The sequence below is a fragment of the Electrophorus electricus genome, chromosome 1 (genome assembly GCF_013358815.1).
Source record: "Electrophorus electricus isolate fEleEle1 chromosome 1, fEleEle1.pri, whole genome shotgun sequence".
In the NCBI taxonomy this organism is placed as follows: Eukaryota; Metazoa; Chordata; class Actinopteri; order Gymnotiformes; family Gymnotidae; genus Electrophorus; species Electrophorus electricus.
In genome coordinates this window covers 6,314,428-6,385,772 of record NC_049535.1, presented here as the reverse complement: position 1 = coordinate 6,385,772, position 71,345 = coordinate 6,314,428, and the positions used below count along the sequence as shown (strand labels likewise).

Below are 71,345 nucleotides of genomic sequence, written 5' to 3'. Positions count from 1 at the left end.
CTTGCGCTTCGGCAGAAACCCAGGCAGTGCCGACGCTGCCGAGTGGAAATCGCTCTTCGCGTCACCTTCTCCTTTGACGTCTGGCCGCGGCGACCCAGGCGAGAGCCCAGAGAGATTCATCCCGTTCCCCTTTCAATTCCACACGCTTTGTACAGGGGCACAAGGGGAAGATCCAGCGGCTGTGCATGAGGGGGAAAAAATGCAAGCCGCGTGTGTTTAAAAAGCAGTGTGCTAAGTGTAAGGAATGGTGCGAGTGACCCGCACGGACCCTGGGCAGTCACGAAAGCCTGGATGTCCTGGATAAAACTCCCGCCTGGAGCATGACGGATGTCAAGTAGGTTATCGGATTTAGTTCAGAACATAAAGCTTCTTCGGGTGGCTTATCTCCTCAATTCTCTCACAGTAAAGCCACGCCAAAGTCTGTGTGAAAGACACCACCTTCTGTTCCGCTATGATTGCATTGTGATTGGTAGGGTACACAATTACTGTAAGCATCTTTACCATATACCATATGCTTAAATATACATGTTGGCTAAATTGATTAAATATTAGTTCAACTATTATGTCTTTTACTGTAGTTCAGACTAGGAAACAACACGTGGCGACAGAACGCTTCATAGTTCTCTTATGGACTCTGCTGTTGTGGGCTGAGTGGAAAGAGAAGCCTTCTTATTAACCGGGCCCATTTCTTATTAACTGGGCCCATTCAATATAAAATGTTATTTACAATCTATTAAAGTGTGTTAACAAAGCCAGTATCTTAGTGAACATCTCAATATTTAAAGGCAAAGTTCACACAAAAACCTCCACAAATCCGACGATGACTTAAAGCCAGCAATAGTTATATCCTGCTCCCCACCACTGCCTTTTTGGTAGCCATTTTAGAAGTTCTTGGGTTAAGTGTTCTTCTCTTAAAGGAGACATCCCTAAAATCTATGGTTGCCAGTTCAACGGCAAGTTCAGTTCGCTACCATACGTGTTAAGAGTGATCCACCACCCAAATGCTATCCAGTTGCTGGACTGATGATGAGAGCGGTGGAGGGTGGCATTTATGGTATATAATCTCAGATTATGTCATCTCAGATGGGCTACAGTCTGGAGATGTATGATGTGCTGATTAGTTAGGTGTATCTAGTGGGTTTGGCTAGTTAGTGTATCTCTCACACTATCTGCACCAGTGCCGCTACCCTTCCTGGACGGTGAGGCCATCCTTTCCAGGGCACCAAACTGGGTCAAGAAAACACACTGCTTGGTCTTCTGAACTGACGGTAAACACTCGTTAGATGCGCATCTGGGAGACTAACGAGCTGCAATTAACAGGCACAGCTAATTTTCCCAGACAGGGTTGTTAGGTACCAGATTTTACCTGCCTCAGGAAACCGTTTGCACACGGCTCCAAGTGGCTCACGTGTTCTCTTCACTCAGTGATCTTTCAGTGTAATTTAAGCATTCTCAACATGGGTAATCTAAACTTGTTTAAGATTGAAGAGACGGCAAATCAACTTCTGATGTGCTGTTGAGGGATTTTTTTTTTTAATGCTTTAGAAAAGTGCCCTGTTTTGGAGGGCCATTACTGCGTTCGTGTTGCGTAATGCCTGTCTGTCATTCATATTTCACAACCTTTAAAAGAATCCCATTTGTGTAAAGTCTTCGTGACAGACCAGCTCTGCAAATACCTGTATGTGTATCCACAGAGAAGTGCTAACACAACATGCTGTATTTGAGTTTGAATGGAACGGCATGGCTGGACGGTAAATATCTGGACCACTGATGACTGATGTGTGTGACACGCGTGTTTGTGCGTGAATGGACGGCCTGAGTGGGTGTTGTAAGGACGGCGGGGATGAGAGGCTGAGGCAATGCGTCACTGCCAAGAATGGAGGTGAGTCTGAGGCAGTGCTGATTTACACTGACCCCTTGTGGAAGAACAGTGCATTTTTTTTCTATCGAGATCAATCAATCAAATCAAGTCAAATAAATAAATAAATATGCGCTTCTTAAAAGATTGTGTAGCTGTTTGATCCTGTAGCTATTTGTGGCTAATCAGTTTGTAAAAAAAGAAAAAGAAAAAGAAAAGCATTCTATTTGTAAAATTTTCTATTTAAATAAATCAATAAGTAAAATGATGTGCATTGTATTTTACACAGTAGTTTGCAAATTGACCAAATAATCTATTTTTTAGATAAACTCTCCACTCATTTTATTAAAATAATTTGTTTACTAGAAACACAAAGAATGAGATAGAGAGAGATTTAAAACAAAAGTTCCAGCTCATTTGCTATCGTGCTGTGTCAGCTTTCCTCCGTCTTCATCAGTGGTCAGTTTCTGGCCAAATGACCGCTGCCATCTGGATGGCACCCTCAGCCTAGCACCGACACACACACAGATTCCAGAAACACTGCAGTGCCTGTTCTAGTCTGCCAAGTCAATACCCACTTCCACACCAGTGGCACTGCTGTGTTGAGAATGGCCACAACCAAATAACATCCAGTCAGCTGACAGACGCGTGAGCTACAGTCTGAAATTACCTAAGGACGTGACCTTGCAGGTGCAAGGTGTTTATATTAAAGTGGTGGCGCTAGGCTTTATTTTTATAAATAATAAATAAAAATCGAAGTAATTACTTTTACTGTGCATGTGCAAAAGCCTCTTAGGAACGTTTGAACTGTTCTTCAAAAGGTTCTGTGGTTGTTTCATCGTTTATTTTTTTAAAGATGACATTCCATTTGAGCTCCAGGTTATTCATCTTTCCACAGAAATGTGTCGCTGGAATAGATTAGAAGACTGTTCTCAGATTGCTCAGGTGCTCGGACATATTTATGCATAGAGGCAGACACGCGTGTGCGCATACACATCCCTCACCCCTCCAATATAAGAGCACTGCAGCAATATTTCTACTTAATAAAGTCAATAAACCATACTGGTGCCCTTGCATTCTCAAGAGATTAGGTTTGGCATGCCAACTACGCTATGGGAACTGTAACACAAGTTCTGAAACGGGCATGATACCACGAAGGGGTCTAATCTGGATGGGCCTGTTACCGGGAAAGAACAACACCGTTTTTGATGTTTTATTATCCAGATGACGGGGGCGCACAGGGGTGGCATTGTGCAGCCGGAGCTCGGGTGGCCCAAGGGGACGGCTCAGAGCCGTGCGAAAACCTAAACACCGCGATAAAGGAGCCGCTTGTTTTACAGGGTCTGGGCGTCTGACAGGCCTGGGCCCCCGGTCACAACCACCGCAGGTTTCAGGACTTCGGGGGGAGGCTTAGGGAGGTGATGTGGGGCGAGGAGAGAGGGGATGGCAGAGTTCTGGAGGTCGTCCAGGTCAAGACAAGTAGTATATATGCTTTGTGTCTCATGGGAGGCAAGGCAATAGTGACACAGTCCAGAAAACACGGCGATGGTATATCCAAGTAGTCGCTCACGTTGGAAAAACACTTGCATGTTATGGCTGTGCTGGATACTTGGTTTTGAAATATTTATTGAGTTAGAAGCATCAAATACCCCCCCACCCCCACCCCTACACACACACACACACACACACACACACACACACACACACACACCTCCTAGCCACAGCGTCTGGGGACTCTGCCCGTGTACTCCAGGGTTCTGAGAGATGAGGTTCTGTGATTGACACATCCAGGTCTCGTTGATATAACAAGCAGGTAGCAACACCCTTATGAATGATTGGAAAGGGAGGTACAGTATATTTCCCATTTAGCCCAGGCATTAAACTATGTCAAGACTGCACAGTGTCACTTGTATTAATGTTGAAAACATTTCCGTTTCCATAGCCAGAAGGTTTCCTACTCAAGCAGATGACTTCTAAAAACACTAGTTGCCGATCCCGTGTTTCGATTGGTCCTAATCGTCATTTGCATCAAATGTCTCTTTGCCATTAAGTTCAATTAAACTTTTATTGTCATTATACCAGTACAGCATGTCGAAAAGCTTCCTCACTACCATCTAGACATTAGTGTAGATATGTTGAAACAATATTAAAGTGCAGTGTCAGACAGACAAAGTGCAAACAGCGTGAGACATTGCACACCGGCAGCCAGATGTTGCCCAGAAGGCATACTTCCTACTAATCACTGGTGGAGAGGAACCAGGCATAATCTCTACAAAACGCATTTCTGAGTCAACGGATGGTAATGAAATTTAATTCCATAAATGTCTATTACCCACTTTGTCAAAGCGTGGAAAAAGAGCAAATGAAGTGAAATGCCTTCAGGGCCCTTCGGAGGGGCAATGCTAACAGTGATTTAACACAGAGAGTGAGTTAACAGAGGGTGAGTTAACATCAAGTGAACAAACCCAGAAAGTGAGTTAACACAGAGAGTGAGTTAACAGAGATTGAGCTAACATAGAGGGTGAGCTAACACAGAGTGAGCCAACAAAGTGAATTAATACAAAGGGTGAGCTAACACAGAGAGTGACTTAACACAGAGATTAAAACAGAGGGTGACATAACACAGAGGGTGAGCTAACACACAAGGTGAACTAACAGAGCATGAGCTAACAGAGAGTGAGCTAACACAGAGAATGAGCTAACACAGAGAGTGAGCTAACACAGAGAGTGAGCTAACACAGAGAGTGAGCTCCCCTCTTCTGCCTCAGCAAAGCTTACTTCCTAGTGGTGGCTAGAAATCCAACATAATCTTTACAAGATGCATTTCCCACTACACACTTCTCACACTCCATATATTTTAACATGAGCTCTGACTTCTTATGGCGTTCTCCAGCCAAACGACTGCTGACGGCACGCCAGCGTTCACAGTGAGCTCCAGACAGCACATGTATTACAGTCAGAATACAACAAAACCGTCATATCACCGACTCTCAGCATGTCTCTGTGGACGCTGGAGCTTCTGACAGAGTGACATCGGGACAAAAAACGTCATTATTTTACCTCTTCTTTTTTTTTGTACATCATTACATAAAAAGCTAAAGGGGATTGTCTGTGTGACAGGCTATGTCCCAGTTGGCGAGAAAGCACAGACTTAAAACATACACGCAAACGAACATGCCTGAGGCAAGATCGTCTTAGCCTGATCAAAAATTGCATTCTCGACCAAAAACCTGCAGGAAATTGATAGGATTCACAGACTGGGTGAAGAGCTAATGTGATTAGTAACCGTTAATCAGCCGTGTGCCACTCTACTTTCCATCTGAGGGTCTAAAATAGCCAGTCTAAAGGACGGACCTTCCGCATGCACTGATGTATTCATGCTTTCTGGACTGATTACGGGCTTGTAGTGTAGTGCTTTAAATGATGGAACACACGCACCCATACACACACATTTGACAAGCTTAATCTCTGTAAGAGGCCCCTTTGATCGTACTTCTCAAATGAAAAGAACCCTGGTCTGCGTGTTGACATGCTTGCATACCATGTGACGAGGAGCCTCAATCTCATTCCAGCCCTGTAAGCCTAAATCTGGAACACTGACGCTGACCTTTGCCCCAGTGCCCTGTCCATTTTCAGATTTTCCTCACCCTACCACACCTGAACCAGATCAGGTGGGTAACTAATGAGCTGGACAAGGCGTGTTGGCGGGAGGGAGAACCTGACGCTGTGCAGGACGTGGAAACAGAGCCGACCAGCCCGGCCCATCTCCGGCCTTCAAAGAGCAGACAGCGAAGGCATCCACACGTGCGGTTTTGTGTGTGTTCTGTGTTTCAAACATTAACTTAGACAGCCTGTGGCTGGCAGCTAATTTGCCAAGATAAGGAATCGCAGGTCGTTGGTCAGTTCAAATGGCAGGACAGCGAAAGTAAGTCCCCAGAATCTGTGAGAAATTTAGTAACCCCCAAGACTGTTTACACAAAACCGGTAGCATACGATCACAGGAATATGCATCCAGGTGTGTTGTGAAGTTCCTTAGCAGCAGATCTTAGCAAATTCCAGTGTAACTCACACACGCACGCACACACGCACGCACACACACACACACACACACGCACACGCACGCATGCACGCACGCACACACGCACACATGACAAAAGTTCAGCGGAAGTTCACTTCTACTCACCTGTCATACAATGAGTCTTTCATGTCTGCCAGGCAGCAGCCTGTGATCTGCACAGGGTGGGGTGCAAGGCAAGAGTAATCATCACTTCACACTGGATCCGCAGATCATGAGCTCCATCTTCAGCTCTGAGAGCATCTTTTCCAGCCTGGCTTAACGCATAACCTCAGACTCGTCAGCTGTGTGGAATTCTAGCCAAGTGCTTAGTTCCTCTGTGCAGTGCGAGATGCCATGAAAATGTATTAAGGCACAAACAGGGTTTATGGCATGTATGTTCTATGTTGAGACAACGTGGAAGTTAACACCAAACAGGAATTGAATTCTTTAGTCACATCTGCATATTAAAAGCAAGTAATAAAAAGTAGCATTGTTGATTTTGCTAGTGTTATTTACCCAATAAGAAGCTTTTATAATTTTTAGCAACTCCATGCTACAAATCAAAGGGAAATAGAGACCAGACAGGCTTCAGTCCTGCTGCCTGTCTCTGCTGCTTCCAAGTCTGTATGTTTAGCTCCACTAGATGGCAGTGTGTCATAAGACTAACCCTAGTGCTGGCTCAAGAAAATTTTCAACAAGTAGCCATTACCTAGACCAGAACTAAACTAAATATAGGTCACACAACGTCCCACATGAATGAAGCTTCTAATAGGGCTGTGTTTGTTTACGCAGGCCGAGTATAGTTCAAAGTTATGTGTTCAGTTTTGAGATTAAATTAAAAAACCACAATCACGTACACCAACACATCATGTGTAGATCTATTATTTCCTGCTTTTCACCAGGTTTGTTAAATACTGTTAAATACAGTGAAAAAAAAAGTGTTTCATATTTTCCTGATATCTTTTCTTTTTTTTGCATGTTTGTCACACTTAAATGTTTCAGATCATCAAACAAATTTAAATATTAGACAAAGATAATACAAGTAAACACAAAATGCGGTTTTTATTATTAAGGGGATAAAAAATCGAAACCTACCTAGCCCTGTGTGAAAAAGTGATTATCAAACCCACCCCCAGTGTTAAAACATAAATTGACTGTGGTTTATCACATCTTTGGAACGCTGAGTTCAATTTCTTTATCCACACCCAGGCCTGATTAATGCCACACCTGTTCTCAATCAAGAAATCACTTAAATAGGATCTGTGTGACAACATGAAGTAGACTAAAAAAGATTTACAATAGCTGGACAGCGTGCTGTGATCCAAAGAAATTCAGGAACAAATGAGATACAAAATAATTGAGATCTATCAGTCTGGAAAAGGTTAGCCACTTCTAAAGCTTTGGGACCCCAGCAAACCACAGTGAGAGCCATTATCCACAAATAGCGAAAACATGGAACAGTGGTGAACCTTCCCAGGAGTGGCCGGCCAACCAAAATGACCCCAAGAGTGCAGCGACGACTCGTCCAAGAGGTCACAAATAACCCCACAACAACAGCCAAAGAACTGCAGGCCTCACTTGCCTCAGTTAAGGTCAGTGTTCATGACGCCACCATGAGAAAGAGGCTGGGCAAAAATGGCCTGCATGGCAGAGTTCCAAGACGAAAACCACTGCTGAGCAAAAAGAACATAAAGGCTTGTCTCAGTTTTGCCAGGAATCATCCCCAGGCCTTGATCCCCAAGACCTTTGGGAAAATACTCTGTAGACTAATGAGACAAAAGTTGAAATTTTTAGAAGGTGTATGTCCCATAACATCTGGCATAAAAGTAACACAGCATTTCAGAAAAGGAACATCATACCAATAGTAAAATATGGTGGTGGTAGTGTGATGGTCTGGTTCAGGACCTGGAAGAATTGCTGTGGTAAATGGAACCATGAATTCTGCTGTCTACCAAAAAATCTTGAAGGAGAATATCCAGCCATCTGTTCATGACCTCAAGCTGATGTGCACTTGGGTTCTGCAGCAGGACAATGATCCAAAACACACCACCAAGTCCACCTCTGAATGGCTTAAGAAACAAAATGAAGACTTTGAAATGGCCTAGTCAAAGTCCTGACCTGAATTTGATTGAGCTGCTGTGGCATGACCTTAAAAAGGCGGTTCATGCTCGAAAAACCCTCCAATGTGGTCGAATTGCAACAATTCTGCAAAGATAAGCGGGTCAAAATTCTTCCACAGCGCTGTATTACCAGTTATCACAAATGCTTGATTGCAGTTGTTGCTGGGTGGCCCAACCAGTTATTAGGTTTAGGGGGCAAACACTTTTTCACACAGGGCCATGTAATAAAAACCTTCATTTAAAAACTGCATTTTGTGTTTACTTATGTTCTTTGTCCAATATTTAAATTAGTTTGATCTGAAACATTTAAGTGTGACAAACATGCAAAAAAGTAAGCTAGCAGGCAGGGGGCAAATACTTTTTCACACTACTGTATGACAGAGGTATTTACAGTCCTAACTCAGTCCTGGATCGCCAGTACTGTTTGGTCATTTCCCTGCGTAAATCTGAATCAGGTATGATTGCGCAGAAAAATCCCCAAACTGCTGGATTCTGTCCACCCAGGACCATAGATTGGCAGCCCTGCCTTATGCCAGCATGACTAACTTTTATATTTTGCTAAAAGTAAATCTCTTATTTGTACAGATGTGATGTTCTTTGGCCAGCATCTCATTTCCGTCAGCAGCACTGAAACTCACTACAGATCATCTTGACGGACATGAGCAGAATTTCATAACTGTCCTTTGATTAGATGCTTTGCAACTGTTGGCTAGAGAAAAGGCACCAATATTCCATAACTATGTGCGACTGTGTTAATAGCCTGTGCTATTACATGGCTAAATAAGATGCATAGAAGAGACAGGTACATAAACCCTTGGCCTGGGCTGAAATCTGCATTAGTGGTGATTTATTTCTGGCATTCGGTGTCTTTTAGACACATGATTGATGAATTTGGTTTTTTGATGTAAATGTTGGAGAAAACAAAAATCTATTTCCAAAATATTGCTAGGGCTTATTTTGACAAACAAAACAATGTAGTAAATGTAAACAAATGTACACAGTGATTACCTTTGAACCATTTTCAGTGTTTTGTTTACACGAATATTACTAGTCAGAATGTCCCACATGTCTACTGATATTTTAGAAAGTTTAAACAAGTTGCTGTGATGTTGGTTTTAAATAATGCAGGAAACCACAACTTCCTGGTCAGATATGACTGAATCTGCAGGTGTCTGCAGCCAGCTCTGGCTAATTATAGAAAATGCCTTCCGATTACATGCTAAGGTGATTGATGAGTAACTCCGTGGTGGTTTTCCCCCAGTAAGTATGTAACCTCGGCTCTGTCAAGGTGCTTCACGCTGGAAATAGCCAACATTGAAAACATTGTCAAAGCACAGTGCAGAGAATGAGTGTTTTCTTCAGTGTGAGCCCAGACCTCACCCCATTAATGCCATTCAACTCCTAATGGAGGTCCTTCACATTTTCTACACCTTATAGCATAAGAGCTTCAAAGGCTATACAAATCACTACCAGTAAGTTCTAAAATCACTCAAACGTATCCCTCCTTTAAGCCTCGAACACATATGAAGTAATGATACAAGTTAAAGAAGTTCTACCAGTGGGTAGCAGAAGTAAGGTCTTTTTGTGGGTCTAAATGTTAAAGGATCTGTTTTTCAATCTTGTTCTGTTTGCTCTTCTCTGGCAAAGAGTGTTGTCTCAGTTTGAGGCAGCATTTGGGGCTTTGTGGGTCTCGGTTCAAGGTTTCAGGACTATTTTCTTGACTAAGCCCGATTTCCAAGATCTCCTGCAAGAGAGGGACAAGCCTACGGATGAAACATACCGATGAACTAAAGTGTTGTGTTCAGTGGTCAGTTAAAACTACAGCCATCATTCACATCTGATAGTTTAGATTTCGTTCAGAAAGCTGTCAGTGCAGCACCTATACAAGACACCGCAGTGTACAAATGCAGAATGATCAAAAATGTAAACATTTGTCTATTAAGTACATTGCATATTAGTAAAGAAGAGCTTTTTTTAAGAGCTTTTTCAGGCGATGCTGGACCCTCTGAGTCAGTTGAATGAATGATGACTTGCACGCTCCCCTTGCGAACTGTCTTCAGCACCGAACCGAGGACCCACACGCTTCGAGACACGAGGCACAGTGTGCATAATCTTTGTCATAAGGGAAAGGATGAGAGGCAATGCAATGCATCTGCTTAGATTAATTCAGACTATGAATGAACACAAATACAAAAATCCATATTTCCAACATGTGCAGATATTTAAATGTGTGTGTGTGGGGGGGGGGATGGGAGATTGAGGATTATGAGCACTTGGAGGGGGGCAGGATCGAGGATTATAAGCAGTTCGAAAATGCAATCTATTGTGGATTACAAGTGAATTCGTGCCACCATCAGGCATATTTTGATAGTTACTCCTACAGTCAGAGTTGTTGAGCTACAAGGCCCACAGCTGGAGTCACAACCACTCATTTCCCGAGACAGGTTTGAATTTCTGCTCTTGTGGTTCTGTTTTGGGCTGCAGACCACTGCTAAAAGGCAGTAGCTCCCCTTCCCCTGGCCTTGGTGAAGGGTATCCGACTAGAAGCAGCCCCAGCGCAGGTGCTGCTACATGGCAATAAGTTCCCAGCAAGACAAAATTCACCGATTTTGTCTTGACAGCGGGGAGTTGTCTGGCGGTACAGTTGTCTGGCGACATCTTCCCTGGGGGAGTAAATTTTAAAATGCAAGGTGTGTCGGCAGTCTTGACAGTTGCTCCAAGTAGCAGCATTGTAGCAGGCCAAGAAATCTCCCTGCCCGAAACAAATTGCCCCTTGTGTGATATGTCACAAGTCTTGGCTGTTCAGAACAGGGGTGACACTACCTGTCGAGAACTTCCCTCTGATATAAACTCTGCCGGTCATGATGTCCCGCCGGCTGGTGCCGCTGTTCAGGTTCAGGCAGCAGTACGGTTGTCTGGTTGTCAGCAACACCCGTTTTGACGTGTTTTGATGGGCATGACGTCTCGCGTTTCTCTTCAGGTGTGTTGGACAGTGGCTTAATTAATTAATAAATTAATTAATAAATAAATTAATTAATTATTTTATTATTAAAGTTGTAGCTAACATGCCAGGGGAGATGTTTTTAGCCCCGTAAACACTGGGGGGATGTGCTACATTTTCGCTTTATTGGCTGAGAGTAAATCAACATTGCCTCTCTGATATGATTTCTGCTCCTTCTTGCCATCCTTGCAACTTATGGCTGCTTCAGTAACATTTATTAAATAGACTTGCGCACGCCTGACATAATGTTAGGGGTAAACCCTCACTTTCCTTGGTGGGTCCGGTGATTTCTTCCAACGCATCCGTGCACACACAGTGCACACATATCTCACACTGATCTTACTGTGCAATACATGCTGCATTTGTTTGCCAAACTTTCCCCACTCCACACCAGCATCAGATGGGACAGGAGTCTTCATCATGCAGGAGTCAGCTGTCTGCAATGCTGACTACGTTCCGGAGGGTTTGGTTCAGGCTCCCTTCAGTTCTGCAGTGTATTCAGGAAGCAGTGGCCCAAACTGACAGAGCTCTGGGATTGTTTCTGCCCGTATACATTTGATCAGCCTAATTCAAACCATCATCAGCGGTGATGCCAATACTTGTTGGCATACATTGATGTTGTTTATCCACATCAAATTTGTTTCGAGAATAGAGATTCAGGAATACAGATCAGTTCCAAAGCTTGTCAAGTAACCAACCCTACGCTGTGCCTAATTAAATATATGTTGTGCAAGTGTTTTTTTTTCCAAATAGCAGTATTAGAAAATGCTTTATAAAATGTATGTCTGCTAAATATTATATATAATTTATTTACTTTTTTTTCTGATTTGGAAAAGAAGAACATGGATGAGCAGACTGTAAAATGAACCTGTTAATTGTCTTGATTATGATTTACGGCATTTATCTGATGCTTTTATCCAAAGCAACTTACAATTCTGACTGAGTACAACTTAAGCAATTGAGGGTTAAGGGTCTTGCTCCGGGGCCCAACAGTGGCAACTTGGCAGTGGTGGGGCTTGATTAGCTCATTCTAAACAAATTTTTTTACTCCATTCTTCTGGTGTATTCTTACACCATGTGTTTTGTCTTGTCTTCTTTTCTAAATCTACACTTCAGCTTCATCGGTAACCTTTTGCAAAGCACGGTCCACATAGCCCTTACTCTTCCGGCCTGTAACGTGTTAATCTTTGTCCTTTAGTTGCGAATCTGCTTTTATTGCAGGGCAGATAACGCTCTGTGTTGGATTTACCGCAGGGATGCACGGTCACCCTGTGCGCAGCCGCCAGGTCCTTCACAGCTTCATGAATCAATTTGGCCCGCCGTGATTGTCCCTCCGAGTTATAGAGTAGCCTGACATGCCCAATCACGAGCCATGACTCCCCGAGTAACTATAAAGACCCGCACGGAATTCGACTCTGCGCTCCAGTAGCGGGATTTCAAGTATGGAAGCATTAGAAGTGACCTTGGACAGAGGGGAGAAGCTTGTTGGCCAATAATAATAATAAAAACAAACCTCTGTTGATTTTAGGATCATTAAGTCATGAAGTGGGTTATTTATGCTTCTAAGTGTTAATTAGTTTGCTCATATGCTGATACTCTGCGTAGTGAAAAAGAGAGGGTGAGTGTTCTGTAACCGGACTCTGTAACCGGACTCTGTAACCGGACTCAGGACCCACAATGGGATTGTATGTCTCATTTGGAAATGCCGCTTTTTTCACTAAGGTAAATGCAATTTTGAGTTCTCTTCTAACTTTGATGCATGTAGATCGATCGCCCCACACAGATATTTGATATGTCTGTATTAAATTATCAAGCATGCTGTGACCTGATATCTGAGATCAGGGGTTTTTTCCTGATGTTTTTATTGTTTCTATGTTTTTTTTATCCTGATTTTAGGACACCAAGGGACACTTAGGTGAACAAGCCGAGCAGCCCCGTAGACGTGAATCTGATATCATAAAAGGGCCACTTCCCAGAGTATTTTTAGATTAACTGTAAATGCCACTCACTTTTAGTACATTGTAATTTAATGTGCAGTTAGATTTGTATGTGCATGGACATTTGTGCATGTGTGTGTGTGTGTGTGTGTGTGTGTGTGTGTGCGCGTGTGTGTGTATTCTGAATAAGAAAAGGTTTACAATGGGTTTTATCAGAAACATTGTATGCTTGTTTATATGTTTATAGGTTTGACTTTAAACTGAAATTTAAGGGTAACATGGGCCAAAGTATTTTACTTTGCATGTTATTTTGATTCGGTACTTTAAAGCAAATAAATCTTTTTACAGTTTGAGTTTTTAATGGATGCTTGATGGTTATTTCTCCCATTTTCCTCAAACCCTCTCAGATTTTAAAAATTAAATGAACAGCTATGAAAACCTCACACACAGGTGTTGCTTTTCATCAGAAAAATTAATCACTCATAGAATATTATGGTTCTCATTAACAATGAGGCAATACACAACTGTCTGCTGGTGCTATTAACAAGGGTGAGGCGGTTTTGGTGACGATGTGAACGTTTTTGTGAGCCATGTCTAATGATCAATGATGATGATCATTCCAAGGCTCTCACTGGAAGAACAGATTTCAATGGGAAGCGGATTAACACATGCTCACCAACCTTCCTCCTGTAGCCTTTCTTAAAGGATCAGCTCACAGGATGCATACTTTCAGATTATATGGTTTCAGGCACCTGATATGCATTGTTTTTATAAAGCACGGTCAGCTCCTTTACATGCAGGAACCACAATTTATGAATTATCATAGATAATGTGCTTGTGTGTGTGTGTGTGTGTGTGTGTGTGTGTGTGTGTGTGTGTTTACTGACATTTAATGACATTTAAATTATCTTATATCAGTCCTAATTCAATTCTTTGAATCAAACAGTGATCCAAAGCATTGTTCAGTTTTGTTCAGTGATACACCTGCATCACAGATGCACCCATCTCCAGCAGATCTGAGCCATGACCACTGCTCAGCTGTTCCATACTTTCGCATTCCAATTTGCTCTGTGGACGGTCTGCTTTATTTCACAGGACAGCAGAAGGACACAGAGGGCCAGAACCGCATATGGCCCATTATGTTATTATTGTCCGAGAGCTTGCCTTTCTTTTCCAAGAGGGGGGCATCAACCCCCCTTCCCTGCACCTGGCTGTTTCCTATATGGTCATTACACCCAGAGGAACCCTTATGAAGAACACGGGACGTAGCCAACCATGTGAGCCTGCTTCAAATTCTTATCACATATATTTGATAGGAAATGGTTTCCCTCTATTTAGGCACTTGGGCATAGGTATACAGACAGTTACTCCAATAACAAGACATAGAATACTAAGAAAGCCCTATAGAGAAAGAAATTATTGTATGGTAATGTCAAATTAGTGAATTTCAGAGAAAATTAAAGAAATTTGAGACACAGTTGCTAAACATATTTTTATATTGTTTGAAATTTTGACACAACAAAAGAATCAAAAGAAGTCTGAATTTAATTATTTTTATTTTCTGAATATTTCTGCTTACATTCTTTTTGTAATAGTGGTGAGAGTATCGAGTAGCCTTCGTTTGCATAGTGTTAAAGCATCTGAGATCCACCAACACAGCCACAACAACAACAGCAACAAAACAAAAGATACGGTGGTTTGACTTTTTTTTTAACATAACTTTATATAAACCTTATATATAATAAAATATCTCTGTTGCAATATAACAGCTCAGTGTGTGTTCACTGAGGGGCATTGCTGGCCCTTTAAGAGGTTGAAACGGCTACGATTGGACCAACCACGTTAGCTTGAACTCATCCCAGGGAGCTCAGTACAGCTCAGTACAGATCCAATCACACAGGTAGCAGTGGCACTGCTGACCCACTCTCCCAGATGTTGCACACACACACGATGAGGGACTCTCACTGAGGACACACACGTTAACACTCGCATACAGAAGCTTTGCTCTAGAGCCATGAGTATAATGGCAGAGCAAGCAACGATAACCAGACCTCTGACATCCTCTAAACGGCACAAGAGTGTGAGGAAGAACTCCAGGAGAATCTACTCAGCGTATCAGGATAATGCAGGGTAAGTCCCGTACACCCACACATCTCACAGGCTTCGCCAAACTAAACTCACAGTAGTGTGTATAATACGTAGCAGTTCTTTTATTTTTTAGCTTCCAAATGGTTCCTTCGTTTTTCCTGAGATTAAAAACTATCCATAAAATTAATTTTGGAAAATTGCTTATATTTCATTTACATGTTTCATTTTCATTGTAATTCACACATTTACATGCATTTAGTCTATATGCATTGTATATAATGATCATTTGGTTTCTTGTGCGAATTGTTGCTTTATGTGAAATTACTCTGTCAAGCCATTCTAAATTTACACTTTTAAGCATGTAAATAAATATCATTTACATGCTGTACAGATGTAGTTTTACAGATGTATCTATTTTTTCATGAGACACAATGTCACCTTTATTAGGGAGCAATAAACTGTACTCAGTGTTGCAGGCTCTTACTTGATATTCATACACAGAACTAGAGCGATAACGAGTTTCACAGATCGGCCTTTTTATCTGACAGTTTGATGCTAACATAACGTCTGTAATTATAAGTAGATGCTACTTTCAGAAATGCTCCGTTGCAAAACATAAATACTTTAGCAACAAATGCATGCAAGGTTTTAGGTGTGCAGGAGACATTAAAGAACACAGCAATGTTTTAACATCGTTTAGAATGAATTACAATATTTCAGAAAAAGACGGTAAAACCAAACAGACAAACAAAAAGAACAGATATTGCTTTATTTTGGACCTTTTTATTAAATCCCTACTGCGAATCCTTGCCGCCCAGGCCGTCTGATGATGAGGAGAAGGACGAGGTGCGAGTGGACAGCAATGACCCCGAGGAGATGTTTCAGAACATTCAGTACCAAAAGGAGATCATCGCCAACATCCGAACACGACCCTGGCCGATGCGGCGCAAACTCCGAGTCTTAAAGTACGTCCCTGCAAAAACGGCTGTGAAGTTATTACACGTCCACGCCGAATTCATTACCCTATTATGGAGGAAATATTTGGCTTAACAATGAATGTTGATGTGACGCGACTAAATTCAATTATCGTGATGAAAGGTAAATAGCAATTACCATGCAGAGCTAAAGAGCACCGGCCTTATTTATGACACAGCACCCGAAGAACAAAGGTATTTGATTTCATAAACGTTGGTCTCATTCATTACTGCCCTGTTTTGCGTTTGACTAAGGTCACATTCTTACTGTCACACACTGTCGTACTGACTGACTGAGGTTAATCACAGAGCAGAGACGCAGGCTCGCAACCGCGGGCCTACAGAGCTATAACGCCAAATAACGGTACACGCGAACCCGAAACCGTTAACTGAGCACGCGTTGACCGCGAGCTGCCCGTTACTTGGCTGAGCTGTTTCCAGCGTCGTTCAGAGCCGCTGCGTAAATCACGTGTGCGCAGTTTTATTTCACCCCAAGGTCCAAGATATTCAGACCAGGCAGTAACGGCCAAACCTGCTGACTGGCGGGCTAAGCCTGCAACTTTTACCCACGAGCTGACGCATTTATTGCCATTCATAACAAAACGGGAGACGCTGTGGGTTTTGTTTTGTTTTTTGTTTGTTTGTTTTTTGCGGGGGTTTTTTTTTCTTCGTTTGTTTGTTTTGTTTTCTTTTTTTTTGTTTTGTTTTGGGGTTTTTTTTTGCGGTTTTTTGTGGCCACTCACACCGGCCCTCATTTCCAAACCCCCGACACACTTTAAGTAACGTAATCAAGCAGGTCCTGGCACGGCCCTTTAATGTTCACTAGCTTTTCCCCTCGTCAGGTTCTCGGAGTGCGGATAATGTCACGCTGTAATGGCGTAACGTGTTTATTATCCATTCATGAAGATGGCTGGGATGTGATTTTTACAGGTTTTAGTTCGTAAACCTTTTACTGAGGGAGGACCCTGCTAAAAGCATGGCTGGTGTCCCAGAGGGATGCCTCCAGCAGGGATGTGTCCTGTGGGCCAATAAAGATCTGTATTAATAGCTTCATCAGAGCCTACCACAGCATCACAGCAGTAAATCCTGACCAGGATCACAGGGAGAAATAATGTGTTATGGCCCAGACTGCTGATTCTGGCTATCTGCATTGTGTGTGTGTGTGTGTGTGTGTGTGTGTGTTTGCCTGTGCGCGCATGTGTGTGTGCTTGTGCATGTGTGTTGATGTGTTTTTGCATTTGACTGCTGATTCTGGCTATCTGTGTGTGTGTGTGTGTGTGTGTGTGTGTGTGTGTGTGTGTGTGTGCGTGCCTGTGTGTGCATGTGCATATGTGTGTGTATGTGTGTGTTTCAGACAGGCCAGAGAGATCGTTTTGAAGTACGAAGGCAGACTCACCAGGACTCGGGGCTACCAGACTGCAGGGGCAGATGTATGACAAGTAACTTTTAACTTCTCTCAAGTTCACATGGTTGTTCTCCACATCCCAACATCCTCTTACCTAAGCTCTTGTATTGACCATGTCAGGAGTCATTCTGCACTACTAGCTGGCATCAGACAGATGCCATCAGTGGCCCTGCCCTCATATCGACCCTATTGGCATTTAGCCCCGCCCTGCCCCAGTAGCCTAAAATAGTAACGCCAATAACGTAAACCCTCGGAATGCCCGTGGAAATATCACAGCCATTCCATGGTGTTCCAAATCCAAAATAACAAGGAGAAACACTTCAGGTGAAGTTTCCGATCTTCGGTCCTGGATTCATTTTCTCCTTCTCTTTTAAACCACCTCTCCTCCGAGACTCGAAGGTGTGTCATTCCTTCTCTCTCTTCGCTCTCACCTTCGCTTTCTGTGTCAGGCTGTTTCTTTTTCTCCTTCCTCTTCCGCTTGCTACGAGGTGCCGCACCTGTTCATAATTCCCCCCTTCTCCCTGCGCTGCACTGTGAGCTCCTCTTCCTGACATCATCCTCAGATTGATGGCTTCCTGTTATGATTCAGGTTTAATTAAAATGTTCCAGTGGCATTTGGGAAGGCTACGCAAGTAGCATTAAACTTAATTGACTTTTAAGCAAGATGTTGAATTTATTATTATAGATATGGCTTCCTGGTTTATAGAAATCTGGAAGATTGCTCTTCTGTGCCTGTTTTAGTGTCGTACCTCTAAGACATTAAGACACATCTGCTAATTTCATCCTGAAATCCATTACAGAATAGGCATTGGTTAAAAAGGTTAAAAATGTGTGTGTGTGTGTGTGTGTGTGTGTGTGTGTGTGTGTGTGTGTGTGTGTGTGTGTGTGTGTGTGTGTGTGTGCGAGAGAGAGAAAGAGAGAAATGCAGTGAGGCATATTTACCTGTAGCTGTTATAATAAATTTTGCATGGTGGAGAAAACTGGACATTTGTCAGAGATTGTCTTAGTCACACTTGCTTGCTGCCTCCACAGCTGCTGAAGAAGGTTTCTCGAGTGCTGTACAATGTGCTTGTTTTATTCATCCCATGGGAAATGAGGATTAAAAAGATTGAAAGTAAGAAACTAAGTTTTGTAATTGATTAGTTGATTGCTAATTGATTAATTGATTGCTAATTTATGGTGTTAAACATTGTTAAAGTGTTGAACAATGTTAGTGTTAAACAGCATTATAGTGTTGAACAGTGTTAGTGTTAAACATTGCTGTAGTGTTAAACAGTGTAATCCCAAATCCATAATGTGTGGTTTTCATTTTGGACCTGTATGGTTGTATTTGCAGGTCACTTTGGATCTGGTGTGGCGTCCTACTTTATTTTCCTTCGGTGGCTTTTTGGCATTAACATCGTCCTCACCATCATGACTGGAGCCTTCATCGTTTTGCCTGAGGTTTGTTATTCCCCATACTCGGATAAACACTCCCTGAAAACCTGTTTAGGAAACCTGCTTTTTCCGCTCTTTGTATTCTAATGTAATAGTCTCTTGTAATGTGTAGTTCTGTCAACCTTTTTAGAATTATTACCGAGATCCGTAAAAACGAGCCCATGTGAGGGTTTTATTTTTATCTTAAGAGGCTTTGTTTTCTCAGAAAAATAATATCGGTGCCCAGAAAAATGCTACACACAGCTAGAAAATCCACAGTTTTGGTTACAGAGCCTTTGATATCACCTCGCCTCTCACCTTGCCCTGTTTTGTCAGAGGAAGAGAGGCTGGATTTATTTTGGTCCCTGTCACAGGGACACAAAGCAATTTCCCCTGCGCAGGTATCGGCTGCTGTGCTCTATCACTCATCGCCGCATCTCTGTGGCCTCCCCCGCCAGCTCCTGGCCGGCGCGCCGTTCGGCACCACACGCAGCAAAACCATCCCCAAGGAGCAGGTCTCCTCCGCTCAGGACCTGGACACCATCTGGTCACTAGGGGCAAGGATTTGATTTTTTTCGCTCTTTAATGAACGTGAACTCATATGACTTTTTGAGATGGCAGCGTTGAGCTTGCGGTGATGGCGTGCATGTCCTGTGTGTGTCCCGTGCGTGTGTGTGTGGGGTCTGTCTGTGCCCTGTGCGGGTTTGTTCCGTCTGCAGGGTTACCTGCAATACTCCGTACTCTTTTACGGCTACTATGGCAACGTGCGTAAGATTGGCAGTGCCGGCTACCGCCTGCCCCTGGCCTATTTTCTGGTTGGGATGGCTGTTTTTGCCTACAGTTTCATCACTCTGTTAAGAAAGTAATCATTAGAGATTTGATCACTGATTGATTACACAAGAAGTGCGTGTATAACATAAAAGAAAATAAGTCTTGCAAAACATAAGCCCGGCTTGTGCCTAACTAATAAAGTAATAAACATTTAAAGTAATAAGCATTTAATCACGTAACACAAAGTACATATTTATATTTCATTTAAGGAATCTTGTCGAAATTCCCAATTTTTAAAACTCAACTACATGTTGTTTTATATTTGTTACTCAGACACAGCGATCTCTTTTCGCTCCCCAGAATGGCGAAGAACTCGCGGCTGAGTTTGGCCAGTGCTTCTGATGAGAACTACACGTTCTGCTGGAGGATCTTCTGTGCGTGGGACTACCTGATTGGCAACCCCGAGGCGGCTGAGAGCAAAGGAGCAGCCATCGTTAATAACATCAGAGTGGGTGTCTCCAACAAACCAAGCCCCACGTCATAGTCTCTATCGCTCACAGTGCCCGACGATCCAGTGACGTCAAAGCATTAGGACATTATATACGCAGAGCTCTACATGCGCTGCCATGCCATCATGTCAGAAGGGTGGCTCAGCTACCTATAGAATTGTGCATGTGTGCACACGCCAGCTTGTGTGTGCGCTTGTGTGTGTGTGTGTGTGTGTGTGTTGGCTTGGTTATATGTACATTTTCTCTGTCTCCATCCTGCTGAAATTAAGCCTTATAGTTCTCTGTTGGATTCTGTTCAGAAACTGACATATTTTTTTGTGTCTGATTATGAAGGAAGCCATTGTGGAAGAACAAGAGAAGAAGAAAGACACAAGCCTGTAGGTGCCTTTCCTTCCTCCTGAGAGATGTTGAGCAACCCCGCAGTTGTGCATAGCCTTGAGCCTAATTCCCTAACCTGACCTATGTGTTGCTCAAGATACACTGACAGTAGCAAATCTGTCCCTGTCTGCTCAGAGCTGCAGCAGCTGATGTTTGCTTTGCAGGAAGGGAAATGATTGGCTCAGCGAGCGAATTAGGGGGATCGTGTTGTTGCTAAGTATCCGCTAAACCCTCACGGAGCTTTGACGTGTGGGGCTCTGATTTACTCCCCAGCCCACATCAGCCACAAGCACTGAACAGCATGAGTGATGTCAGAACATGCCACTGTATTTCATACAAATGGTGCTTTACCGCCACGGTTCACTGGCTCTAAATCGTCATCAGAGGTGCTTACATGCTAAAGTGGATTCATTTGCAGTGGGTATGCGTGCCCGTGCAAAACCACACACACACACACACACACACACACACACAAACAAACACAAACATGCACACACAAACACACATGCTCTATGCCTGTCTGAATCCCAGGCATAAACCTATATCATGGGCTGTACTTCTCCATTTCTTCATCATTACTTTACACTAGTCTTGGTTTACAGAATTCGTTTACAGAATGGCAGATGCTCTTGTCTGCCTAAGGATGCAGTTAAGCTAGAACCCTGTCAGACGGAGACACATGGAAAGTATAGACAGGGATATTTTATGTATACAGTATATAATCAAGTAAGTACAGGATTGGTGAGTAATCAAGTGCCTTGAAGTGGCCAGGGATCGTTCAAGTGCTTCTGGAAGAGCAAACAGCATCACGGTCCCCAAACCCATGTTAATTCATAACTTGTCTCCAAGATGCATTTTCTACCAGCTAACAACACTGCAGTAAACATTTCACAGCAAATGTGATACTCAGGAAGCTAAAATCTACAGATATTTACATCCCCTTGAATTTCTCTAAAAATCAGCAAAGATTGATGGTCTAGTAGGACATGCAGCATAAAATGAAGCTCCAGTTTAAACTCTCTCATGCATATGAATTATCAAAACAGACAAGAGAAAGTCTTGATGAATTTCTTGCTGTATATTTTAAAAAGATTTTTTTTTCAAATATGTCATATTTTGATAGAGATACATACAATTCCATTGTAGTGGTCGGTGTATCAACTGTATATACAATTGATATGCAGTATAAACTATATATCATTTACAAAAACAGACACAGACCAGGAGAATACAACTTTACAAAAGGCACAACTGTGTTGCTTTTTTTACACATGTAAAATACCCAGCAACACCAGTCCAGTGGTCAGAAAATGACCCTTGACGAATGGCAAGAGAATGGCTAATGCAACTTGTGTATAACAACAAATGGGTTACAGCTTAATGAATACCCATAAGAACTTTCGAATAAAGTGTTCTTCTAATAGAATGGTTGGTGGGTGCATATGATAGGGACCATTGAACTTATGGAGGCAGTTCTTAAGAGTAATATCAGAGAATCTCGCACGTGAATATTAATGAGGCAGCAATTCTCGGCTCTTTCCTTGCACAGTGCCGTCCTGATCAGCCTGCGGATCCTGGCCAACATTCTGGTCCTGCTGTCACTGGCAGGCAGTATCTACATCATCTATTTTGTGGTGGACCGCTCCCAGAAGCTGGAGCAGCAGAAAGCCGAGCTGACATTATGGGAAAAGAACGAGGTTTGGAGTTCAGTCTTTTTCGTGTCCATTTGACATTGGAAACATCTAGTACACCAACTTTCCAAAATGAACTAGGAACTACAGAGATATGAACTATGTAAAAATATTAGACATATTAGAAAATATTAAATATACAGTGCACATCAGAAAATTTGAGATTTGATTTTCACTGAGAAATAATACCTGTAAATGATTTGTTATATATTAAAATTTGGGGCATATTTCAGGTTCATAAAAGTGTCATGTACCATGCTGAAAATCTTCTTTGCATGTCTGAGGAATGCCTGGAAAAACTGCATATAAGGCAAAGGGTATGTTTTATGTTTTATGTATAGCACTCTGCATTTCTGTGGTGTTTGTCCCTGTATCCTCACTGTTAGGTAAGTGTGGTGGTCTCCCTCATCACTATGATCGCCCCCTCAGCCTTCGAGCTTGTGGCCCAGTTGGAGATGTACCACCCTAGAACAAGCCTGCGTTTCCAGCTGGCCAGGTTTGACACTGCAGAAATGCCCGAAGCTTGAGTATATGCTTTGAATTGTCACGTGATCTCTCACTGTTCCTGTTGGGTTTGTTTTCTGTGATTTCACCAGGGTGTTGGTGCTGTATCTTGGCAACCTTTACAGTCTAATCATCGCCTTGCTGGACAAAGTGAACAGCATGAGCTCTGTATGTTTATTCTCTTTTAATTCTCAGTCAGACCAAAATATTTAATGTACAGGTCTAGATGAATACATTTAAACGTGGTTCAGTGCGAAGCCAAGCTGTATATGTTCTGCAGGACTTTACCACATCTAAAGTGACTTTGTTTATTTTGGTTTATCCCAGGCTCCAGGGAACTGGTCTAATTCCACCTCTTACCTGGCCACTGTCTCGGCCGAGACCAACCTGTCCACCGCTGTCCCTGAGATTGCCGAGGTCAGGAATGGTACTTTCACCACAGCTGCTGTGGACCTGAACCACACTGCTGTTGACATGAAGAGTGCCATGTCTTCTGGGCCACCCGCACCTGTGCTGATTGTACTCAACCAGACTGTCCTCTCTGGATACAACGCCAGGAGCCAGCAGGATCAGTGCTGGGAGACCTACGTCGGGCAGGTGCTCATTTTTAAGGTCACAGTGAGCACAATCATGTAAAGAAGCTGTTTCTGAAGGTAACAAATCAGAATCAGCCAGGCACTTGTGGTTAAAAATTAATGTGTTTTTAATAATGGAAGGGCAATCTAATAACGTAGTCAAACAGACCAAGGTCAAAAGCAGAACAATGAAATTTCCAAACCAAAGGAACATCAGGCACAGAGTCAGCAGCAGTTAAGGTCAAAGCCAAAGAAAAACAAATACAAAGTTACCAAATTCAATAGTAAAAATCCAAAAACAGAGCAGAGTTTTCGGTCAGGAAACAAAAGACCAAAACAATGAAATGCTCAGTATGCACTGAATGAACTAGGGCAATACTTTGCACTGGAATAAAAGAAGCACAGAATCTTTATAGGAGGAACAGATGTACACAATGAATTCTCTGGGGAGGATGCATGTGAGACCACTGTAGGATCAGGTGATGTTTGAGTGTGGAGGTCCACCTGACTCCTGTAGGGATTCTGGAAGTGTAGTGTGGCTCAAACTGGTTTATGGGGTCGGAGGGAGGTATGACACTAACCCCCTCCCCAACCCCCTGAAGGGGCCGGGCTGGCCAAGGTGCAAGAATGTTCAACCACTACCCACACAACCAGAGGAGCCAAAATGGGGAACCCTCATGCTGCCCCGGCACTGGACAGACAGACAGAGGAACTCCTTGGGCAACCATGAGAGTGGGTACCAATGTACCCAGGAGGCAGTCTCATTCATAGGGACCATCCTGTGGATGAGGAGCAGGCTTGACCAGGAGCCAGTTGTGGAAGTCAGCAACTAGACATAAATCCAAGACATCACAGGCAGCCAGTACACAGCATACACCAGGGACCTGCTGACCTCCACCAGTGGAGGCAGCATTCTGTCAGGCGTGACCTCATACAATGGCCCTGCAACAACTGTTTTAAGAAGAGAGATGTGGAATGAATAAGAGACCTTACACCAGGGAGGTAGGTTTACCTGCTAAATGACATCTTTGATCTGTTTCAGGATTTTAAACAGTCCTGTATAGTTAGGACAACCCTCTGACAGATGAAAGCCTCTGGTGGACAGCCAAACCTGGTGCTGCCCAGACAATGAGCCACCATCTGCTTATTCTGCTGTAGTACAGCCTCAGTATGCTGATGGGTCTCCTCCCAGACTTGTTCAGTGTATCACATCCAGTCATCAACAGAAAGGATGTCCGATATTATGGGAGTACACGTGGCCATAAGAGGCTGACCACCCTGTGGGGTTGTATTGACAACACATTTGAAGAAACTTTCCCAGTTCTTGACTGATCCTCTCACATTGTCTGTTTGGCTGAGGGTGGGATCCTGATGTACGACTAAGTAAAACACCTATGTATTCAAAGATGGCGGCCCACACTTGGGAAGTAAATTAAGGACCTCTTCCCAACAGGATGTCCTTCGGGATACAGAATTCTCTGAATAAACTGGTAAATAATGCTTCAGCCATCTGAAATGTGGTAGGTAAACTCAGGAATGGAATACATTGGATGCTGTGTGAAAATCTGTCTACCACTGATGGAACAGGATGAGACAAATTATGAACATCACCAGTTAGCAATTCCCACAAATATCATTTAGAGATGAACCAATTAGTGCATCTTTTTTTCCAGATTAACTGACATCAGAGAACAAGCCGATCCTGAAAATGTTCAAGGATAAACTTTTTACTTGATGAACACTCAGTGGGCCCTTTTAAGTCCTTCTAACACCCTCTCGATCTCAACAATGGTCTCCCATTAAATAGACAAGTCCTGTACACTAGATGGAAGAATGTTCTCAGGTTGTGGACTGCATTCTCTCTCCTTGCTGTCCTGAAAACATGAGCCTTTGTATTTCCAGACTCAGGATGGTACTAAATGATAAACTGGAATCTTGAGAAGAAGATAGACCAGCAAACTTGATAGGAATTGAGTTGTTTGATGGAACACATGTATTCCATATTTTTGTGATCTGTGAGAATGACAAAGGATGGTTTGTGGCCTCCAGCCAGTGTCTCCGCTCATCTAGGACTAGTACAATGATAGCAGTGACCATTCTCTAGTACCATAGATCCGTTCAGATAGTGTGGGTTTGTGGGAATAAAAGATTATAAGGTGTAATTTACAGGGATCCCCCCATACATTGGGAAAAGCCGGCCCCAACACCTGTCTCTGATGACAAAGAGCTTGGCTGGGTCAGGATCTTTCAGTACAGCAGCCAAAGTGAAAGCTTCTTTTAGCCAGCAGAAAGTTTCTTTTGCCTCAGGAGACCAATATGATTTCCTAGCTGTCCCCTTCAAAAGGAAAGTAAGGGGAGCAGCTGTGTCACTACAATTCCTGAAAAAACAAGTTTAGTAAAATTAGCAAACTTTAGTAAAATTAGCAAACCCACCAAAATCATTGCACGACTTTCACGGAATTCAGGACTAGCCAGTTATTCACCACTTGAACCCTGTGACCATCCATGGTGATGTCATTTACACTGATGATGTATCCTAGGAAGGGAGTAGACAGAAGGTGGAATTCGTTTTTCTCAGCCTTGACATAAAGGGTATTGTCTAGTAAATGCTTTAATGCCTGACAGATGTGGTTCACATGGGTGGTATAATCCGGGGAGTATACAAGACTGTCATTGATGTAGGCATATTGTCCGATCAGATCTCTGAGCATGCTATTTATGGATGTCTGAACGACAGAGGGGGCGGTATTTATGTTAAAAGGCATGACTCTGTACTCATAGTGGTGACAAAGGCTGACTCCAAATCATCTCCTTCCTTGATGTGGAATAGATTATATGTATTCCATAGCTTGTTCCTCCTCTTGGTTGAGAGGATAGATATGTGCCTTGGGGAGTATGGAGCCTTCAACGAGACCTATTGAACAGTCAATTGTAAACTGTAAATAGTAAGGCAACCACAACAATAACTCTTGATCAGACCACTGAAAGGGAGGGACATGTCTCTCTAACCATGGCAGACCTAATATATCTGAAAATTCAGATGAGTCAGTATCAAGGAATGTAATAAATTCCATGTGAATAGCACTGGTTGTCAGTTGTATAGGCTGTGTTTGTAGAAACACGGATCTGGTACCTACAAGATGTCCATCCAGGTCTGCGACCTTTAGGGGCTTTCACAGTGGTTCAACAAAAATCAGTAGTGTTTCAACTAGTTGAGCATGAATGAAGTTCCCCTCTGCTCCTGAGTCAATCAGGGGTGAAGCAGCAAAAAGACTCTGACAGTACAGGACTGCTAGCAGTAAAAATTAATTTGAAACCATCCCCTTTGTGGGAACACTCACTATGGGTGGCCTCCTCATGCTGTCCAGGAATAGGGGCATGAGATAAGTGTGTCCAGACTCAACAGTCCCCGAGAACATGTGTAACACCGCCACAGTAGGCGATCAATCTGTCTCTCCTCTGGAGAGAGACATAAAGAGTCACATTGCATGGGCTTTGCGGAGTTATTCTCTTCAAGCATTTAGGGGCTAGGAAGTACTGTACACACTGCAGTGGTTTGCACTCATGCAGAGGTTTGTCCAAACAAATGGATAAAGGAAGCTGATCCAGGAACAAACCATCATCTTGGCATGCCAGTTCAGTGAGTACATCGGCATTAAGTCCATTGCGAAAACTCACCAGGAAAGATGGTTTGTTCCAACCACTGCCTGCAGCTAATGTCTGAAATTCATGACCATCCTCTGAGACGGGCCAATTCCACGGGCAAACTTTAGGTAGTAAATCTCCATATGTTCTACCATCATGTGGGTAACTAGGAGGTGAGTTAGCGATGAATATCAAGCACTGTAATAAAAACCCGCAGCATTTGTTAGGGGACTGTCAAGCTTATCTGGCTTACAGTACTTACAGGAGAAGCAGTAGAAGACACCGCAGGTGGGGCAGGCAACACAGGAGTGTTGTTAGCGGGAGAGGCTAAAATCATAGCTTGTAGATAGCTTGTAGATAGCTTGTAGAGTAGCTTGTAGAGTAGCTTGTAGATAGCTTGTAGATAGCTTGTAGATAGCTTGTAGAGTAGCTTGTAGATAGCTTGTAGATAGCTTGTAGATAGCTTGTAGAGTAGCTTGTAGATAGCTTGTAGATAGCTTGTAGAGTAGCTTGTAGATAGCTTGTAGATAGCTTGTAGATAGCTTGTAGAGTAGCTTGTAGATAGCTTGTAGATAGCTTGTAGAGTAGCTTGTAGATAGCTTGTAGAGTAGCTTGTAGAGTAGCTTGTAGATAGCTTGTAGATAGCTTGTAGATAGCTTGTAGATAGCTTGTAGATAGCTTGTAGAGTAGCTAGATCTTTCATGCTGTTGGCCAGTTGTGCCCTTTACATCTGTTGCTCTGGCTGCAGCTTAGCCAGTGAACCCATCGGTCCGGTGCTGGTGCTATCCTAGCAGTTGTCCTTGTGTAGTAATTGCTTTGAACAAAAGTTAATGTTAAAAGATAAAAGAATGTATTTATAATAATGAAAGGCGATCCAATAAAATAGTCAAACAACAGGCCAAGGTCAAAACCAGAACAATGAGATTTCCAAAGCAAAGAAACATCAGGCACAAAAACAGTCCAGGTCAAAGCCAGAGAAAATTCAAAAAGAGAGTAGATAAAACTGGTCAGGAAACAGCAGAGAACAAAACACAATGACCTACTCAGTATGCACTGAAGGAACAGGAGCAATACATCATACTGGAATGAATGAAATACAGAGTCTTTATAGATAGGGCAATAAGGAACAGGTATACCCATTTAATATTCTGGGTGAATGAGATTGCTGTAGGATTGGGTATTGGTTGAGTGTGGAGAATTCTGGGAAGTGTAGTGTGGCTCAGCTCAGCTTACAGGACTGGATGGAGGCATGACACTGAAGAACATTTATTAAGAAGAAATGAGTTTCCTACTGAAAATGTGGGGGTTGCTGTTCCTACATTAATACAAAAGGACCTTTTAATATATTTGACTTAATAGTACATGAAGGTATAACATGAGGCCGTTAAAGTAGATATTTGTGTCAGGACACCTTAGGAGAAACAAAAGCCTAAAAATGCCAGGATATTAGTACACTCGGGATAAGAAATGCATAGTTTGTTTTTTTTAATCCACCAAGCTATTTTCTTCAGTTCAGTTCAAAAAACGTATTAAGCATCTATAAACCACCATGCTCCACAAATTATGTTGTTTATGACAGCACTCAGGCTGACAACCACTTAGCAACTCCTGCACTGTAGCCAGTCTGTGAGCTAGGCAATGTCCTCACATTCTCTGAACAGCTATCATGAATAAGACATTAACGCTGACAAGGGAGAAAAATGGAAATGCATTGTCCTATAGTAATTGTCCTCCTCTGGGTGGCAATGAAATGGCAATGGATAGGATACATGGATTGAAATGTACAGCCAGACAGTTACTTAATGAAACTATCAGTAAGCTAAGACAGCATGTATCAATTCTCCTGGATGAAATCCATACGGCTGATTTAATGGTCTTTCTTCAGGAGGCTGGCTAAAGCTCTTCTGGTGGAGTAGAGTTACAAGGGGAAGGGACAGAGTCATACCGCATTCAATGTATTTACTGCTCATTTCATACGCAGGAAATGCTGAAACTCTCGATCATCGATATGATATTCACCGTCGCAAGTATTTTGCTGATTGATTTTATCCGGGGCCTGGTGGTTCGATACCTGAGTGACTGCTGCTGCTGGGATCTGGAGAGCAAGTTTGTGAGTGTGGCTTCCTTTCAACTCTTTACTGGTCCATATACTTCACATGGAAATGGAATGGATTGATCTATCGTCGAATTTCTTTTTTTTTTTTTTTTACCAGTGTCAGTTTTGGTTTTTGCAAAGATGTTTTTCATCATCTTCTTTCTGAAGGCAAACTGAACGAGCTATATGTGTACCTCTCTTACAGCCAGAATATGGTGAATTCAAGATAGCTGAAAACGTCCTCCATCTAATATACAACCAGGGCATGATATGGTATGTAATTAATCTTGATTATCACCCAGTAGTTTATTATTATATGGTTACAGCTAAGGAAAGCCCATATAATGACGATCTTTTACTTCTAAAGTTTAAACAAAATGATCACATACCGGGAACGTTTCTCATTCTGGTTTGCATCATAACATCCTGCTGCACCTTCCCTCGCTATATTTCCCTGGCCCTCCAACCTCTTAATTTTTTTTCTATTTCATTTTACCCACGGTCCTCACAAGGACACACATCGCTCCATTGGCTCTTGGGTCTGTAATCTCTTAATAATGGCTCGCCTTTGGCCAGCGTCCGTGGCAGCGGCATGGCCAAATGGAGGGTGTAAATCTTGTCTTTTATGTCCTTTTCATTGGCCCTGTAGGATGGGGGCGTTCTTTTCACCCTGCCTACCCGCCTTCAACGTCCTGAAGCTGATTGGGCTCATGTACCTGAGGAGCTGGGCGGTGCTCACCTGCAATGTGCCTCATCAGCAGGTCTTCCGTGCCTCCAGGTCAGCAGGGCAGATCGAAGATGTCGGTAGACGTTGGTATTTCTCACTGATCTGAGACCAGTCGGTATTTATTAACAGCGGGGTCAGGTTGAGATTTGTGTGAAGGAAAATGGACACAGAGGAGCCGAAAATAGTTTTGCCTCTCTCTCTGTGCTGGGCTTATTGGTAATAAATACATCTAAGGTGTAGTGTTAGGGCTTCAGTTAGGAGAACAATTTCAAAGCAAAAAAGTAAGCATATTTTAGATGAAGGATAGGATTAAATGTTGGGCTGAAATGGTTTGTTTTACTGCCTGTGTAAATCGGTGAAGCAGTGAAGCATTCTCTGTATTTTAGCTGTGATCTCTGAGTAACTGATTCTACAGTTACACTGAGGCATGACTTTTTCAGCCACAGTCTGAATGGTAGAGCTCAGCTACTCCTCCATTTCATTACAAATCTCATTTTCTGGCAGTTGAATGGGGGGAGTAGAAAGAGTAAAAGATACAGATGAGAAATAGAGTGAGAGATGAAAAGATAATGGTAGGGAGAGGCAGAGGAAAAGATAGAGAGGTGATCACTGCAGTCACTTCATTGCTCCGTTGTTCCATTTCTCTCTCTTCCTCTTCCTCCCCACCTCCCTCTTTCTCTCTCTCTCTCTCTCTCTCTCTCTCTCTCTCTCTCTCTCTCTCCATCCCCCCCCAGTGTGTGATTTATCTTATGGCTATGTCGTCGTAGCCTCTCGCCAGATTATCAGTCGTTCACAGATGTGAGGAGAAGCTGCTATCAATTATCCACACTTCATCTTCCCTGAAATTTGAGTCCTTCACAAGTAACCATGGAACCCGCCTCCCTGGCAGGCAGAGGGTTGATTACAACTCATCAACTGATAATTAGAAAAAGATAGTGAACAGAGCACATTCGTTTTAGGAGCGCATCCAAGAATCTGATATCTGTAGAGGTCTGATTCTGTGGATCTGAATGAACAGTAAACATGCATAAAAACTGCTGATAAAAGACTGCAAGCGAAGATTCAGGGCACAGCGTCTCAGATTCTTATTTTGACAGTGTGTGTCTCTACCTTGCAAGATTCAATTTCTAGATTAGTAGATTATAGAATGATACACAATATGCCTCCATTTACTTATCAAATAATGAGTGCCACATTTTCTGTTTGTTTTTGCAGGTCAAATAATTTCTACCTGTCCATGCTTCTCTTCATGCTCTTTCTGTGCATGCTCCCGACCATCTTTGCGATTGTGAGGTACAGGCCGTCGCAGCACTGTGGACCTTTTAGGTAAACAGTCCCAACGAACCTCGACCCGAAGGGCAAAAGGCATGTGTGCACAGAGAGTCATTTTTGGCCACTTTCATTAAGCCATGCCATTTAATCTCTGTCAGCAGCTCAACGTAAACCGGTTCTTATCGAGAGAAACCATTTCCCAACGGTTTTTAAAGGGTTTAAAATTTGCTGCGGTGCAACGCTTGCATTGCTGTCTACGCTGTAAGAGGAGCACTGTTCGGTTAGAAAAGACCATTAGTAATAAAAGTCAAAAGACTAAAGATCGCTGTTGCTTAAACTGCAGTTTCCGTCCTGCCTCTGTAGTGGTCAAGAGAAGATTTACGACATCATCTCGGAGACCATTGACAAGGATTTTCCCCTGTGGTTCAGTAAGGTGATGAGTTACGTGACTAGTCCCGTGGTGGTCTTGCCTGCCCTCCTGCTCCTCTTGTAGGTGACCCTGTCAGTCATGCTATATTTTTACTAGGCTAACTGTCCTCAGGAAAATTATTATGGCAGAGCACGAAAATCTGAGTCCACTACCAAGAACTAAAGAATTTGCCATTTAGACAACACTCAGGTTCCTTCAGTCATCTCCATTTGCATTGACACTAACAGGTGAGCAAGTGTACACGAGACATAATACTGTGCATTGGCAAACATGTAACGCTTTGAGGTCACAGTTTCGAAACAGTTGCTGCCTTGCAGTGTGTTTCAGCCAACTCGTCTTCAGTGGTCAGTTTCTGACCACCTGCTAAATGGTAAAAATAAACAGTTCCTGGTAGCAGACACAGACTTTTGCTCCATTGACCTGCACACAACAAAACTGCTCAACACAGAATGATGGCTTTTGTGTTCTGCGTGTCCTCTACTGCCATGTGTGCTGTTTTTGGTGCGGCCATCTCACCAACACGTTGGTTTCCCAGTATGCTGATCTACTACCTCCAGTCCATCGCCAGGTCGCTCAAATTCACCAACAGCCAGCTCCGCCTTCAGCTCCAGAGCGTGAGTTACATGACCACGAGCCACAGGCCCCCAGTGCCCTCAGAGCAGTGGCATGGCTATCTGTTACCGCATTTCCGGTTTGTTTCAAATTGCCTGCAGCGCGATTTCCATATTTCTTCTTCACAGGACCGCACAGATGATAAGAAGAAAGTGTTGGCTGCAGGTAACCCATGTGATGGCATTGGTGATGATACCTGAAAGTTAGGAACAGGTCAACCGTTCCTCTGTACATTTGGATTAACCATGTGCATTTTGCATTCCAAGTAATATCATTAAATAATACATGCACAGTAAAAATCCACTGTTGACTGAACTTTTACAATGTTTATTTGGGTCCAACATTGGTCCAGTTGGGGTCCAATTTGGCTCTGATTTGAATAAACAGTGCAGATGTTAACTCAGAACTACATTACAGTCCCCAAATGTCCCCTCTTTATCATGAACACAGTTAACATTGCTGGCTTCAAATCTAATCATTTGAAATGTTATATGCCAGACTATTGCAGACGGCCCATAAGCCAGTTACCAGTTACTACGTGCACTCATCAGATAGCACAGCAGCTACTGAACACACTCCTAATATGCCACCTCTTATGTGTTACACAGTCATAATCCAGCGCACACGTATGCCTGTGTTCTTCTCAGCCCGTCTCCAGTCCCCCGAGGGTGGCAACAAAAAGCCTGAGCAAGAGAGTGACATCACCAGCGTGGAGTCCCCCGCCCGCTCCACCTCCCCCCCACGCCGCAACGGCACCGTCACCAGCTTCCAGTCGCCCGCTTACCACGGCAACAGCATTCGCACCATCTCGCAGTCGGCCTCGCAGGCCGAGGCCAGGGCAGGCAGTGCCCTCTGCAGCCCTTCCACGCCCGTGCGCCCCAAACCCAGGACAGAGCCCGTCCCCACCAGGTCTGCCCTTGCAAAGCCACGCCCGCCTTCGAACCCTCAAACCTCAGTGCATTTTGCTTCCCATGATTCACCGCTCCTCTGTGTCCCACCGGCTTGCGTCTCTGCCTGTGTAGTGCTTACAGGGTGTACGGCAGCCCTTGCGTTCCCCAGAGGCACATTCACACGGTGGAGTACGTTCCCATCAGGTTTGGCTTTCTCTTAAAGCTTTAGATCGGCGCTGACAATGCAGTGCAATTGGTTACTGAACACGCAACCCATAATTCAAGCATAATTTATTTCCTTTGAATTGGGGGCACAATTTACAATTTATCTCATCTTATAATGCATTCATAGCTTATAACAGTCTACAGTGTGTGCCCTTTTAAATACAATGCTGCTTTTCAGCACCTTGCGGGTGGACAGACTACAAAAGAATCAGTGGACCACTCTAAAAAATGCTTCATGGCACTGGCATTTAGTGATTTACTCATTATTTAAGGCCTTTCATGACAGCTTAAAGCATCTGCAATCACATTGATGGCATTGCAAGGTCATCCACTCAAGTTAAGCATTAGTTTAAATACAAATGGTTTATGCCACTAGCACATTGGTTAGGCTCTGTATGTGGTTTTCTTAGGCATGCAAGCTATCTGGGAGGGTCCAGCAGTTCGTGTCGCTCCAAGTCCTACCACCATGTGGCCTACAGTCCGTCCATGCGCTACACCGAGAGCGTCCACTCTGATCCGCTCTTCAGGAAGGGCCTGCGGCCCATCCTCGCCGAGCCTGCCATCGTCGCGGCATCAGGTTACATGGGCCGGCGGGCCCACGCCACCCGCTACGTCATCGTCAACGAGCACGAGCCGCGCAAGAAGATAATGCGACCCGGCCCACGGCCCTCCCGCCACTACCGCGTGTTGGACGAGCCTGCTGAGATTGTGGAGCTCTACCCTCGCAACACCAAGCGCTACACAGTTCGCCCGCCCCACCGCAGCCAACCACCACACCTCAGCGAAGAGGAGGAGGAGGAAGTGGCCAAGAACGGAGGGCGCAGGGCATCCTTTGGGCAGTCGCACCGGCCGCAGTCCCTGTCTGACCTCCGCCAGTCCGCACGTTTTTACATCGGCGACACCCTGGACAGCCGCGCGGATCCGAGCTTGTATGGAGAGCAAGAGGATGGAGACTACGCCGAACAGTGGGTCGAGGAAGGCTCTCGCTCACGCTCACGGGTGAGCCTGAAGACCCCGGAGGCGTCGCAGGCACACGGAGAGCAGCATGTCAAACCCAAGAGCAAACGCAAGGGGGAGCCATCACTCACCGAGTCTGATTCTGCCTCTCTGGCTTCTAGCAGTGACCAACAGAACAGCAGTACTGACCAGTACATTCAGGTCATCCACAACAAGGAAAAGTACCTGAAGCCCAACACCAAGCTAACCAAAAAAAAGCCCAAAACCAGTGGTGAACGAAATGTTCCTGGAGCAAATGATCTTGTGTGCTCAAAGGTCTAACTCATTTGTTATCACTGAAGCTGTTGTATATGAAACTGATAGTAGCTATTCTCTAAAGGTTCCTGTCATTGGATTGCACATTTATTGCTTTATTGCCTTGTTGTAAAGCACATAATTGACTAGGCTACAGTGACCAAAAGAGAAAAGCTGTATTTTGCACAAATCAAGTGTATATTTGCATAGATAGATAGATAGATAGATAGATAGATAGATAGATATTCTGTATGCAGTACTATATTGATCTAATAGAAATGTGTTCATGATATAAACACATAAAATCATTAGGCATCAAGTTAATTAGACGTTGTCTAATTAATAATTATACTTTTTATATGATTTTCTTGGCAAGGACCAGCGGTAACAGGTAATGCAGTGTTGACAGAAACCTTTAGAGCAGTACAACCACTACAGGAAAATGGCACAGTAAAACATCATTTCCCACAATGCAAGACGCACGTTCCGAGAACTACGGAAACGAAGCTATTCACATAATCCGAATGGAAAAGAGTATCGAGTCCTGTTTCTGTCCGTTCATTATAGTGCCCTGTACGCTGAAAGTTAAATGCAGCGTTATTTAGATTATAATCCGCCGTTAGTGATCATCTGCGATGTGCCTGTCGTAAGAGACATCTAGCCACATTGACTGGACTGAAACGAATGAATGGGTTGTCAGCGTTCCAAACGACCGGGTTTTACGATTTATGACTTGGAGCGACCGAGCTGACTCCTATCTAGCCACGTATTAGCTAGCTAGATACTATTCTGTTATACTGCCAGTTATTCTGCTTGAAAAAACAAAGAATTGGCTAACCATTATGGATTATCAAGAAAAGGCCAGTTCCGTCGCAGACCACCTTTTAAGCTACAGCAAAGACGAATCCGGCTGGAAGATATGCAAGAAAACGGTACGTATTCGAGATGTCCGTGTGCATCCTGACGAAATGCAACAGAGCAGCTGTCGAATTAAAATCTATATTCTGTTTAGAATGAAGTTGTGGTATATTGGCGACCGTCTTCTGAATTCACTGGGAATGTGTAAGTAGTCTAACGTTACCCTATAAGACTAGTTATCGTAACAGCTTGGGTAGCAATATGATCCGTTTCCCTTTCTTCCTTTATATTTAGAGAATCGTAATGCAATGTTTCACAAATCACTGATCGATTTTGATCGGGTGTAATTGGTTGGTTGTGTCCTTTTTTTTATTTCAAAAGTGCTCCTAGTCCCCCGATTGTGTTCTGCAGGTACAAGGGAGAGGCGGTGGTTAGAGGCAGTCCCCAGAAAGTGTGGGAATGTTTGAAACCGGATCCGAATGGTCTTCGTGTGAAATGGGACGACAACGTCAAGAAGTTCGAGCTCCTTGAACAAGTATCCTCGGTACGGTCTGGGCCAGAGCACAACAATAGTGTACCCTACTGATTTCACTCTCTCCATGAAGAGCTTGTGTGACCGCATTATTGGAACTTCCACAACACTGTGATCCCGTATTACTTGACAAAAAAAAAAAGTTGCTGTTCACACGCAAATGAAGCATAAAATCTGTGAAATCTGCTTCCGCACACGTTGGTGTGCGTTTGGTTGGCCATGAGCCATTTTCTTTGGCGTGTAATTGCTTCATTTCTGTTCCTCAGGACATCACAGTGTGCAGAACTGTCACTCCATCTGCTGCTATGGGCATTATATCACCTCGAGACTTTGTGGACGTTATTTTAGTCAAGCGATATGAAGATGGCACAGTCACATCAAACGGTGCGTGGAATATTTATGCTTTTTTCTGCCATGCGCGTTAGTATTAGCTTTTCGGTGCATGGTGAAATGGTGTGAAAGGTTGCGTGTGAGACAGCCAAGATCTTGGTGTTCTCATGTCTTTTACCTCTGCAGCAACACACGTGAGCCATCCAGCCTGTCCTCCCCAGCCTGGCTATGTACGCGGCTTCAACCACCCATGTGGCTGCTTCTGTGTGCCAGTTCTCGGGTAAGCCAACAAGGGTCCCGAAATCATCTTGCGCTGCGCAAATTGCTTGTGACGGCAAGGTGTAGTTCCTATCCTGCTACAGTAGATGGTAGCAAGGGCTATGATGCATTACTAATGCCTTTCTGGAGTGAGTTCTTGAGTCTAGGTTGTATTTTCCTTCCATGCTCTGTACTAGATTAAAAAATAACAATTCTTTAATGCTATCATGTAGTTTTAAATATTGGATTATATAATTATGTGGGTATACTACAAGGCTAATGCAGCATTTCGTCATGTCCACTGTCTCTCAGCGAAACGGACAAAACCAAGCTGATCAGCTTCTTTCAAACTGATCTCGGAGGTTTGCTTCCACGTTCAGTTGTGGATTCGTTCTTCCCATCCAGCATGACGGACTTCTACTCCAACCTCGCTAAGGCCGTCAAATCCTTCAAGTAACATTCAGCAAAAACCTAAACACGGGATCATTTCACAATGCGTCACACTTAAGTTTTTTTTAATATATATTTTTAAGCTTGTTACATTATTTTAGTTAAAGGAGCAAAACGGAAATGTAAGTTTCGCTAATTTCCCTCTTCTGTGTAAAATCATAATGGATCTTACTGCAACTACGAGCTACTACTGTAGCTTACAGCAACTGCGAGTTAACCGGGTAAACAATGAAATGGAGAATAAATATTCACTAACCCTCTGAAGTCCCGATTATCACCATTGATAAAATCATGTTGTAGTTAAACACGGCGCATATATACATGCGATAAAATCATATTAATTACAAAGGCAAAGAATACTGGGCTTCACGGAGCTAAGCACATTCAGAGTATACGTGACCTTTTAGATAATCGGACTCACTTGACTGGATTTAAGAAGCCCACTTTACAGGCAAACTGGGTAAGTGCGATGGCATTGCCAAGCAGTAATGGTCACCAGAGTCAGCCCTGGCAAAGGTAGACTCCTCACAATATTCCTCACCTCATTATTGTTGCAAAAATGCAGAGAAAGAACACTGAGCTTCTGGATGAACAAAACAGCAGCTTCTCACTGAATTCCCTTCAAGTGGCATTTGCCGAAATTTGGTTCTGGCAGCCAATTGCTCAGATATCTGTTGCTTTTTTTTACTGTATTCTATATTACTGGCTCACCAAGGTTTAAAAAACGTTTACCTATGTAAATGGGTAGAATGTTACGGGTATGGCAGTCATATCTTAAGATACAGAATGTCATTTAAGATCGTGACTTTTGTCAGAAGCACTTTATGGCCTGAAGTGAGCTGAACTGAAGGGTCTCCACGGTTGGACTGCCATGGTGAGGCTGACCTGAAGGCACATGTGGAGAGATGCTTTTCTACTCGTCACCCTCTCTCAGAAACCACATGACACGCCGAAAACCTCCAAGCAAGCTTCACACGTTTGTGAACACGAATATGATTTTATCTAAAACATGAGGGCATACGCCGAGTTTTTAAAAAGCCAAATGCCCACCCAGAATTCATGCTCTAAAAAGGAAATAAGCAATGGCTGCCCTCTAGTGTATCCTGTTCAGAAATGAGGATCACACCTCATACATTCCATACCTCTGTTTTTTGTATATCAGTATTTCAGCTCGGGATAGTGGTTACGGGACCATAAATAACAAATTGCACATCATGGCTCCTCACCTTTGGTCCTGGGAGCTGTTTCTACAGTTGTTCATTAGCATAAAGACCTCCCTCACTAATGCCTCCCAATTCAACCTGACTTGCTTCTTAAATTTTGTGCCAGCACTTTTGACCAGTTGATTGTGTTTTAGTCTAATCAGGGCCAAGCTTCTCAAAAGCTTCATAGTTAAATGATAGAGCAAGTAGCACACTGAACACTCATTGAAGGTGATTTTAGCATTGCTTTTGGGAAACGGAGCTCAGATAAGCAAACTAAAAGCCCATTACTGTGCAGATACTTGGTCTACTTTTTGTTTTTCTTTGATTGTTTGTTTTTAGAAATACTTTTGATCTTTTGGCTCTTTAATTAAATATTAATGATTAATTCACAGTATCCTTTTATAAAACTACCACTTAGCACTAAATTCCCCAGACATTGCACTGACTCTGAGATTTACATGATCTTAGTTAGGTACACAATGTCAGTCAGATTTTTGTGATATTTATTTTGCCAAAATGCTGGATTTTTACCCTACCCTACTGGGAACCGTCACCACACGTTCCCAGCTTCTGTTTGACGTTTCTACTCTCCTATGGTGCCACGGGGACTTTTTAAATCACACATACAATTTTTATGAATACTAAGCAGCTATTATCATGACTTTGTCCATGCAGACGTTGGGATGTGACGTTCATACACATAATGAATCCTGCTGTTTTGATTTGTGAGCTGATGTTACTTCAGGTTCAGGAAATTGTGAACAAAAAGGGACCAACCTTTTTTTTTTTTTTTTTTTTTTTTTGTAATTCTCTCATGCTATATGGATTGGCTGAGAGTAACAAATCTAGACTACGGTGGGCATCCCCAGTGCAGTAGAATACAGCTGCGATGTGTGTACTGTAGCTAGCTGGACGAGCTAAAACGCTGACTTGCACTTGAAACTCTGGAGACAGCCACTAGGGTTCTGACTGCCCACTTTGTTACTCTGTCGAGCTTCTCTGCTGGATTAAAAAAAGATTCCTATGCTGAATGGGGACTTTGTGCAGGTAGAAAAGGGTGCTTTCCTCCACAGGTGAGAGATTATCGAAGATGGAAAGGACCAGAAGTAGTGGTCAGGGATATCACTGTGATGTTTACATGCTGATTGAAAGCTTAGGTCATTTCAAGTTGCACAATGTCAAAGGGACGATTGTAATACGTGTGTGTGTGTGTGTGTGTGTGTGTGTGTGTGTGTGTGTGTGTGTGTGTAAAATTCATTGCAATGTGCAAATAATTCTGATATTATTATGTGTTCTGTCTGGTGTCTTTCCTGGTGTTCCATTAAGAAGCATGGGCATGAAGTGTTTTGGGCACGGTGTATTCATTATGAACGCATGTTCTTGGCCTTTCTGTATATCTAATGAGGTATCGGATCCAATGTCAGGATATTACTATGCATGGGTTATTTGTTTCTTTTTAATTTGTTTGTTTGTCTTAACCTTTTTTACTAGAGATGTAAACCTTTGGAACACCTGAACGTAAATAACTGGAACCGGCTGCTGCTAGATAGATTGCCTTTAATGTCATGTACACCTGATGGACACAAAGCCCTTAGTATGATGAGCTCTGTGAAACACAATGTACTCTATTAGTATAAATAAGTAGCTGCATTCTGGATCTTTGGCATGTATTAACATATCTCCTGCATTTATCTGTGATACAGCATTTGAATCATTTTAAATACCAAGCTGATCAGTTATTTTAGTCAATTCTTTTATTTGGGTATTTTGAGGGGTAAAAATTCCAGACAATTCAAAAGGTATCTTCTTATTTATTAGGAACTTACTCTGTACAAAAGGAAAAGATTAATAACACCCAGTCTTTAATGGGAACTTGAATCATTTTTGATGTACCATTGCTTTTAAGAACCTAAAAAATAAATACAATTCCTATTATTGTAATGAGGAACAATGCTGTGTGTCTGAAATTATTGCATTTGTTGAGAGGAAACATTTAGTTTATGCCCTGTGTTTGGTTTTTGCATGTGTGTGAAAAGCCTCATATGAGCCTCATACTCAAAGTTAAGGATATCAGATGAGGATCTAGTTAAATGTTTAGATAGCATACAAATAGTTTTAGATCTCCATCTACAGGGTGCATGCAAGACTCTTAAAACAGACAAACAAGAGGAATCCAGTTCAGAGGAATCTGACCATGGCTGTACAACAGTACAAAGGCAGTATGTGTATGTTCAGAACTTCAATGTATAGAAATCACATTTTGAAACAATGTTTACAAGAACTATATTTTTAAAAAACATTCGCTTGGTTTCAGGTGTACAGTACACCAGTACTGGCGTCTAACGCCAGAATGGGCCAGCTCTCTGTACACTGGATTAGATTCAACTTGGCCTTGGACATTTATTTATATTTATATATGAAAGAGAGAGAGAGAAAAGTTAGTCTTAATATGGTAAAGGCTTAAATTCGTCTTTACATGATTCAACAAGTGGTAGCATGGCTAAAAAATTTAAAGCAGAATTATTCTCCTTTTTTTTGCTTTCTTGTTTTTCTACAACTCAACCCCAAATCTACGGTCAACAAATGGCAATGACCCCACAGCATGGCAAAACACTTCCTTCTGAGAGAAGCACAGAGCTTCTGGAAAATAGATTAAGTTTATCTAAGGCTGCATTCAGCTAAACGGCTTTAGAGCATTTCATTAGCTTTGGACCGAATTCCACTAGACATCAAGACGAGGCTTAATTTATGCCCAACTTTCTTCATGCTTCATTTCTGGGTTTTTTAACAGTGATTTAGGAAAACAACTGGGAATTAGCTCTGTTCATCTTTCTTTCTTCCAAAACTGATTGTGAACGGACCGTCGGGAAGGCCCTTAATGAGGGTCCAGGCTTCCAAGCGTGTGAGGCCTTGCAGAACCGAGTCCTCAACCTGTAGCAGCTCGTCACCAACCTGTAGGCCCTTCTGCTCTGCTGAGCTGCCTACAACACACAGACATACCCATTATGGTAAAGATGGCCATCTTACAAACACGGCTCCTAGGATCTCAGATCAAGTCGGATTCAGTCGATCATCTGTTATCGTGACACGGAATGCAAGTTTTCCGCTAAACGAATGGCATAAGCACGTGTGGAGTTCGAGTTTACTGAAGATGTACTGATGTACTGAAGTTGCATCAGTCTTACCTGTGAAAATTCTACTGACGATGAGGGGTTTGTCTCCATGAATGGAGCCTTTTCCTCCCTCCAGACTAAACCCTACTCCACCCGCGTTCTTCTCCAACTCCAGGGTGAGGACATCGCCACCTTCATCTACCAGCAGAAAGAATGACATTAACGTTCCGCCACGTACTAGACCTTTAAGAGAGAGGACGAAAGAATCCGACTGCGCTCCTTTACCTGCGCAGCCGGGCTCGTTAGTGCTCGTGCCCCCGTCGGCCCCCGCTGTTCTGCTCTTGCACACCACCACCACGGCCTGCTTCAGGTCGCGCGCCTGCCGGAGCGTCGCCGTGGCATCGCCGTGCCTCACGTGCTTCAGCGTCTGCCCATTAATGGACAGCACCTCGTCTCCTTTCTCGATGGTGCCCTCCTGGGCCGCTAGACCGTGGGGAAAGACCTTGTGAACCTGGAAGAGTTCAGCACAGTGGCGGGGATGAAACGACCAGGTGGAAGGTCTTAACCTCAGCAAACTGGTTATTACACGATGGTAGCCGGTAAGAAGCGCCGCAACATTGTTTTCTGGACTTCAAGCACAAAGGAAAGTGAGCGCTTGCAGTATTAACTTCTTTAGGAGTAAAGACACAGTTGCAGTGACTCAACAAAGATATGAGAGAGAGAGAGAGAGAGAGAGAGAGAGAGAGAGAGAGAGAGAGAGAGAGAGAGAGAGATAGATAGATAGATAGATAGATAGATAGATAGATAGATAGATAGATAGATAGATAGATAGATAGATAAAAAATTCAGATGAGCCTATTTCCTGAAAGCTATCTGATCAGATGTTGATCTCAGATTGGATTACAGCCACTGAAATATATGTCAACAGTTAATTCAATATATAAACTAAAGTACAATTGCATAACCTTTGGGGGGGGGGACTGAATCCCGGTGTACTTCCCAGTGAAACAATCAATGTGTTAAAACCCGTTATGTCCGCGGTCCTTTCACTAGATCCCAGAGGATTGCCAGTTAGCGTTTTAGACACAGCCAATCCTATGGCGTGGCAGTCATTTGCCACGCCCCCCCCCCCCCCCCCCCCGAGGAGATTGACGTGTGTGGAGGTCTTACGCACCGTAGTCGCTTTGTTCTCCTGATCGATACCTCCAGCGATGCTGAAACCCAAGCCAGCACCTTCCTCCTTATGCAGAATCACGACATGGATGTCTTCCAGTTGCTGACGGAGGAGAGTAACTCAATGGTGAATCTGTCAGCAAGACGAAGCTTTGCGCTGCTTCCCAGCCAATAAAATGTGTGGTGCGTTAGCGCGTCTGGTACGGCCTGCAGCACGTTAATGACGACGCTATGATCCGTTTGCCAGAGATGTTGTTATGCAATGTCGTGGAGAATGGTTAGCATTCATGAAGAGATCATAGGCTTATTGCTATGTAAATAGCAGCTGCCTCTGTGATGGTTTCCAGATGGGGGCGTGTCAGCACGGCTGTGTTAGCTTGCTTAAAAAAAAAAAAAAAAAAAAAAAAAAAAAACGGTTATTGTGCTGCTGGAAGACGAATAGCTCTCCCAAACACAGCAGCCTACTTTGCGTACTCTTTTCAGCCTCAGTAGTACTTCTGTCTTGTTAATGCCCATAAAAGCCCTCTGTGAAGAAATCTAACCGTCTTTCCCGCTCTCCTTGTAAAAAAAAACAAACAACAACCCTGCAGTGAGCTGAGTCATCTCCTTGCTACACAGGTGGCGGCCCTAAAAGAGACGACTGGTAGTGACATACAGTGTAAACAGGAGAAACGCCTACAGTTTAGCACAGAAGCGAGCCAAGGTCTCCTCTTGGGGAGGAGGGAGAAGCACTTTGGTGAACAAACAGGGTGGACGCGCTGCAAAAGCTTGAAAGCTTCATAGAAGCCCTCTGCTATTAGGGGATCTTGATGGCAGCTCTGCTATCTTCTCTGCTATAGCGGTTAATAGTCCCACCATTCTCTTACTGCACGCTGCTAATGTGTTTCTGCAGCCTCGAACACTAAGGCGGGTTCTTTACCGATAAGCACAGACTTCGGTATAGACCTCAGCAAACAGAAAATTTAATTTGAACCGGATGTCGTGAAAAGTACTTCTGGCATGTTAATGGCTTGCTGATGTCTCCATCCGCTTTCTTTGTAAGATGCGGCCAGTTTGCTGATTACTTGTAATCCGTTTCAGTAATAGCTTGTATAACTGGCTTTAATTAGTTTTGTGACACAGTATGCAGATCGTTTAGCAATTACGCAGCGTCGCCTGGTGTGTGGCTCTCATGCAGAATGCACGAGGTTTGAGGGATTAGCGATTGGCAGCGTGTGTCTCGTACCACTCCCCTCGGCTTGACAGCTCGCTTACCTTTAAGGTGTCCTCGTCGAGATCCTTCACCTCTTGTATCATCTTCTGGATTTCCTGAGGCGGAAGGGCTGAGATCACCGATTGGGCGCACGCTGCGGAGGGTGTGGTCAGGGGTCGCTCGGGGCCACGGTCCTCTTTCTCAGACTCTTCTCCTCTCTCAATAGTGCACTCTCTCAGTTCAGCAAGGCTATTAGCCAAATCAAAACCAGAAATTGCCTAAGAGGTTGGCCTTGCTGTTGAGCTGAGGCTGGGTTTTTTTTTTTACCAACAACATGCAGAATCTCCGGTTGCGCATTGCAGAAGCTGCAAGCGTGTTTAAATTTCCCTTGTACAGTTTGTAATCATTTTGATTCCATTTTCAAAACATTCTTCTAAAGAATGTGTTTAGATTGCATGTATTTAAAAGGAAAGTGAATTGATAATGTATGATTGGTAATTGCTTGCATGAGGTTATCTTCATACAGAAAAGGAACTTTAGATAAGTGTCTGTTCTATCAGTCTAAGACAGCCAAGCTTCATTTCCTCATCCAGTTTCACATCAAAGAGACTGTATCATAACTCTTGCACACAGGATAAAAGAAATCTACAACTCCCTCCTCTGAGTGCACTCACAACACTTGGTTGTCAAACAACTGTGTTATACAGAAAACAGGTGTACCTCAGATACTACTCCCATGTGGTTCTTAGTGATGCTTGCAAGCAACAGCATACCTCACAGAGAAGCCTTTTTCACTGCTGTCTGGCACAGGGGAGAATGGAAGCTTCTCAGCCAACAAACTCTCTTCATCTGTGGTGTCAGGGTGAGATCCAGGCATGGCACCCCATGGATTGCTGAGGCTGGGGCATGGGGAGTGTGGAAGAGACTGCATGGAACGCATCAGGGCACAGGACACCTGGGTGCTGAAGGACAGGATGATCTCAAGGCTGTCCCCTTCCAGTCCACCCTGGTTGTGGCCATCTGAAGCATTCAAGGGTAGACTTCTGGTTCTTAGGGTTGCAGCGTGACTGCTGGAGCTCTCTGGCGAGGGGGGCTTTTCCGAGGGAGGATCTTTAGAACTGCTGGATCTTCTGGGACAGTGACCGAGGGCTGTCGAGTCTTTCTGAGTTTTCCTCCTCATCTTCAACAGCAGATGGAGGCTCTGCCGGAGGGCTGGTGGAATCATCGGATGTCTTTTCAACCGCATTCAGATTGCTGGTCTTTGGGACAACATCTGATTTTTCAGAGGATGCTTGCTCAATTTCAGAAGGCGACTCGACTGTGAGGGTGGAAATGCAAAACCGGAGGATGCCTTTTCGTTGTCCTCCTTGTTGAGCTCGGTGGTTCCACTTTTCCTTGTGTTGTTGGGGTCTTCCGGCTTTGCCTTCTCAACCGTAGCCTGGCCTCTCTCCATCCGTGGAAGTAAAGAGGATGGGGCGTGCTTTCTGCTAGTCTTCTCTGCCACGTCAGTATTTGAAAAAGTCTCGAACGAGCTGAGCTTTTGTTTAAATGATAGATTGGCTGCAGATGAAGTGGCCCTAAGACTAACTCCAAAAGTCTTTCCAACATCCTGGCCCCTACTGCCTGGGGGCTTAAATGCCTCGGCTGGCGACTGTCCATATTTAATACTCCTGAGGCCTTGGCGTACCCAAGCAGGTTTGGGGGCTACGGGGGGCCCCTTCTTTTCCTCAGATTTCAAGCTGTCCGCAGTCTCAGAGACTGTGCCGCTGATCTCGTTATTCCTGTTGTGGTCGCTCATGGTTTTGGGATGGCACAGGTACCTTTCAGGGTTGTCTGCTAATCTTCTAATCCAGGGGTCGGTTTGCTGATCAGGGTTCGATTCCACACAGCCTTGCCGTCTCAGGACAGCTCTCTTAGTTGGACTGCAAACTTGACTGGGGGACTCCAAGTCTAAAACACAGGTACACCAGCCAAATATACTACACGGAGAATTCACTCAGTAACATAACAGGCTGCAACAGTGTAAGTAAAATATATCATCCTAACTAGGAAGTGTAATACTATAATCTCAGTTAACAAGTCTCAGTGATCGATATCTAGAGGGTGGAAGTATGTTTATCTTTGTAATCATTCTGATAATCTTAATATGAGGAAGATGATTTATTTGTCATGGATGACCTAATAACATATAAACATATTAACGCCAGTTAAATGTATACCATACCTCTGAGTTGTTTGCTCTCCCCCACTGTGCTGTCATTCGCGGCGGCAACGATACATTCAGAGAATATTGCATCTGTTCCCTCCAAACGCTCGCCCACTTCCTGCCACACAAACAGGAAATAGTTGGGTGATTTTGACACTCTTTGCATGGCCTCAACAAAGGTGTAGAAACGCATCCGCTTAGCATCATTGTGACATGCACCACCGATGCAGACAGGACAGTCAGGCCACACGCTGCAATAGGCATGCTCCATGCGAAGCACTTTCACTAGGACAAGAGAATGGATTTAACTCAGTACAACACGTTTACTAGAATTATGGATTGAAACCAAGGTTTTCCCTTGTGCATGTCGCGAAGTAGTGACTAGGTCATACATAAAGTTTTTGCACTGTCATCCCCGTGCATGAGAATCAGCAGCCGAGATAAAAGGAAATATTTAAAATCCCACGTACATTCTTAAAGAGAAGACTTGAGATCTTTCTCAAAGCCTTGTATAAACTGCAGAACAACTAGAAGCATGTGGAGAGACCAGAGACAGCAGAAGAAAAAAAACATCGGTTGAAATACCATTCGATTCCAGTTGTGTAAGACAAAAAAAAAGAATGTGAACATTTTATGTTAAATAGAAATCTTTGCAATCCAGAGTTGTGCGCTAGAGTATTTGTGCACCAGATTCGGCAGCCCAGAAAGAGGAAGTATTTCAATCCCACACATATTCTTAAATGTGAGCCATGAGATCCTTCTCAAAACTTTGTACATATACTCCAGAACTGCTAGAACCCAGAAACCCAGGACAGACAAATGAATACTAGTTAAGAGAGTATTTACATCACTGCTGTTTTAGGTAAAGTAACAGCAGAAGTAACTGCAGGATATGCACACGTATATGTGAACATTTTAAATATGATATTCCAGACAACTAAGCATTCTATTTTGATCCACATGCTTTATTTGTAAATGTGTCTCACCATATGCCTTAAACACGGCCCCTTAGTGAGCACAGCAGCAGTGCTATGAAGGAGTGCAGATGAGCTGATCACGCCTTCTCTCACGCAGATACCATTTTTGGGCAATTCTCTTGTCTCAGTTTGCCACATCCTTCTCTTTAGTGGAATTAGGGCCGATGCAGAAGTAACAGCAGTGCTGACTTCCCCAAACGAAACATTTAATGTGCTTAACGCTTATGACATTAAAAACACATTAACAAAGGACTTATTAGAAAAATCCTTTAAACCTTTAACCTGCCACCAGTTCTTATTTCACTGCGGGAAGAAAGGACCATGAACTATTTTATTCTTTATTATTCTTTTATTCAGTGTCTGACCCTCACCTGCTCAAAGGTTTTAATATCTGACCCACAATATCTGCTCAAAGTAGATATAAATGCACAAAGCTGTACCTGACAGCTTTGCGAAGGCAGCGGTTCTTCCACCTTCACTGGTGAACCTCGACTGGAGTCACTCGAGTCGGTGAACGCCTCCTCCTTGGTGACATCCTGTTGGCGGCAGTACCTCCGTGGCAGGGACCGTGGCCTTGCCCTGAACCCCTCCCCCTATCCGCAGTCATGTCTAAACGCCAGCTGGCCAGCCGGGCTCGCCGCAAAGCTGTGAGGGACGTTGTAGTCATCGTCCACGCACGTCAAGGACAGCCTGCCGTTGGCCGGGACCTCGCAGCCGGCTGTCATGGAGACGTCTATGCTGTGCACCCTGGTGATGCGTTCGGGGTAAGGGTGGTACATTGGGGTGGTGGTACCGGGCGGGGCGCAGCGCTGGCTGTAGGCACCCTCGCTGCAGGAGCGGACCATTGGCTTCTGGACCCGTCTGCTGGTCAGTTGGCTGTGATTCCGATCCAGGCAGCGCTCACATTTCTGCCTGCCATGTGAGCAGGGGTCCAACCGTCTCAGACCTGAGATCGGACTTGAGATCAGACTGGCACAGTCTAGCGTGCTGTACCAGTGAATCGACTGAAACCAGACACTTTAGTGCAGCTGAACTAATGAAGGCCTGGGAATTGACTTGCTTTGTAAGATTCTAAGTCTCTCTGTAGAAATGCTTTTATAAGACTTTAGTGAGACTCTAGGTGGGAGGTGTATTCTGGTGGATGTCGGGGTTCGTGCATGGTGGCTAAAGCATTCTTACCATCCACACTCCACTGACTCTTGTCTCGCTTCAGTTTGCTGTTCTCTACTGCCTGAGCAATGGCCTCATTCAGCTGCTGTTCTGAAACCTATGCACACACACACACACACACACACACACACACACACACACACACACACACACACACACACACACACACACACACACAAAAGCACGTGCACACGCACACGCACACACACACACACACACGCACACACACACGTGCGCACACACACACACACATACAAAATTAAATTTTAATCAATTTTATGTTTGTTAATTTAGCCAGGGAAATCCATTAATCAGTATGTCATCAGTAATGCTGACATCAATCAACATTACTGTTGATGCACCAGAGGTTGTCTAATAGTCAATCTGTTCTGTTTGCGCAGTTCAAAATTTAATACAAACATAAAAACAGAGCAATGTATAAAACATATAATAATGTAAGGCAATACACCATTGATCATACCATTGGGAGAATACCTGAATTCCTGACAACCTGAATTTCAGTGACAACTAGCAAATGTAACAAGCAAAATACATTAAGTAAGAAAAAAGTGTTTCTCTCCAGTCATGTTGGTGCCAAATAAACATGGTGAAGTTCTTACCTTTCTTACATTCCTAGCATAGCTTTGCACTGTGCTAACAGGCAGCTGTATAGAGGTGTACACACTTCGATAGATATTCTAGAAACAACTGTGAAGAACCATGAAAAACTCCACACCCATGGGTTACAGATGGAAGGCCAGACTTACTTTCGGGTCGGGGTGGCGACTGATGATGACCTGAACTGGACCCGGGTTGCACTGGCTCAGAACTGTGTACACATCGTTCAGCGTCATGTTACAGACCACTGTGTCATTGATCTCCACGATCTCATCACCACATCTGAAACATACATTTACACACGGAGGGAGAGAGGGAGAGGTCAGAGTCACGGGTCCTGCCGTGTCCCCGTTTGCAGGGCAGAATGGCGTTGAGACAGCTTCTCTCTTCTGATTCCAAGGGCCTGTTGTGTGGTTATTAAAATGAATATGCACTGACCTCAAACGGCCATCCATGTGTGCCACGGAGCCCGGCGACAGGGTGTGAATGTAGACGCCAGGGCAGCCTTCAGCAGATGGAACACAGCACAACCCGATACCCAAGCCCACACCATTCTCTATATACAAACACAATGAATGTCACCCCAACATCCTCTATATACAAGCACACAATGAATGTCACCCCAACATCCTCTATATACAAGCACACAATGAATGTCACCCCAACATCCTCTATATACAAACACACAATGAATGTCACCCCACCATCCTCTATATACAAACACACAATGAATGTCACCACAAAATCCTCTATATACAAACACACAATGAAGGTCACCCCACCATCCTCTATATACAAACACACAATGAATGTCACCACAAAATCCTCTATATACAAACACACAATGAAGGTCACCCCACCATTCTCTATATACAAGCACACAATGAAGGTCACCACACCATCCTCTATATACAAACACAATGAATGTCATCTCCTTCACAGCTAAGGGACTGTTGCTGTACTTAATGTTCTCATTGCAGAGAAATCTGTCATCCCAGTAGCAGTTTTTTAAACCATTCTTCTCTAGCAGATCCACCAGACCAGAGGAGCTCTGGATTCAGTATACTAATAGTATAGTGAGACTAAACTCGAGCGCAGTTACTGACACAAACCCTTCTGTAGAGTGATGTCCATCATGATGCGATCCCGAGGCTTGGCTGGGTTGCCGAAGCAGGTACGATCAGCCAGGTCAGCGCTGGCCCTGCTGATGCCGGTGGTTGAGCTCAGGGATCTGGAGCGGCACAGCTGGGCCACCTGTGTCTGGCTGCCAGACAGGGCTCCTGACCGCAGACTGGTCCTCACCACCAGGGTCAGCAGACCCTTCTTCACTTGCTTCAGAAAGCAGAGAGAGAGAGAGAGAGAGAGAGAGAGATGGAGAAATGGACTTGAACAATGATGCAAGGACAGACAGATGCATGATGGGTGGATTAATGGTTGGATGGGTGGACAGATGTGAACTTCGGTCAGTGTTAATTTTGGTCAAATGCACACTTAGCCTGGTAAAAATCCTGGATGGGTGGGTGGATTGATGGATGGATGGTGAGATGGAGGGATGGATGTGAAATTGGTCAGTGTTATGCATATTAATGAGTAACCTGGCAAATTTTAGCAAAGCAAGACTGAGTCTATTAAGAAAATGTAAGTGAAACATAATAAGATTAATAGTTTTTAACTATTTAATTGTTAGAGGACAAGATCCTGAAAACAGGACGAGGGACATCGCAGAACTCACCTTGAACCTGTGTAATGCATCGTCATGTTTAAGACCATGCAGAGATTCTCCATTCAGCTCCAGAATCTCATCTCCTACAAAACACAGGTATTTGATGGAGTTAGGTAAAGGGAAGTTAACACATATAACAATGGTATTATTGGTTCAAATTTTGATTGGATACACTGTGCATTTGTTCTGGACGGATGGATGAAATATGTGGAAACATAGTTGGAATGAGTGAGTGGAGTGAGTAGAGTGAATGGGTGAAGTGGGTGGGTGTAGTAAGTGGGTAGGTGGGGTGGGTGAAGTGAGTGGGTGGAGTGGGTGGAGTGTGCTAAGTGTTCTTTGCTGCACCTTCCTGTAGTCTCCCGTCGGCTGCAGCCGCTCCGCCAGGGAAGATGGTCTTGACATAGATTCCCATTGGGCCGTAGATGCTGTCACGACCTCCCACGATGCTGAACCCCAGACCCTGGCAAGACCAACAGGGAAGGCGGAACAGGGGCGCTCATGAAGTAAGCGCACAGCTATTGCCATTTATAGCAAGGAGTAATCAATACATAATAATCATTCAATATCTGTAACCACTGCAAGCACGATGGATAGATGGGTGATTGGGTGATGTAGACATGTAGAGGCAACTACAGGCAATCAGTTAGTCTAGTGTGAATGTGTGTGTGTGTGTGTGTGTGTGTGTTTACCTTGCCGGGTGCTTTCATTAAGACTATGTTACAGATGATGAATGCTTGCACACTGCTACAGGAATGAACCAAATGGGCCGAGCTAAGCGAGCGAGAGGGGCGAGGTACTGCCTGCCGAGACACACAGAATGCACAACACCCATAAACGAGTCAACAACAAACCAAACTGACATGCTGACATTGGCTTTATTGCCTGTTTATATCAGCCACGTGAACACATGAAGAGCAGCGGCTCAAAAGCAGTGCGCAGTCGCTCCATTAGAAAGAGTGAAGCTCACAAGCGCATCAGGAAATGTGAAGGCACACGAATATTACACTAGAGTCCTACAATCAAAGCCTAGGGCCTACTCTTATTACCTAGTTTGCCTAGTCATAGTTCATGTCATAATGTGTGCAATTATTAAGATTGATGTAAAGTAAATTATAACAAAATGTTCAGTTAAAGTGTAAACATAAAACCCTAGGTCAACATTTAACCTCACAAACTATGCACCAATAATCTGTGCTGATATAAAAACATATTCCACCCCAATTACATAATCCCATTCTCACTAATTGCCAATTGCCACTAATCCTGAACCTGTGGAACGCTGTGAGGGAATTCCAGCTGCTGGGAGAGAGACTTCCTGTTGCCATAGAAGCCTGCAGTGCCATGGCTGCAGCAGGGAAACAGTTCTGGAGTCTTCGCGATGATGGTGTCCAAGTCTCCGATCCAGTACGGATGGACACCTAAACAAAGGGAGAGCACGTGACCGGGAGAGCCATTACAGAGGCAACAGAGGCGTTTCCCACTACTCTGATAGGAGCATAACACGCAGACCGGCCAGAGAATGGCCTGTTTGTAAAAGGTTCGAAAATGCCTCTAGTTTAATGACTTAGAAGCTTATTATGTAATAAAAGACTTCATTTACTGTACTGGCATTTGAACGGCAGGCGCATTGGGTTAGGTGGTGATGTCTCATGACATTAGCTGTATTAACACAGAAGTCAGTAGAAATGCCATATGAAACAGTATAAGAGATATGTGTGTGTGTGTGTGTGTGTGTGTGTGTGTGAGTGTGTGAGAGAGAGAGAGAGAGAGAGAGAGAGAGAGAGAGAGAGAGGCTAACTTGTGGAGCTGGAGCGATTCCTCTTGCAAACTATTCCTTGGGAGTCTTCCTCTTTGATATCCAACTCACAGCTTTTGTTGTTAACCTCTGATACCTGTATAATGGGTGCCTTTGTTCGAATGAACCACGCACACAAACACACACACACAATCACACATCCACAAACAACCACACACAAACACCATGTGTATGTAATGAAATTGATATATTCAGCAACCCCTCATAAATACATTTTCTCACAAAAACGCTTTTAACAACGTGCGTAATCGCCTTTATCCTACAATAGAGTTCATGCTCCCCTTCCCCTGGACCGGTGCAGTCCCTCAGGGGGGCTGTGGTTGCCAACTAAGAGTACGTTGTGTGCAAATAGTCTGCTGCTTCTCATCAGTGTGTGAGTGATTGTAAAAAAGCGAATATATATCTATAAAGTATCCTTGAGTATGAGAAAGGTGCTATATAATAATAATAATAATAATAATAATAATAATAATAATAATAACAATATTCACCTTCATGTGAGTGCTGTTCCTCAGATCATCTCTGTAGGCCAAGGGATCACTGAAGCTGCCGTTCAGAGCCGGCCCATTCATCTCGCACGGGGAGAAAACCTTCGGGGGAAAAGTAAACACAGCCATATTGGTAAGGGCTGCCATAAGGACCGGCGGGAAAGTGAGGGGCGAAACGTGTCCCTGGTGTTCATCAAGTTTCCATAGTGCAACCCTTTACACGGCGTGTTGTAGAGAGAAGGTGTGAAAGTCATTTGTAGGAAATGCATTTCTCACTGTGTCATGACATTTAGGCTCGAAATAATAATTCCCACGTTAAAAAGGGACAGGTTGGGTGACACACTGCCACAGTGTGCAGAAAGATCCAGGGTTCCTTTCAGCCTTTGATCTTCCAGAGCCCAAGTGACGGTCTCTGCTCTGCCTGCTGGTCCTCTTTTAGAAGAGAACATGGTTTGAGGTCACAGTCTTCTGTCGGATTCAGCTTCAGTCCCGGTCCTTATGAAAGGTTTGTTGATGCAAACGCACACTGTGCTTTTTTCTAGCCCTGTTAACGCTAGTGTTTGTCCACTTTTTTTCATCTAAGCCATCTGATTCTTTTTGTGGTCAAATGAACAGCGTGTTGTTTGAGGCCAGCTATTCTTGGTCTGACAACAGAGGTTTTGTTTGAGAAAAACCGCTGGTGTGTTAGCAACGCGAGGGCCGCTTCAGCTGTCTACCATGTAGGAGGTCGTCGGCCCTTCTGGGGGTCGAATGAGGTTCTGGTATGGTTGAAATGTCACAGACCTGACCTTTAATACTGACCTAGGACCAGCTTTCCCAGCAAAATCCATCCTAAACCTTCCAAATCTGAGCAGGGTGAGTGATCAGGGATCAGTGGCAGAGCATTTGGGGACATGGGAGAGAATGTGAATCACATGGCTTACTTCAGCACTGGCTGTTCTGAAGACGGCGTGCATTGTGGACTGTCTCTCCAACTCAGGCTCGAGCTTCGTGTGGCCGTTTATTACCTGCCCATTAAATGGGGCCAGCCTCTCACCACAGTGGATGTAAGTGTCCCTAGAGAGTGAGAAAAAGCAAATAACGTCCATTAGTGCTCTTGTATTTATGTGTGAGAGTGCGTGCATGTGTGTGTGTGTGTGTGTGTGTTTGTGGGCTTGTATGTGTGTATTTACACAAAACATTAAACCTTTCCCTCCCTTCGCATAATAAAAACCAATGCTATGCTGATGATCAAATTATGCTGCTTTTTTTATTACCTGCATAACTGCCCACCATTTCGCACATGGCTGAGAGCAATGACATTGTCACCAGATTGGAGGTGGTTATCGCCCACTGGAGGCTCCACTGGGCACCTCTCTTCTGCGGCAGCCACGCACATTCTCCAGAAACTGCTCTCCTGCTCCAATAAACAGAATCAGAAACACTCCAACAAGGAGACCACTATTCTGTTACACAGAGACCACTTTTTCCATCTGACATCAAGACCCCCCCCCCCAGTCTGACACCTGAGAAATACACCCACAATAACTGTGTTTTATTAGAACATGAACCACATGGTTGCACTTTAATTACAGAGCATTTATAGTGCTCCTGTAAAAAAGAATAATGCAATATTGCGCCGACTGGCACAAAAATAGGGCATTCACGTTATTGCTGGGCATTCAGATTTAATAGAAGTGCTTTAGGAAACATTAAGTCTTTCTTTCAACTTGTGAAGACACCACATTGGGCTTTCCCAATAGTATGAATCATAGTAGATGTTTAAAGTAGTTGAGGCTTGTAGCTCACTTGGTAGAGCAGGTTGCCATCACAGTCACGGGTTCGATTCCTGTAAACTTGCAACAACTTTCGATACATTGTAACATAAGACAAATAGCTGTTATTCATGAGCCAGGAGGAAAATATTCCTCCTAAATGGATATTTAATGGTAGACACGTGTCTCATGACAGTCTTAGTGCTTTAACAGTCTGTATCTGTTGTGCAGAGGTCAGGGAGAGAGAGGTTTATCAGCGTATCAGGCAGCAAAGCTATGTGGGGCTTTGGGAGTTTATTTGCCTCTGGCCCCCGTGACATCACCAGAACGTCTTATGAGACCTGCACAAGTTCTCGGCTGCCCGCCGACCAAAACAAGCCCTCTTTTGTGCGGGTATAACCGAGCACAGGCCCGTTGTCTCCAAACGCGCTCGTCTGTGTGATTGTTATTTACAAGGACCTGTGTACAGTTTAAAAAGTCACTTCATAAGTTCCTGCTAAATAGTGCGAAAATCTCTGATCAGAGCAGTTTGAAAATGTTCAGGACTCAGTCTCTGCATCAGAGCAGGCATATCAAAAGAAGCTTCCTTCCATGCCCTGATACATCTGTTCATTAAGTTAAATTAATCAGATCTTAAACAGATGCGTAGTTAATTAGTGCATAATGAGGAGTTTCATGTAATGACACCAGCGATGTTCTACCAGCAGCTCAAAGTCTTACCTTGATGGAGAAGGATCGCCTCACGTTCTTCTTAGAGTCCTCATATCTCCTTGGAGCCTGCAGGCTGGCACTCCTGCTAAGATCCTTTTCGGGAAACCCTGGCGCTCGTTCCCAGGGGGTTCCCTGGTGCACTCCGAGCCGCTCCCTGTAGCCGTCCGCCTTCTCTGGGCTGGCAGCATCATCGCTGGTCCTGGAGCTGCAGATGATGAGGGAGCGAGAGAGAAGGGCCAGCTTCCTGGAACGCTCGCCCGCCTCCGATGCCCCCCTCTCCATCCGCCTGGCTCTCTGCGCGCACGAGCTGCCTCTCGCGGGGACGACGGCCGCAGAGGGAGGCTCTCTCGCGGGCCACACCGCCACTAATGGAGAGGGCTGCTCTACTGAGAGGGAAGGAGAGCCCGAGAGACGGGGAGAGAGAGAGAGAGAGAGAGAGAGAGAGAGAGAGAGAGAGAGAAAGCAATTAGGAAATTCAGTTAGGAGTCCGGTTCTGGCGTTCTCCTGCGCGCTGAGTGTTCTGTGGAAGCAGCGCGGCTATAGGCCGGAGATAAAAGCACTTTCTTTCGCATTCAGGAGGGAGAAAGGAAAGAGAAAAGGGGCGCGATTCCTTATGACTGTGACTCGGCCAGAAACCTGAACGTTTTGAACTGAATTTCACCTTGCACTGAGACCTTTGGGAATGGAGCATAGTCTGAAACTACTGTCTTACTGACACTAAATTGGCATTATATTTTAATTAAATGCATCTGTCTCGTGCCAAATATTTGTATATTTTCCAGTTGTGTTTTGTCCTTGGATGTCTCTTTTTAATCAGTCGTGTGCAGTGAATGAGACATTTGTGTCATTAGACCTTGCACGACCCTCCCACCCCTCGGTTAGGCTTCTGGCTGTGCGCAGGGTCCTCATCGTGACAGACCTGTCATTACGCTCGGAACTCTCCAGCAGTCATGCATTATGGATGATCCACTCACATACATTTGCTGACCCTTAGGAGACTAAAAACTTAATGGCGCTGTATGTATGAGGGGGTGTATAGGGGGATATGCCCATCGAAGCAAAGCAACAGCTTTGTGGGGTTGGAGTTCCCTGAGTAAAATCCACCTACTGGTAACATTAAGTATTACCAGACCGTTTTCGATGCCTTAGAGCCCACAGCAGTCTGGCACAGGTTTCTAATGTATTTAATGCATGTATGTGTACAGTAATGTATTTATGCAAACATCTATAGTGAGGCAGAGGGTCAAATGCTGCTATAATACACTAGAGATGCTGTTTCTTCTTGCTGGGGTTGAGCACATAGCTATCCGACAACATGTAACAACATGCCAGCATGGCCACCTACACGGAAACAGTATCGAACACAAAGCAAACAGAGCAAACCCTCTTTCCCCTTCATCTGAGACATGTGAAAGATGGAAAAGGCCTGGTTTCTCCACTGGCTCCCAGAGGCCTTCAGCAGCGTGACTCACTCCATGGGAATATAATGGCAACAGCTGAGACTCTCAGCTCTCCCAGGGCCAGGGCAGACAACACCCCCCTCCCCCCACCTCCAGCCCACCCGAGTGGCCGAGGCACAATGCAAAGAATGCCCACTTCTAATGCGGAGTGAAGCTGGCACCTCCGGGGGGAGTTAGGCTTGGGTGGCAGCTACCTGCCATAATCAGCTCGGCCAAGCCTGGCCTTTGTGGTGCGTGGCCACGTCGTTGCAACCATGTGTTTGATGCATCATGCAGCAGATATTTGTGTTTACTGGGGAAATGGTTTCCCGAAGGGCAAACATTAGAAGGGTCTGCAATGTACATTCACTTAGTGGGAGCAGCGTGGTGAATGCTTGTGTCCATTGAAACAGGCTGACTGTAATACTGATGTAATGGCAGACATCTGTAATACCAGCTGAGTCATGGAGGGAGGGAGAGAGAGAGAGAGAGAGAGAGAGAGAGAGAGAGAGAGAAATAAAGACAGAGTCAGAGAGAGACACACAGAGAGAGAGGGAGACAGATTTGGCCTTTAGCTATGTTCTGAAATGAGTTCTGAGATAGAGGTGGGGCCTCCTATATGTGCAGACTCTTTTGCTATCTTGTTCTGGGGGAGAAGTGTCTTGGATTAAGCAGACAAACCCCAGTCAGTTACTGGAACAACACAGCCCAACATGTGCTCTCTCACACACACAGATCTGAGGCTTACAAAAGAAAGCATATGTTTTAGCTAATGTAGTTCATCCTGCCTGTTGTAGCAATTCCAGATCTACTATCCATTCTAACTGTAATTGGAGGGGTTTTTGGAAACAAATACTGCATAAACAACTAATATTATTGATTCACAATGTATTTTCTCATGTCTATTTGTGTAATGTACTATTGTAGGGTTATAATGCATTTTGCCAAATAGCTATGTCAAGTTTCAGAATGGTTTAATTCTACTATATGTTCCAGTGTGTTTATTTCCTCTTGCTGCTATGCAGAGCATGTCCATGTCATGAGCCTTGTGGAGGAATTCCGATTATTAATTGCAACATTGCCAGCATGACATGACAACAGAATCTCAATTTTGTGAAACATTTCAAACCATCTGTTATGATTCTTACAGCAGAACTGTTTTGTTTTTTAGTTCCTACTGGGCCAGTTTCCTGACTAGACCTAAACTAGACCTAAAAACGTGTGAGCAAATGACCTCCATTGACTGGTATGTTGGCAATCTGTGTACAGGTATGTCCAAGTACAACGGTCACATTTTACTGTCCATCTGTTAATATGAACATAGAAATTTCCTAAATTGGCTTCAGAACCACTTATTTAGTAGAAGCACCTTTGTCCATTTACTGACATTGACCATCTGTGTTGGTCATCCCTAAATTCCGTTTAAAAAATTCCAAATAAAGCTGATACCAGAACAACATGCACTACTGTGTCAGTATCGATGTTGTGTTGAAAATTGTCCACTATATGGATAATATCCAATCAGCACTGATCCTGTGGTCAGAAACTGACCAATGACCAAAAACCCTTGATCATTTTCCAAAATGTGTTCTTCACAGAACCATCACATGCTCATTCAGTGAAAAAATCTGTACAGTTTGACACTGACGGTGCTGCCCAGTTAATTCAATAGAACGTTACATTGGTGTTTAGTATACAAAGTTTCCGTGAGTGATGTGAGGTTTCCTTTAAGAGCCCGATCTTTTCTATTCAAGCAAAATGGAAAGCAGAAGAGTGTGAATTAGGGAAGAACGCGTTGTTCCATCACTGATCCTCTGGGATGCGTGGATCAGGAGACCGGAGAAAACGGATCCGTCTGTCCGATCCGATTAAGATGAACACGGCTGTCTGGAGTTCTCCGCAGGGCACGGCGGTGTTCCCAGCCGCACGCGAGCCCGCCTGCGCTGTGGGATGCTCCAGTGTGCCACAGCTACCGCTTCAATTCCACAGTCTGCACCGCAAAGTTACAGTACCTCATTTTCTTACCAGATTTGTTTGGTTGGTCTGAAAGGAGCTAGCAGCGTTTGAAAGGGCCAGAGATGGAATCCAGATGCAGCCTCAAGCCAAACTGACATCTGCTTCAAGGCTTTCGAAACAGGAAGACTGATGAACGGGACTGGATTTTTTTTTTTCTTTTGCTATTTGCACGTCCTATTTCTGTTATTAGAGGAGATAGAAAAGAGGAGAAACACTCACCGAAGCTCACCATCAGCCCCTCTGGGAACATCCACGTGGAGTCTGGGAGAAAGCTGATCTGCTGTCTACAGTGCTGAGCTCTTCCATATGTAAGTCCAACTGGAGGGAAGAAGCAGAAGTGTACTTCTTTTACGCTAGGTGATTAAAGGTGCAGAGTGGAGTGAGAGTTCTCTCTTTCTCTCTCTCTCTCTCTCTCTCTCTCTGTCAGTGAGCTGAGATTGGGCACTTATAACTGCCACCCACCCTCCGTCCCAGGCAGCCAGCTAAACACAGGAGTCCTCTCATGGAGATCGCGAGTGCGAGAGAGAGCGAGCAAGAGAGAGAGAGATTTTTCCCTACGGCCGCTGACCTCACACCTACACTGTTTCACAATGCTTGGTTTTTTTTTCGCCCTCCTGCATACGCAGTCCTATTAGTTGTCTTGGGCTGTGAGTTTCAGCCTTCTGTCCTGTATGTCATACTTTACATGCAAGCATAGCGCAAAGCCTTAATGGCAGTTATGTGTAATTTACTGAGGTCCTTTTAAGCATCTAAGAACAGCCTGTGACTATTTCTGAAAGCCCTAGTCAGAAGAGGCCCTCCGTTATTTTATGGCTGCAAAACCGTTCAAACATTTGCCAAGCTAGCAGACCGCACCCACTAAAAACATATAATATGCATGCTTACAACAGTCTCTGTTAGTAAACCCAGAGCTGATCATGGCACAGTGTTGGTGCTGTTGCACGCTGTAGCCTGGGAACAATCTCAAACTTGTGGAGTTTGGTGTGATACGGGACAATAGCAACTCCCCTTTTTTGTATTATAAACCACCTACAAAGAATCAGCAAACGCAAGCTCCCAGATGTGCTTTTTGTAGAATCACTCAGCATTTTCATACCAGTTGGTAGCCATTTCTGTGGACGAATGCACTTTTGCAATCTCGAAAATGCTTCATACATTTTGGTTGCATTACATTTTTATCACTCTTTTTACTGTTTCATCCAGGTGACCACTCACCTTTGCCTGGTCTGAGGCCCTTCCTGTGCCAGGGTGTATAAAGGGCCCTTGTGTTTCACTGCTCCGTGGCCATGCGGGGTGTGTGTATGTGTGTGTGTGTGTGTGTGTGTGTGTGCGTGCGTGCGTGCGTGCGTGTGTGCGTGAATGTGTTTATGTTAGAGTGGATGCAGGTTTTCCTGGGTAAGGATTAAAAGACCTGGAAAAGAATTTCTCCCCTGATTAACTACAGCACTCTGAGCACAGAGAGTGTCTCAGAATGCACACGGAAACACGTACTTACACACGTGCACGCTCGCGCACACACACACACACACACACACACACACACAGACACACACACACACACACACACACACACACACGTGCGCCCTGAATACAGCCAGTGTGGACTACTCTTCACTCATGAATCACTGGGTAGACAGAAAACCCTAAATAAACACTCTACTGTGTGTGTGTGTGTGTGTGTGTGTGTGTGTGTGTGTGTGTGTGTGTGTGAGCAAGCGCATGTACAATGATACATATAAATACATCGATTTAACTAGGGAGAGCATGATGCCAAGAGGTCATTCTGAAAACTGCAACACATTAAAGATTTCAGTTATAAATCCAATTAATGCTGTTAGTAATCAGACCACAGCTAAAACTCCCAGCATTCTGACTATGGTCAGAGTCTTGCTGACCCATTCCTGAGGTAATGGCCGAGAGAGAGAGTTGAAAAGGTGGTAATATTACCAGGGCAAAGAAGGACCTGTGAACAGTGGCAAAATCTCACTGCCAGAGGCAGACGGCGCACTGGGCTATGAATCCCATTCTGAATAAAATTCACTAATCTTTCTGTTTTGCTGGTACTGCCAATTAGTCAATTGCAGATCTCTGTGAAGAATTAGTATTATTTTCAATAGAACAAATATTGGCAGAAATTCTGCAAAATTATTTAATCTATTTTGAAATTAATAACATGGTGAACGTAAGAAAGCAGAAAGAAAGAAAAAATCTTTGTGGAAGAGAAACCAAGTTTTGAAATGTTACTTTTCAGAATTTCATATTAGCCTTTTATCAAAAATAGAAGCAGGATCAACTTCAAGGAATACTACATCACCCTTACAGTATATACAATCTCACGAAACCTTTATACTAAAGAGGCTCTTTGTTTAAGTCCTTGGATTTTTATCAGAGCGTAGACCCTGCACTGTAGCGTTGCAGTACAAAGAGATTGATTCATTCCGTGTATGGGTCATCACATTAGAAACACACTCATAGGTCGCCCTCTCCTGGTCGTACTAGTTGTAACATTTCAAACCAAAATGGTTAACGAAGCATGAAACGTTACGCTCTGCTGGAAATGTACGTAGTAAAGAGGATGTCAACTTCGAATGCGCATAAATACTTCAACACAATATGAAAGAGCATGTAAGTATTTAAGATACACGATATGTCTATCAAGAGAATTAATTCTCAATTAAGAATCAGACTGAGTAAGCCAGTAATGCTAACAAAACTATGCTAAAGCATTCATTAATACACGTAGAAATATTGACATTTACATGAGGCTTTTATCCAAAGCAACTTATAATTATGACTGAGTATAACTTAAGCAATTGAGGGCTAAGGGCCTTGCTCAGGGGCCCAACAGTGGCAACTTGGCAGTGGTGGGACATGAACCAGCAACCTTCCGCTTATGAATAAGGTACCTTAACCGCTGAGCTACGATGTGAAACGTGTTCAGATGGTGGTGGAGAGTGCTTCTCTCACATTCCGCCAACGGATGGCGCTCTTGTGTTTTGATCTTCTTCATGGAAGCCCAGACCCACTGCTGCCTAATACATTTACAAAAATGGACAGTGAGGTTCTAGACATAAATGACATTCATTTAATGGGTGCCTGTGGGTGCGTGTGTCTCTGCTTTATGCTCGTGTAATGACGGTGCGTCTTCTACCATTTAAGCTTTGCGCTTGGTCAGCATTTTGCTAGTGACTGAAGACTTGGCGAACAAGGTCGCCGCTGCATATGCTAATATGAATATGCTAATAGGAATATGTTAATAAGAATATGCTAATAAGAATATACAGATAAGAATATGTTAATGAGAGGGTCAGGATTTGCACTGTGAAAAATTGCAAACGGACAAGCCTGATTAAATAGAGAGAAGGGCCAAAACAGACAGGATACAGGAGGGACTGAGGCCCCACTGTATGACGTGTGTGTTTGTCTGTAGTGCTGAAATATGTGAGAGAGACAGGGCTAAGCACTTATGCCAAAACATGCTACACTCTGGCAGCCCTACTCTGGCTAAACAGGGGACTCCCCCTGACCTGTGCCGCCCCCCCCCCCCCCCCATTTTAATTCAACCGTTTTCACCATGCAGTATTTTGAAACTGTATGACGCATACATAGATACACATATGCACTCACCTTAGCTACCATTTGGTGGCCAAGGCCTGGCCAGTGTGAGGATGTCTGGCCTTAGTATCCTCCGATACCATGTCTCCGCCCCCACATCTCCAGCCTGGACACGGCACTCCAGCGTCTCTGAGACGAAGCCAAACTCTGCCCATAACACCGGCAGGGCGTGGACGTGTTTTATGACCCCAGTACCGGACCACCTACGGCCTGTTAAAATCGTTAAAGGCCTTGAAGGCTGAGAGACCTTGGAAGTGGATTGAGCACACCCCTCAGCTTATCTCTCCTTCTCCTTAACAACAGGCAGTAGTCTGTGAAACCTCACACTCCAGTGTGTGTGTGTGTGTGTGTAAATACAAAGGTTGTCCAGGACTCCTGCACGCTGTAAGTGTGGGCTTAGCCACAGTGCCACGCCAAGACGCCCTGCTCTTCCATGGTTTGTTTGCAGTCCTAAAACTAACCCCCCCCCGCCTCATTGTAAGCAACTACAATTGTTCCCACATTACACATGCACCCAAATGATTTATTTATGTTTGTTAGACAAAAAGGACGGCTAACACCCTGGGAGGGATGACATCATTCGCTGGGAATGTTCCCATAGGAGGGTCTTTCTGCTGGTTCCTATTAGCAGACCAGCGGATGTCAAGGTAGAGGCAGAGAGACCAACACGGATGCAGCCGGTGATATATCGCCACCAGAATGTTTTCTCTCTCTCTCCACTTCTTTTTTTACTTTGTTGTCCTTGCGGGAAAGCACCATATCCTATTTGGAATGATTAGCCTGCATGATGGAACTGCACCTCAATGAAAAATACATGGATGACATGTAGTATAATGAATATTCGCTTTGCATTCGTTGGTCTTGTCTCTTGTCTCTCAACAGCATGATAAAATGTGCCCTAGAAGGTGATATACCTTAGGTAAGATACACCCTAGGAAAAGACAGCACCCCACGAAGTTCTCAAACTCCTGCAGGACTTGGCCTTGGCTAATATGGCTTTTTGTTGTGCTCAGCAGACCCGTGTGCCCTCAAGCCCACCGTCATTACTGAGCCGTCACTGTCTCATCCGAGCCAGGAAGTGCCGATCCTCTCAGATCCAGTTGCTGACGGAGGCCTCTGCTTTCATGACACTGCCCCTTGGATCGCGTTTCCTTCTCGTGCTTCAGCTCAAGGCGAGGCTGTGCTCGGCAGCCAAAATGCCTGGCCAGGAAAAGGAAACCTGCTTTTGTTCCCAGGTTCGATTAAATGATTTGGACGCGGTCAGTGCAGTTGTTCCTACCCATCATTTCCACAGGTGGACGTTTTTGAGAGGTTTTTCCGTATTTAACTAGAAAGAAAAAAAAAGAACACAATGGGACCTGGCTCTGAGGTACTGTGCTCCACTTGACCTCCAGTACTCCCTTGGGCTCAGGGAGACAATAGCAAGCCCTCAGTGAGGTCCGCCCTGCGTGGATACTGCTTTGTGCAGAAGGAGCCAGACACGAGGAGGAGTAGGAAGAGGAGCTATTCGGCTGAGCATTCCGTCCAAACACCAGGCCTCGCGGCGGGTTCGAAGTTCCCAGGGGTCCAGGCATGAGCCGCACACAGAGGCTACCACAGGCCGTGTGCTGCAGAAGAGCGTCTGACAAATAAGAATACCCTGCAGCCACAGGACAAAGCCAGATATGGCGCAAGAGGTGCAGCAGGGCATGAGCGCCTCGGGTCCTGCGAGGAGGGTCAGCCAAAGGGAAGGATGAGGAATTTCAGCGGGGTTTGAACCGCAGCCAGCTCTCCCTGCCTCACAGGCCTGGAAGAGTCACGGGTGACTGGAGCTGGAGTGTACAGGGCAGATGTTCAGCCTCGCAACTGGCACAAGGGCGTGCCTTCTCCCAGCAGCTAGCAGAATGACGACTATTCCCTGTGCCTCTGCATGGATGAGCCCAGTGCATTTCCTTCCTGTTTTACAGACTGACTGAGGAATGCTGTATCTTTTGAAAAAAGTCCTGACAGACGAGAAAATCTGGAATAGCAAACTTCCATAATGCATAATCTGGAATAGCAAACTTCCATAATGCATAATCTGGAATAGCAAACTTCATCATCGAGCCCATGAGATCTAACCAGCTCTCAATGCCACTAAATCTCATGTTAGGATTTCAACATGGCCGTCCTTCATCTTTCAAGCTAAACTGCGAGTGCAGTCCAGATGGAAGTGAAATGAAACTGACCCGATCCCAGAAACCCCAGAACATCAAGGCATCAAATGTTAGCAGTGACCTGATTGTGTACACCGTGGGAACAGAAGCACATCTGACAGGCTTTCAGTATCAAATCTCTCAAAATTGGCATTTATCCTTGGATACTGACAGGTTGCTATGAGTTCCAGAACAAAGCTCTTCTTTCACTGACCACGACTCACCTTTTGAGGACTACAATATATGTTCTATGCTACTTCTCATACCAACAACATGCTTTAATCAAACTTTACATAAAAGTTACACATCAAAAAGCCAAAATCAACAAAATAACAAATATTAACCAATCTTTTGGAAGTAACACTACTACAGCCCAAGCAATGCATTCATTATTGTTGATGATATCCAAACGCTCCCGTTGCTTGCTACTATAACAGCCAACAGTTAGCAACTGTTACCATAGTGATGCGATCTTGGGTAACAGGCAGTTAGTTGCTACTCTCTTGTTACTTGATCATGTTTGTCCATAAATAATGACTCTGGTGTCTTATTATTCTTTGTTCCAGTGTCTTTTTACCACTCTGATGACTGACAGTTGGCTGGCGTACGGTTCCAAGGACAATGGGTAGGGTGTCAAATGCTGAGTCCAACTGACTACAGAAATGAAGGCACGGCAACTAACTTCACTGTAAATACACCAGTACCAGTAATACGAGAGTTATGTAACACTCATACATTGTCCCATATCAAAGATGGCCATTTTGGGTATACCTCAGCCATTAACATTTCTGGAACGCTAAAGACATGAAATATCACTCTTCTAGTCTGACATTCTAAGGTACATATCTCCTCATCCTCGAGGGAGGGGCTTACCAAGATAAACTTGAAACTGAGACATGTGATTGGCTGAAACCTGATGTGGAGAAATATACCACTGTCCAAGCAAAATGCCATCTCTGCCATGCTAATATCCAAGACTCTCCTCCACGTCCAAACACCAGCGTCAGATAAACAGAACAAATGTGTGTAGTTATAAAGAATTTGAGCCATGGAACAGATTACTGGATTGAAGGAGTCCTACTTTTACTGCGCACACAGTCTAGTTGGTTGTAACCAGTAGCACAGATGTCAGGAATAGATTCTGACGTCCCTCCTTTTAGCAGGAAATGGGCGAAACCTTGCCTGAAATTATTACACAGACATTTTGTGCAGTGAAGGAAGCTCCTCCTGATAGCAGAGGCTGTTTGGTTTCCTGTTGTGCACTAATAGTTTAGGCTTTTACCACGTGGGGAGGAGGAGAACAAAAGGATCCATGACCATTGTGGTGTGAAGAATGAAAAAAGAAGTTAAGTGCATTTGAGTGGACCCAATGGGGGACTGGGCCCCCAGTCCACGAGCATTAAGACTGTCTAATTGACTTAAAACCGAAAGACCTTTTTCACATCACATCCACAAATTAAGTTAACATGGTAAACTGGCTATCATACACTTATGTCAACCGAGTGGGTTCTCTTCAGAAATAATGACTATTACACTGTTACATCTGTGGATTACTTTAAACATTGTGACTTAAATTCAGGGAAAAACAACTATTCTTTCAAAAAAAAAATTTTAAACCCAAGAAAGATCACCAGTGAGATTATTTGTATATTTGTAAGGCACTCAGCAGCCATGTGTGGGGGGGCACTTGTGCAGGAGACACATTCTGTGGGCGTGATGGTAAAGATTTTGAACTTCAAACACACTGGTACCGGAGCTGAAGGCTTACCGATGCTTGTGATAACAAGCGGAGCGTCTCAGGACCCAGTTTAATAGGACGCATGCTCGCGAGCTCTGCACAGGCTGACGCATTATTGGGTTGGGCCACGCTGATTTGCACCTCAGGGAGAAAAAAAAAACACTGATTCTGATACAGAAAACACACATCTTTTCCTAGTCCCACTTTTTGTTGTTTAATATTACAAGTTCTAAGGAGAAAACTTAGATATTCTGGGCTTATGTGTTAAAGGATCAATCTTAACTGTTTCATATGATGAGCTGCAGACCTGCTAGCTAATTTCAGACCAATGTTTGTTAAAACCAAAGAAAAAAAAACCCCAAAAGGCCTTTTAACACCAACAGTAATGGCATTTTGTAGTGTGTGACACTCTGGATTCAGTTTTTTGTAGTACTTAAGCCCAAATAATGCTATTGTATATTGAATTTTACTTTCACAATAGCAAGTGAATTGATACACCTAGATATAATCCAGAAAGTCATTTTAATTACACATCTGCCTATTATTAAGTAAGAGAAACTGATGAATATTATTTTGGGAGTTTCTGACTAAATTGCAGATTCTCACTGTTTTGTGTATATTATTGTGCCCTCTACATCGTATGTCAATCTTAATCTAATGAGGGAGACAATCCCACATATGAGAAACAACATTTTAATAAATTGAAATAAATACTCCAGTACATGCATGATCAAAAAAAAATTGCTATTGTAAGTCTGGTAAATAGTGTAAAACCAATGGCACACACTCACAGCAGCGTTAACCATCAAAAATTCACACAAGGCAAGAACAAACTCCCCTCACACAGCCCCGTGTCTCAGCGACATTCGTCACGCACGCCCTGCTACAGCCATCACCTCACATTCTGCTCTCAGACACCTAACAAACTGAGGTATACTTTCTGCTAGTTTTCATTAATTTGGGCATGTTTGTTCGAATTTACAAAACCTTTGCTACCAGTGAGTGAGCTCGAGTTAAAATGTGCTGTCAGTTTCGGCAAGGGTTTTCATTACATCCAGCGCAAGAAAAACCTGCCACCTCTGACCTCAGTTGAACGTGAACACAGCCGTCATCTTCCGACGCGCTAATTCTGACGAACTCCCTACGTTCACTCAACAGGGTCACACAGCACGGGGTTAAACCTGATTACTCTCTTTGGTATGATAAAAAAATAAAGGGCTACTCGTGTATCCATCTGTGACTGGGATCTTAATTCACAGAATGCGAGTTGACTGGCGGTAGAGTTCTGGGAGAAGACCGTTCCCTCAGCGCCTGCGACAGCAGTGTGCAGCCGTCCGAGACGGCGCAGGCCGAGTTCCGCAGGCGCTCCCGATACCCCGGCATCTGGGCGCTGTTCTCGGGGTGCTGGGAGACATCCCTGAGGCCCTGGGTCAGGAGCACGCAGGCCGAGACCACGCTCATGGCGCCCCCAGCACGGCCGTCTGCACTGCCTTGCCCTCGGGGTTGATGGCGGCCGGCTTGCCCAGGAACTGCGGCTGCGGTGGCGAAGCCTACCAGCGCGTGGACAGCCTGCACCAGCGGCCCGCTGAAGAGCACGCAGCGGTTGCGGGCGAGCTCGCTCGGGCAGGTCTTCACCTCTCTCACGCAGGCCAGCAGGGCCGTGGCGCTGGTGCTCATGCACTTTACGCTGGCTTTGAACTGCTCCTTGGCAAACTTGTCCTTGGATTTCTCACTGGCTTGGGAAGATGCGTCCGTGAGGGTGGTGAGGTTCCTCAGGATGTGCTGCGACACCTCCAGGAGGATCTGCGGGCTGAGGTCAGCCAGCGGGGTCACTCGGAGCACGCTACACGTCTGCTCGACCTCGTGCCGGCAACCGGGTCACTTTGTAACGGTCCACCAGGCCCGGAACTCTGCGGGCTGAGAGGCAGGGTTCTCCACCGCTGCCAGATACGCCGCGTGGGCCGAGAACTCGGTCAGAGAGACCACCAGGTCCCCCATCTCGACCAGCCTGTCCCAACCTCCACGAACTTGCCCATGTTGAGCTGGCTCTGGATGTCGTGAGTGATGATGGACAGCTCCTTCGTCCTGGCGATCACTGTGTCCCGGCACTTCTCAAAAGTCTCTGCTACCGGCAAACCCTCTGCGGTCATGACTGGCCTGGTTTCACTGGACAGCAGAAGAAGGTCTGCCACCAGCTGCATCTTGCTTTTGCACGAGTCACAAATGGATAAAAAGCCTTTTCCTCTGCTGCAAACTGCCGCTCAGGATGTTGGTAGGAACCTCACTGTCTGACTTTCCCGAGCCACTACTAGCCATAGCAGGGTGGTCAAGCTAATATTTTGAATTTTCTTTTTTGTATAAAATATAGATTACATCACACATTCCATAGTATAAACTCATAACTTATATGTTTTCTTCAGTAAGAAATAATTCCACACCTTCTCTGAGAAACCTGAAACTGGCCAAGAGTCTTCTGTAATGTCCTTCAGAAAAATATCTTAATGTCCACTGTCAATTTGTTTGGAAAAGTACAGAACATGTAATAATTTTAGTAAACATTTGTATAATGCAAAAACATATAATAATGTGTCTTCACTCATGAAAATCATGCTCTGGCATGCTTGTGAAATGAAAACAAAAAAAAAGCTGGGAATATTTTGAGCAATTGGGGTCAAAATCAAAACTATAATCAAAAATCCCTTCAATTTATTACTCAAATTGCCCAATGTTTATGTAATTTGACCTTAATTGTGCACATTTCACAAAATCACATCTACCATGCCTCAGGTAATTTGAGCGGTTTCACAGGTTATTTGTCAATCTTGTTCAAACACTATACAAAACCAACAATACTTGCTGCAGTGCCAGACAAGAGCCCAAACCAAGGCAAAGTGCAAGTTGATTACCAGACATCCGAAGCCAATAAAGGCTATTAAAAAACCGCTTTCTGTGTGAATTTTGGTGCGAGGAATCAATTTACACTGCAGTGTCGATTTTCTTAAAGCGTGTCAAGCAAAGAGGTGTTTAGAAGTCCTGCTTTCGTCGTAGGTGCAGGATGTGATACAGACGGTCCATCGAGTTTGACCCTCCGGTTGAAGGTGCGGGTGAGTGTCATGCCTGCTAAAATGCACCAGCTCCACGAGCACTTTCGAACAACCTCCGCGCGAGCGCCCTGCCGCTTCAGCACCATCGTTCCATGAGCCTTCCAAAATAAAAGACTCCGCACGAGCACCCGGCCAGGCGCGGGAGACTTGCCTTGACTTTCAACCTTTTCTTTTTCGTACAAAAACCTGTGATATAGACAAGTTCTTTTTGAAGGCTCAGTTCCTTATGCATATCTATTGTCCATGCGCCCGCCTCAGCAAAAATCGGGGAACGGTGTCGTCCGGCACAGATAGCACTGGGTTTCGCTTTTGGTGGCCATTTCTCTCATGCAAGTCCGTTTAAATAGAGATTCAGAGCTAATAGAGATCGTCACGGTTTATCTACGCTGCCGCCAGCTCAACGTCCGCCAGCGAAGCCAACTCGTAAGAAGACATGGTTATTCCCACTTCTATGTCGGCCGTGAGCTCCCGCTACATCTTGCGTATCAGGAAGCACTGGAGGGTGTGGCTGAGTTTGAGGCGGTTGACTGCAGTGAGGGAGACGGCGAGGCGTGAGGATAGACTGTTAGCTGGCTTTTCAAAACGGTGACAATTTTTCCCGAATAAGCGCATGTTTCTCCACGAACGCGAAAAAAACAAACAAAAAACAATCCCCTTCTGTCGTTCCTTCAAACGATAGACTTTCTGATTTGGATGATGTTCTTCAGATGAAAAGACGGTTCATTCCGCACAAGCCATCAATTCCCGAGGCCCCGACGTGGGACTCGACTACCGGCGTAGGAGCAAATTACACCCCATGACCTGCCGCTCCCGAAAAGTGCTGCCGGCCGCCCGCCTTTCATTTTCTTCCTTCGTTACCCTCATTCCTTTTGTTGTCTTCCCCGTTCAGCCTTCGTAGTTCAAAGCTGTACTCGGATAAGCAGTAGGCCATTTAGACAACTACTTTCACTATGTTCGCGTTCACAGGCACACAGCTGGTTAATCTTTAGCTTAGCTAGCCTAACCTTAGCGATGTAATTTTTCTGGTTCAAGTTCCCGCAAGCACTGAATTTTATCCAAAAGCTTCCAACACTGCTATATTGACTTGGGAAAGTAGACAGTAAACAGCCACAGTCTATACTATTATATTTATGAACGACATATCCTACTCAGATTTCGTTCAAATACTCACAAGCCTATAAGCCAAGTTTACTATGTGTTAGTTCGACCAACAGTGTTTATTAATAATGTTTACATTTTGTATTTTGGAATACTTGTTCAGATGGGAAACAGTGTCAAAGTAGTAAATACCTAAGCCTATTTTCGGTAAGTTCGTACTTTTAGTAACGACACCAGGGGTTTCCGTCTTAAATGACGGATTTTCCTTTACCCTACTACTCAAAAACAACGTGTAGAAATCGTCAAACCAATCTATTTAATCGTGGGTGGTGAAATCGGATTCTAAACGGCGTGAAACACGTGACGTTGTACTGTCGCCTACTTTTCATTGGACCAAATACATGTCAGGGATGCTACGGAGCCAATCCAAAAAGAAGAGAGGAGCTAAATAAAACGTCGAACTCGACGGGTGGGAAAGTGCTTCAGTAATACCCTGGCACTGGTCTTTCGGTCACTGTATATTATTCTGTATATGAAATATTTATCTGAAATAGTAAGCGAATTGCTACCCCATTGCGATATTTATTAGGTTGCTACCGCATTAGGTGCTTAGTCTGTACTAATATAGCTATTTGAAACACATTGTAGGTGTACAGCAAGAGACAACAGCAATACACAATTTGTGTTAATTCTCAAGCACTTCATCGATGTTCGATCTGGGTCCACAGGACCACTGCTGGCGGGTATTTTTAAAAAATGTTGGTGGCCCATTCTCAATCCCAGCATTGTTTTACCACCTCAACACCCCCAACCATTTCACTACCAGTGCTGAGAATGGTTCAACCCTCAAGAGATATCCTGTCAGCAGTGATTTGGGATTCTGAAACTGGCAGGGTAGAATCTGGCGGAAGATTTTCACATGCCAATACATAAGCTCGTCAGTAAATTGTATATCTATAAAATGCACCTTTAAGAGGGTATGTTTACTGAAGGCTGTCATTAAAGCTAAGATTTGCATTGATTGGATTAACATTACAGACACAACCTTTTAAAGGATATTGATATGATTAATAAGATGCAGTTCAAAATTTTGCCCACATTTACCAGATTAGTCCTAATGTTTTAAAACCGTCCTAAAGCTAAAGGGCTTGAATTT

General features: G+C 44.2%; 4 protein-coding genes across 5 annotated transcripts; 2 read left to right on the top strand and 2 right to left on the bottom strand.

The window, feature by feature from the left end:
* The first annotated feature begins 14,987 nt into the window (after nucleotides 1–14,987).
* Nucleotides 14,988–34,692, top strand: LOC113573953 (transmembrane channel-like protein 3). Its single transcript, XM_027004538.2, has 23 exons — nucleotides 14,988–15,103; nucleotides 15,880–16,026; nucleotides 17,390–17,465; nucleotides 18,473–18,554; nucleotides 18,777–18,883; nucleotides 19,315–19,413; nucleotides 19,576–19,718; nucleotides 19,988–20,135; nucleotides 20,470–20,513; nucleotides 22,064–22,211; nucleotides 22,592–22,701; nucleotides 22,802–22,877; nucleotides 23,037–23,306; nucleotides 28,911–29,039; nucleotides 29,230–29,297; nucleotides 29,674–29,802; nucleotides 30,967–31,077; nucleotides 31,387–31,512; nucleotides 31,989–32,067; nucleotides 32,194–32,226; nucleotides 32,685–32,974; nucleotides 33,088–33,159; nucleotides 33,591–34,692. The coding sequence occupies exons 1-23, from the start codon at nucleotides 14,988–14,990 to the stop codon at nucleotides 34,456–34,458; spliced, it is 3,471 nt and encodes a 1,156-aa protein (XP_026860339.2). The 3' UTR covers nucleotides 34,459–34,692.
* Nucleotides 34,693–34,933: 241 nt separating this feature from the next.
* On the top strand, nucleotides 34,934–39,768 carry stard5 (StAR-related lipid transfer (START) domain containing 5). Of its 2 annotated transcripts, none has more exons than XM_027004501.2 (6): nucleotides 34,934–35,363; nucleotides 35,444–35,493; nucleotides 35,701–35,833; nucleotides 36,088–36,205; nucleotides 36,338–36,431; nucleotides 36,722–39,768. In XM_027004501.2, the coding sequence occupies exons 1-6, from the start codon at nucleotides 35,274–35,276 to the stop codon at nucleotides 36,864–36,866; spliced, it is 630 nt and encodes a 209-aa protein (XP_026860302.1). In that variant the 5' UTR covers nucleotides 34,934–35,273; the 3' UTR covers nucleotides 36,867–39,768. The 2 variants fall into 2 exon arrangements, with proteins under 2 accessions (XP_026860302.1, XP_026860301.1); XM_027004500.2 differs by having other exon boundaries at nucleotides 35,671–35,833.
* An 87-nt stretch (nucleotides 39,769–39,855) lies between these two features.
* Nucleotides 39,856–58,940, bottom strand: il16 (interleukin 16). The gene is given in 25 exon segments (XM_035524617.1): nucleotides 39,856–41,045; nucleotides 41,250–41,375; nucleotides 41,463–41,688; nucleotides 42,352–42,453; nucleotides 43,605–43,791; nucleotides 44,316–44,705; nucleotides 44,707–44,866; nucleotides 44,869–45,492; nucleotides 45,767–45,866; nucleotides 46,219–46,275; nucleotides 47,166–47,671; nucleotides 47,905–47,992; nucleotides 48,663–48,795; nucleotides 48,952–49,069; nucleotides 49,626–49,845; nucleotides 50,246–50,319; nucleotides 50,582–50,696; nucleotides 50,926–51,036; nucleotides 51,506–51,654; nucleotides 52,035–52,143; nucleotides 52,544–52,642; nucleotides 53,464–53,596; nucleotides 53,797–53,936; nucleotides 55,015–55,391; nucleotides 58,680–58,940. Coding segments are annotated over 25 exon segments (4,542 nt in total). The 5' UTR covers nucleotides 58,711–58,940; the 3' UTR covers nucleotides 39,856–40,878.
* Nucleotides 58,941–66,664: 7,724 nt separating this feature from the next.
* Nucleotides 66,665–70,134, bottom strand: tlnrd1 (talin rod domain containing 1). The gene is given in 7 exon segments (XM_027004543.2): nucleotides 66,665–67,459; nucleotides 67,462–67,525; nucleotides 67,527–67,859; nucleotides 67,861–67,896; nucleotides 67,899–68,002; nucleotides 68,005–68,212; nucleotides 68,214–70,134. Coding segments are annotated over 7 exon segments (1,059 nt in total). The 5' UTR covers nucleotides 68,304–70,134; the 3' UTR covers nucleotides 66,665–67,235.
* Between the last annotated feature and the right edge of the window lie 1,211 nt (nucleotides 70,135–71,345).

Bases quoted from the DNA above. Each gene is read 5' to 3' on its own strand.
- LOC113573953 (XM_027004538.2), top strand. From the start codon at position 14,988: ATGAGTATAATGGCAGAGCAAGCAACGATAACCAGACCTCTGACATCC. The intron at 15,104-15,879 runs GTAAGTCCCGTA...CTTGCCGCCCAG, and splicing joins GCGTATCAGGATAATGCAGG to GCCGTCTGATGATGAGGAGA. The intron at 29,298-29,673 runs GTATGTAATTAA...TTGGCCCTGTAG, and splicing joins TACAACCAGGGCATGATATG to GATGGGGGCGTTCTTTTCAC.
- stard5 (XM_027004500.2), top strand. From the start codon at position 35,274: ATGGATTATCAAGAAAAGGCCAGTTCCGTCGCAGACCACCTTTTAAGC. The intron at 35,364-35,443 runs GTACGTATTCGA...TATTCTGTTTAG, and splicing joins GGAAGATATGCAAGAAAACG to AATGAAGTTGTGGTATATTG. The intron at 35,834-36,087 runs GTACGGTCTGGG...TCTGTTCCTCAG, and splicing joins TCCTTGAACAAGTATCCTCG to GACATCACAGTGTGCAGAAC.